The sequence below is a fragment of the Staurois parvus genome, unplaced genomic scaffold (assembly GCF_062004578.1).
Source record: "Staurois parvus isolate SC_StPar_1 unplaced genomic scaffold, SC_StPar_1.0 ptg001192l, whole genome shotgun sequence".
In the NCBI taxonomy this organism is placed as follows: domain Eukaryota; kingdom Metazoa; phylum Chordata; class Amphibia; order Anura; family Ranidae; genus Staurois; species Staurois parvus.
Window position 1 is genome coordinate 3835446 of NW_028318988.1, and position 72089 is coordinate 3907534.

General features: G+C 43.5%; 1 protein-coding gene and 1 pseudogene across 1 annotated transcript; both read left to right on the forward strand.

The window, feature by feature from the left end:
- The first annotated feature begins 28096 nt into the window (after positions 1 to 28096).
- LOC149438446 (uncharacterized) lies at positions 28097 to 30274 on the forward strand (annotated as a pseudogene).
- On the forward strand, positions 29938 to 34796 carry LOC149438447 (olfactory receptor 6N1-like). Its single transcript, XM_089659958.1, has 2 exons — positions 29938 to 29997; positions 33812 to 34796. The coding sequence occupies exons 1-2, from the start codon at positions 29938 to 29940 to the stop codon at positions 34787 to 34789; spliced, it is 1038 nt and encodes a 345-aa protein (XP_089516084.1). The 3' UTR covers positions 34790 to 34796.
- Positions 34797 to 72089: the final 37293 nt, after the last annotated feature.

A 72089-nucleotide genomic window follows, 5' to 3' on the forward strand; every position in this document is an offset into this window, starting at 1 on the left:
TGAATTTAATTGACTTCTTAGGAATATCAGTGGGTAATAGATGAAATTAGTCTACTTCAGGTGATCGGCGTATATTAATTCCCGTTACCGAATATATGAAGTTAAATAAACGGATCCAAAATCTATTCACCACAGGACATTTCCACCATATGTGGAGCATAGTACCCTCTTGTCCGCAGTGTCAAAAACAACTGGGTGACACAGATGGGTACATTTTGGCAAGACGTGTAGGAACTAAATACCACTGAAGTAGAGTTTTATAGTTAGATTTAATAAGTGTAGTATTAATCGAAATTTTAGATAAAGCGTTAGCTGTAGTCCACCAAGTGTACAAATCTAGAGCGCTATTCAAATCCCTTTCCCACTGTATCATATAAGAAAGCTTAATATGTGGATCAACAAGGGAAGTGTAAATATTAGATAAGCGACCTTTCACCATCCCAGTAGCCCCACAAGAGATTTCTAGAGGGGTAAGTATACAAGGTTCTATTAGTAATTTGAGTTTACTGGTGATAAAAGATATAATTTGATAATATCTAAACATTTCACTGGAGGGCATCTGACATTTTGTCCGAAAATATTGGAGAGAACGAGGATGGAGTCCATCCAAATGGTCCCCAATATGCAAAAAACCCTTATTGATCCACCATTGAAACACAGATGGTGTTGGACCAGGAGTAACCTCAAGGTTGCAAAAGACTGGAGGTAGAGGGGTATGTGGGGAAAATAGAGGCTTGCGGGCCCGCCATCTATCCCAGACCATTAAAGAATAAGACAACGTAGGGCAGACGATAGGAGGACGCAACCGACTGGGGAGCCACATGAGGGAGCCAATAGTACATGGATGGTAAGATAGGGCCTCAATGCCAACCCACTGAGATACATAACCCCTAGCGGTAGTGCAAGAGAGCTGTGTTATCTGAGCTGCCTGAAAATAAGTCATAAGATTAGGAAGTCCCAAACCGCCTTGCTTTTTTAGGAAAATGAGGTTGATTTATTAACCTGAGGACGTTTGCCTCTCCATATAAATCTAGAGACTGCTGTAAGAAGAAAAGTTCCTGTCTGGTTACCATGATCGGCAAAGTCCAAAAATAATATAATAGTCTCGGTAGAAAGGTCATTTTGATGGAATTAACCATTAGCCGCCCAGTCAATGGCCATTTGACGACCAGCAAAATCCTTCAGCGTTCCGGGTGGACACCATATGGCGTCCTCCCAGGCATGCGCAGTTTGCATGCCTGCAGGGCTGTGCAGCAGCGCGATCTGTCACCGGCCATGTACCTCGGACATGGCCGATGACAGATCTGAATACCGGCCCCGTTGACGGTACCATGTGACCTGATGTGACCGGTTGTATACAATGGCTGGCTTCATTCATGCCATCCATTGTAAACTAGTGTCTAGCTGTGAATGGTCACAGCGATCACATGCACATGTCATGTGTTTAGCCGTGGCCAAATCACAGCTAAGCACAAAAAAAAAAAGCCCTGAATGAATCGATGTAATTCAGTTAAATGCTTGATTATAGCAAAGTAATTCTTTGCTATAAGCAAATTGTGTAAAAAAAAAAAAAAAAAAAAATACTGATCACTTCCCCAAAGTAGTACAATGTTACTATGGTAACATTATACTACTTTGGTCATAGTGAAATATGAAAAAAAATCTTTAAAAAAAAGAAAAACATGTAATAAAAAATTAATAATAATAAAAAAATTATATATATTTTTTTTTTTTCCACATTGTCACCAGTGTCTCTGATCACCGCCATGCCAGTTATATGATGATGCTGTACTGCACTGGTGACAGTATGTAAAAAGAAAATTGTGAAAATATTTTTTTTAATTTTTTCATTTTTCGAAAAATTTTGACAAAAAAATACAACTTCAAAAAACTCGCCATGCCTCTTATGAAATATGACGGACTTTCTACTTTACAAAAAGGGGTCATTTGGGGGATATGTGTTCTGTTCTGACATTCTTGGACCTCAAGAAATTAGATTGGCTGTCAGTACTTCAGGATTGATCAATATTCAGATCTATACCATAGTTTGTGAACTCTATAACTTTCCTACAAACTAAATAATACATCCTAATTTGGGTTATTTTCACCAAAGACATGTAGCAGAATACATCTCGGCCTAAATTTATGAAGAACAATTATTTATTTGCAAACTTTTAGAACAGAAACAAAGAATAACGTGTTTATTTTTTAAATTATTGGTATTTTTTTGTTAATTTAGCAAAAAATAAAAATCCCAGCAGTGATTAAATACCGCCAAAAGAAAGCTCTAGTTGTGTGCAGAAAATGATAAAATTTTAGTTTGGGTACAGTGTTGTATGACCGCGCAATTGTCATTCAAAGTGTGAGAGCACTGAAATCTGAAATGGCCTGGGCAGGAAGGGGGTAAAAGTGCCCGGTATTGAAATGGTTCATTCTACCAAACCAGGAAAAAGGAAGATGCGCCCAATCATGTAAGTCAGTCTTAGGTCGTTTAAAAAGAGGGGGGTAATTAGCGTTATATAACGATGAGATAAAGTTTGTGAGATGAATCCCCAAATAAGGAAGAGGACAGGGGGCCCATTGAAAATCAAAGTTGTCCTGAAGATATTGAACCTCCGAATCAGGTAAGGAAATATTTAAAGCAATTGTTTTGAGGAATTAAGAGTAAGACCCGAGGCCATAGAAAATCGATGAAATAAATGGAAGAGACTAGGTAGAGATGTTCGAGGGGTAGATATATACATAAGGACATCGTTAGCAAATAAGGCACATTTATGATCTCGTTGGCCACAGCAGATACCAGAAATAGTAGGAACAGAACGGATAACAATAGCAAGTGGTTCCATTGCCAGTGCGAATAGTAGAGGGGAAAGGGGGCAGCCCTGTCTAGTACCCCTCTCTATAGATAAAAGGGCTGATTTGTATCCACAAATGGATACCTGAGCTAAAGGATTAGAATAGAGCCCGCACTAAAGTCAAAAAAGAGGGGCCAAACCCAAATGCACCCAACATCTGAAATAGATAATCGCAAAATAAACTGTTGAATGCTTTATGGAGATCTAACGATAACAGCAGGACTTCCCTCGATAAGGATGTATCTCAATTGGATTGTACAGCTGAAAGCAGAGCCAGAGTTCAACTAATTTGATCCAGTGTTTGTCGACCATTAATAAATCCAGATTGATCATCATGAATATAAAGGGATTAAAATTTAGGGAGGCGTAGTGCCAAAACTTTAGTAAGGATCTTGAGATCACAATTAATTAAGGAGATCGGTTGATAATTAGAGACTACAGTAGCATCTTTATTGGGTTTAGGAATGACAGTAATGAATGCTTTATTTTCATTGGGAGGCAACACTCCCCCATCTCGTAAATAATTAAAATAGTGGGCCATATGTGGAATCTGGAGGTCAGGGAAAGCTTTATTATAAACACGAGGAAGGCCGTCCAGTCCTAGGGAGAAAGGCTACGACGAAAATATTCTTGAAAGGGAAATTATTGAAGTGGCCAATGTCGATAGAACGAACCTCCTGAGTTCCAAAAATAAAGCTCAACCAGAGAGAAAGTGTCCCTTTATTACTAACTTCTCGACACAGCACAAAGAAGTTGCCAATATTATTAAGAAAAATTGGAACATTTTAAAAAATGACCCCATATTGGGTGAAACTCTTCCAGATGTACCGGAAATTACTTACCGGAGAGCTCCAACATTAAGAAACATGCTAGCTCCTAATGTAGTTGAACCCCCTAAACCTCTCACATTTGGTTTCCTTAATACTAAGGGATTTTTTCCTTGTAACAGATGCATGCTATGCACCTTCAATGGCATACACAAAAGATCTGTAAAAACCTTTAGCTCTAATATAACTGGCCAATCCTTTGACATACAATCGACTATTACTTGCTACAGTTCCCATGTAGTATATCTCCTGAGTTGTACCTGTGGAAAACAATATGTGGGACGAACAACGAGGAGATTGAGAGACAGGTTGCGTGAGCACCAATCAAACATCAAAAAAGGCTTTAAGGAACACTCACTGTCCATGCATTTTCGTCAACATCATAATAGGAATCCACACGCATTAAAATTCACAGGCATTGACATTGTCAATAAAAATTGGAGAGGCACACACAAAAAAAGAGCCGTTTCAATGCTAGAAACGAAGTGGATCTATTTACTACATACCCAAGCACCACAGGGGTTAAATGTAGAGCTAGATTTGAATTGCTTTATTGACACCAGTTAATCTATGACCACTCTGGGTGTTTTATACTGTAGGCATATTCATTGGATATTTATTGGATTATTATACTAGTTGATTATCCATATCCATATACGAATTGTCGCTGCAGGGGGCTTGCTTATTGGATTGCTACCATTATTGATCCTACTTTATCCTTTCAATCCCTACCTTTATGGTTTCGATCTTCACTTGATTTTATCAAATTTTACAGAGTTGACTGTCTCCTACTTTTATAACATTAATACAGGGTTGTGGTATCATGTAAATATATCTAACGGTCTGCACCCAATTGGTTGGGGAGAGATGTAAATATTGATCTTACAGGATCACAGGACTGTTTGCAGTGACCGATATCAGCCTATATACTTGTTCTGGACTATTTGTTCTGGATCGATTAATTTGGATGTCCATATCCATCAATTTTATTTTACTTTATTTTATTTCATCTGTTTGTATTTCATTTACAATTACGAATGACTTTCTGGCAACAGTGTGATGATCATTATACCGCATACATATTATATACTTGCCAGCGAAGTATGATCCATATCAATTATGAAGTGATATAGAGAGATTGGCAGATATAAGTAAATACCTTGACCATCCACCAGATGTCACTACCTACAAAATTTTTATAAGTCTATATTTTATATTCAACTTTATATATTTAATTTTATTTATTCTCATACTTTTACTGTCCCAAGCTCCCTTTAGTTAAATGCACTGTGGGTTTTGTTTTTAAGGTCGAGTTTGTACAGTATCGAGAGATCGTCCTGTATTCTTTATGCTCTGCGTCTGTTTAGGAGGCTTGTTAGTATGGGTACACAGAGGCACCAACAAAATGGCAGCCGTGAACGCTCACTGCGCATGTGCGAATGCCCTCCCTAGTCACAATCTCTTGGAAAATGGCCGCGAGCGCTCACTGCGCATGCGCGAAGTCCGTTTTCGTCGATCTACCCAAATCACTGGGAAAATGGCCGCATAGAGACAAGTGCGCATGCGCGAACCGGAATCGGCGACGCAGGCACAATTGCGCGCCAATTACAAATTTATATATATACCAGTCAGTCACCATGGGCACACTCCCTCTGAGGAAGTGTTACTTACACGAAACGCGTTAGGGAGGTGCCCCTGACCTGTGTACTCCTACCACAAGGCCATCCTGACTGACATCCTGCTGGCTATGATTTACTTTGGATGTAAGTTTATTCATCATTTTATATGCTGCAATTTTACATAATAAAAACATACTACACTATTAGAAGCCTCTCTGGGTCTCATCTATTGCATGGGAGCCCACTTTTGAAGGTTCCTGCTGGTTGGAGTGATGTGTGATTACCCCCTCCCCCGCTGATGATTTTCCTGGTGGATGACTTACGAATGTACCTGGATTGATGACATCTGGTGGCTAACCTGCAGATGACATCCTCCTGAAACCACAAGTCCAGAGCACCAGGAGCGGGTCTTAATTGCTCCATGCGCACTTTATGCGCTATCTGGTTAGTGCATTATTTGTACAATTACAGGATCACTAGAGTCACGATTATCTCTGACCATGGATCACTTGGACAATTGCACCTATCACTTTATCCCACCATGTAATATGGACTGAGTTTTTTTCATCTATGCTAGTGTGCAACCTATGTTCTGATTTTCCGTCTGTTTTCATTAGTTTTATTAGCGCTGCATATATTTTTCTACAAGTCCTAGGGACTTATGAGGAGCAAGGGTTTTCAAGGCATTCTGAATTTCCTCGCTGGTAATAGGCCGTTCCATTAAGTTTCTATGGGCCTCTTGAAGAGAAGGAAGAATAACAGAACTCATTGTCGGAAGATGAAGAGACGTCCCCCTGAGGTGAACAGTATAGATCAGTATAGAAAGAGTGAAACTTATGAAGAATCTTACTGGGATCTTGAGACAGAGTACCGTTATTTAGTCTGATTTTGGGGAGAGCCACTTGAGAGTGTTTAGGAGATAGCAAAGTACTAATAGAGTGCCCGGCCTGTCTCTCCAGGTGAAAATTGTATGGTTGGACCATTGTAACTGCTTATCGCCGGTGGTAGTAAGGCATAGGTTTAGTTCCAACCGGGCTTGATCAAGTTTAACTAATAAGTCCAAATCGGGATTCTGTTTATGTTGAGTAACAAGGTCAGTGTTTACTTGAGTTTTAGTGAAGATTAAGTCGTTGCAAGCTTTTTTAAGTCATGAGGAAAGTTGAATAATAAATCCCCTGACCGAGGCCTTATGGGTCACCCAATTAATAGCCGGAGTCGTATCATCTGCCTTATTGATTTCAAAATACATTTGCAAATGTGTAGAAATAACCTTACAATATGAAGCGTCGCCCAAAATAGATTTGTTAAGACGCCAATGAGGAGCAGTCCTCCCATGAGTCCAGGACGAGAGTGTTAAATAAACCGGATCATGGTTGGACCAAGGTGTGGAAAGAATTTTAACTGTGAGCATTATGGGAAGTGAGCGAGTATGGAGGAATATATGATCAATACGGGAGTAGCAATTATGAGCCCTAGAGAAAGGAGAATAATCTTGAGAAATCAGGTTATCTTCCCTCCAGGCATCGATAAGATCGTAGCAATATAGAAGCTGGGCAAAATTACGGCCCTGTCTAGAAGGGGACTGAAGCATGGCAGCTCGGGAACGATCCAATATCTAATCTAATGCTAGGTTAGAATCACCAGCCAAAATAGCATCACCCTCAAACTCCGAGGCCAAGGAGCTTAATAAGGAATGAAGAAATAACAGTTCATGGGCTGGTCATTGTCTCTGGATGTATCACGTACCTGGTGATGGAAGCCAATGGAGAGAGGGCTTCCCTTGTGGCTAAGTTCCAGACTCCCCTGGATATGGGACAGCAGGAGTTGGGCCCAAAGTAGCACAGGTTGCCTGTAGGAGTTCTGGTCAGAGGTACACCCAGGAACACAGTTGATGCACTGGAATGGAGTCTGCAGACAGCTGGTGCCTGTGAGAGGTATGCAAGCCTTTGTCAAGGTCCTACCTTTCCCCAGAGGTTATGTTACTCCATGTGCTGGCATCCATCTTGGATTTCTGCTGAGCATGGTGGGAATCTTTTATGCCTTCAGGTCTCTGAGGTCCATCCCCCAGAAGGGTGTGGCTGAGTACATATAAGCCTGTGATCCGCACATGCTCTTTGCACTTGTGTCTTGTGTCTTTGTCTTGCTACAGCTCTGTGTATACTCTTGTGACTCTTCTGGTATCTGACTCGGCTTGTGACTAAGACCATTCTCTGTGTTTTCCTTCGATCTGACCTTCCGTTGCTGAACCCGGCCCATGACCTGTGATTCTCTGTCTACTGTTCTGTACCGTTTTGTCCCGTTGTTGTCGACCCGGCCTGCCTGACTACGCTATTGTCATTCTCACCAGCTACACGCCATTGGCGGCGGCCATTACCTCAGCCGGGGTGTCTCGGGGGTCCGCGGCCTGGTTCCTGGCTGCGTCAAGTCCATCCCCACCATCAGGGGCCCTGGTGAAGGGCAGCCTGGGACTTAGACTCCGCGCCCTGAGGGACTTCGGTCTGTTGGTGGTGGTTGTCGTCAGCCAGTGCGTTACCCTGCCACTAGGCCTACCTGTCCGTTCCACAGCCCTGCCCTGACAGCCTTCAGGGAAACAGAGGACCACAGGATAATCGGTTCAAAGCCAAGGTCAAGTGTAAGGTGAATATTGGAGCAGATGTAGTCAATAGAATAGCCAGGGTCATACATAGAGAAGCTGGAGAGAATATCCGTTAGCCAAGCAAGGGTCAAGTCAGGAGTCAGACAGAGAAGACAGGTCCAAGAGCAAGCCTGGTCGGTAACAGGAAATCACTATAGCAAAGGAACACAGACAATGGTACTGGGGAGCCAGAGATCAACCAGCAACTTGAGGGAGTGATGAGCCTCCTTATGAAGGCCGTCTGGCACCAAACTGAGCCGATGCACACACAACTATGCACCAGTGTGCATGCGTGTTCCGGCTCACGTCCGTGTTCCAATGCGCATGGATCTTTGCCACAGTGCACTTCTGCGAACATGCAGGGTACTGGCAGGAGTGCCAGATCTCCTAGAACTTCTGCTGTGGACAGAACCCTGACAGTGCCCCCCCAAAAGGGCAGCATCCGGGTGCCCACTTGGGCCATCTTTTCTGGATATTTAGGGCAGAACTCTTGGAGAAGTCTGGGGGCATGTACATTGCCCTTTGGTTCCCAGGAACTTTCTTTAGGTGGGTACCCCTTCCATTTGATCAAGTATTGGATTTGTCTCCCCCGCTTCCTGCAGTCCAGGATTGATTCTACCTCATATTCTGCCTCCTCCCCAACTGTTATTGGTGGTGGAGGTGGTTCTACTCTTCCTGGAAATGGATCAGGAACAGCTGGCATGAGCAGGAGAACGTGGAAGACTGGATGAATCCAGTATGATTCAGGAAGAGATAGCTCATACGCTACTGGATTCATTTTGCGTTTGATTTGGAAAGGGCCAATGTACTTTGGTCCCAACTTTCGTGATGAGCAAGGAAGTTTCAGGTTGGCTGTTGACAGCCAAACTTTGTCTCCGACCTTCAGAGAGGGGTTTCCCCTCCATTCCCTGTCAAGGTACTTCTTATAGTCTGCCTGAGATCCTTGTATAGACTCTTGGAGAGCTTGATATTTGTTTTGGTATCATGGAGAGTCTGTCCTGTACTGTGTGTACTGAAGCTTCAGGTATGGTATCCGGTAGGCAGGAAGGGTGGAATCCATAATTGGCCCAAAATGGTGATTGATTCGTAGCTGAATGGATTGAGTTGTTGTAGGCAAATTCCGCCAATGGGAGCCGGAATGCTCAATCATCTTGGGAAAAAGCTGAGAAGCACTGTAAGTATTGCTCTAAAGTCTGGTTCGTTCATTCCTGTCAGGGATCGCGGCGTCCTGTCGGCCGACGCATGCGCACTGGCGATGGCTCACGCCGGGACACAAGCACCAGGACCCGGCGAGCCGCAGATGACAGGACGCCGCGCATGCACAGTAGGAGCCGTGGGCGCGCCTCGGGCGGCCAATGACAGCCCGGGGGCGCATCCTGGACGGCCAATCACAGTGCAGGGCGCAATATTTAAAGATGCCCTGCACTGTCACTAATCGCCGCAAGGTCTATCTGTGATCCTGAGTTCCTGTACCTGATTTTGACCCTGATTGACCCTGACTACGCTGCCTTCTCCTGTGCTTTGACCCGGATTGTCCTGACTACGCTGCCTTCTCCTGCATTTGACTCGGATTGCCCTGACTACTCTGCCTTCTCCACTCCTGATCCCCGACTTGTTTGACCTATCTGCGGACTGACTTATCCTGCTGACCCTGCGTGTGACCTGACTACTCTTTGTCTGCCGATTCTGTACCTCGCTTACCCCACGGGACCGCTGCTCGTGACCCATCCTGCTAGGTCCCGCCGTCCTCCTCACATCTGGCTCTCCCGGTACCTACGCTTTGGGTAGGTCTGTCCAGTGGACTGCCAGAGGCACCACCTGGCGGATCATAACAATTCCGTTTGCCCATTACTTTGAGGGTGGTAAGCAGATGATAGGAAGAGTTCCACTTTCACGGCTTTGCAGAGGGCTTTCCAGAATCTGGAGGTAAACTGCACCCCTCGGTCTGAGACAATATTACTGGGTAACCCATGTAACCTAATGATCTCCTTGATGAAGGCAAGTGCAGTCTCAGTCGCAGATGGAGTACCCATCATTGGCAAGAAATGGACCATTTTGGATAGCTTATCTATCACTACTTGGATGTTAGTAAACCCCTCCGAGGGCGACAAGTCCACAATGAGGTCCATTGCGATTATTTCCCAGGGGCGATTAGGGATGGGCAGGGGCCTCAGTAACCCCCATGCCTTGGTTTTTTCTCCCTTGCTATGTAGACGCACTGTGCAAAATTTTACATAGGCTCTGCAGTCTTGATTCAAGTTGGGTCACCAAAAGGATTGCTGGATCAGTTCCATTGTTTTACAGACTCCAAAGTTTCCAGCAAGTTGATGGTCATGGAATGTCCTGAAAACTTGGGATCTTAGCTCCTGGGGTACAAAGATCTTATCCTGGTGCCAATGAAGACCGTATTGCCCCCTTAACAAGTCTTGTTCGGGTTTGGAGCATAGTGCAGAGGCCTGTTTGATTGAAGACTTTAGACTGGGTTGAATCAGCAAATCATTTTGGCTAAACAAGATGGTATTGGGGGGAGAAGGCTCAACTGGGCCTGGGAACATACAGGATAGAGCATCTGCCTTCCCATTCCTGGATTCTGGGCGGTAGGTTATGTGGATATTGGATCTGGAGAAGTATAAGGCCCATCTAGCCTGTCAAGGTCTTAGGCGATTTGCGGATCTTAAATATTCCAGATTTTAATGATTCGTGAAGATCATGATTGGGTGGCTAGCTCCATCCAAAAGGTATCTCCATTCTTCAAAGGCTATTTTGATTGCTAGAAGTTCCCTATCGCCCACATCATAGTGTCTTTCAGCTTGGCTCAGTTTCCTAGAACAAAAGGCTACCGGATGAAGCAGAGCCTTTGGCCCCTGGCATTGAGAGAGCACGGCTCCTGTAGCAACCTCAGATGCATCCACCTCCAGGACAAAGGGAAGTGTTGGTACCGGATGCTGTAACACAGAAGCAGAGGTGAATTGATTCTTTAATTGCTCAAATGTTATTTGTGCATCCTGGCTCCAGCAGAAACGTGTATGCTGCAGAGTGAGTTGGGTAATAGGGCCAATGATGGTTGAAAAGTCTTTAATAAATTTTCGGTAGAAATTGACAAAGTCTACAAATCTTTGGACCCCTTTCCTGTCAGAAGGTGCAGGCCAATCCAAAATGGCAGAGACTTTCTGAGGGTCCATGAAGATTCCTTCAGTGGAAATTACGAGCCCCAGGAACAGGATAGACTGCTTCTCAAACTCGCACTTCTCCGCCTTTGTGTACAGGCCATGCATCCTCAGAGTAGTCAGTACTTTCTTAACAAGGTCTCAGTGGAGTTCCAGTGAGGTAGAGAAAATCAGGATATCATTCAAGTAGAAAATCAAGAAGAGATTGAGGTATTCCCTAAAAATGTTGTTTACAAAGTGTTGAAATGTTACAGGGGCATTGCATAGTCCAAACGGCATCACAAGGTACTCGAAATATCCAAAGAGTGTTCTGAGAGCGGTTTTCCATTCATCGCCTTCCCTTCTGCGGACTAAGTTGTAGGCCCCCCGCAAGTCTAATTTAGTGAACACTCGGGCTGTCGGAAACCTTTGAAATAACTCTGGCACAAGAGGAAGAAAATACCGCTTCTTGATGGTAATTCTGTTGAGTTCTCTGTAATCGATGCAAGGTCTGAGAGACTGATCTTTCTTTTCAACAAAGAAAATACCTGCCCCCGGCAGGTGAGGAAGAGGGCCGGACGAATCATTTGGCGAGGTTCTCATCTAAGCAGGGGCGGACTGACAACTTATGAGGCCCCCGGGCAATAGGGGATCATGGGGCCCCTGTGTCCTTGCCCAAACTCAAAAAAGCCTATGAAAAAGGTACCAGGGGCATCTCATGGGGCACCCTACTGACCCCGGGCCCTCAGGCAGTGCCCAAGTTTTCAAATGGTCAGTACTCCCCTGTATCTAAGTATTACCGGAGGGCTTCCAGTTCAAATTCGGACAACGGGAAAATTTGCCCAAACGGTATTTCTGCCCCTGGAAGCAATTCAATTGGTCTTTCCCGTAGTCATCGATCCAACTGGGTAGAGAGCTGAATAAGGTTCTCCAAGGAGGAAGGAACTTCCACCCTAGCTAACTCATCCTTGAGAGATTCGGACAGGTCTAGACGGAACTGGTATTTTAACGGTGCGTCGTTCCAGCTGGTATCAGTTGACCATTTGCGGAATTCCACAATATATTCCTCCACAGGCCGCCGACCCTGTTGTAGAGCATGGAGGGAGGACTCAGCAGTGGCGGTCCTCTGGGGATCATCATAAAAGGCAGCCATGGCTTCAAAAAATGTGATCACTGAGTTGAGTGCTGGGTTTTTTTGTTCCAGTAGGCTGTGTGCACATGATCGAGGTTCATCAGACAAAAGGGAGATAATGAACCCAACTTTGACCGCCTCAAGTGAAAAAGTCCTTGGTTGCAGAGCAAAATACAGCTCACAAGCATTTTTAAAGGCTCTGAATTTATGTCGGTCCCCAGGAATCATTCAGGAGTGGGTACCCTGGGCCCTGGAGGAGGTAACACCACAGCAGGTGTAGCAGCAGGAGGCGAACTGGCAGGTGCGACTATAGGGTTAGAACTGACAGAAGTATTCTGGTCTGCAGAAGTCACAGAAGTAGTGAGGGTGTGAAGACGTCCTTCCAGCTGAAAGTATCCTTCCTGCAGATCTTTAACTGCTTGTGTAAATGCCATCATCTGTTGGCACAGGGCCTCTAATGCGGAACCGCCTCTCTCTAGTAGTGGCTGGTTCATACTATCACATACCAGGTGATGGAGGCCAATGGGGAGAGGGCTTCCATTGCGGCTAAGTTCCAGACTCCCCTGGATATGGGACAGCAGGAGTCGGGCCCAAAGTAGCTAAGGTTGTCTGTAGGAATACTGGTCAGCGGTACACCCAGGAGCACAGCTGATGTACTGGAATGGAGTCTGCAGACAGGTGGCACCTGTGAGAGGTATGCAAGCCTTCAGGGAAATGGAGGACCACAGGATAGTCGGTTCAAAGCCAAGGTCAAGTGCCAGGTGGAGATTGGAGCAGACATAGTCAGTAGAATAGCCGGGGTCATACACAGAGGAGCGGGAGAGACTATCCGTTAGCCAAGCCAGGGTTAGGTCAGGATTTAGACAGAGAAGACAGGTCCAACAGCAAGCCGGGTCAGTAACAGGAAATCGCTATAGCAAAGGAACACAGACAATGGTACTGGGGAGCCAGAGATCAACCAACAACTTGAGGGAGTGATGAGCCTCCTTATGAAGGCTGTCTGGCACCAAAGTGAGCCAATGCACACACAACTATGTGTGTTCCGGCTCGCGTCCGTGTGCCAATGCGCACGGATCTTCACCAACATTCACTTCTGTGGCCATGCAGGGTACTGGCAGGAGTGCCAGATCACCTAGAACTTCTGCTGTGGACAGATCCCTGACAGGGCGCAAGTTGGTGTGAGAAAAACCTGTTGCCTGGCTGTGCAGAGAGAGGCTTAGGGATGTCCACAACATAGTGACCCTCACGAGGCTAGAGCTACATGCTAAAGAAAGAAAACTAAATATATTTGTTAAGGAATTATGATCATCAATGAATACATCCTTTAAAAAAACAATGCTTTGAAGGTTTCTAAAGAATATACTGTACATTAAAATGTATATTTATAAATAATATAAATAAATATAAATAGTTAAAAATTAATAAATACATATATTGTATCTATGGATAGTTTTTAGATTTTGTGTCTATGGATAGTTAGATAAACTCTCTGCAGGGCAAGGCATATGGGAGAGTTATTGTTTAATCTAATAATAATCAAATAATTATAACCACCAAAACAACAACAACTTCAATGGCAACTTTAGTTAATCATTCCTTGGAGGATTCTAATTGGCTTTAGACTCCCTGTTTGTGTTATGACCAGGGGTTTATATAGAAGCTAATCACAGCGTAGTTTATTTACCACTAAGCAAAAATGAAGGAAAAGCCATGCTACACATATGTAGCCAATTACTAAACAACATTTCAACCAATCGTGCAAAATTCAGTTTGTTTCATTCACTTTTGAAGAAGATCAAAATATTAACATTTCAATTCTTGCCAAAAGTTTTCTTTTATTATTTGTCATGGGAGCTGACCTATGGAAGGTAAGTTTGATATATTGATTATTTTGTTAATATCTTTGTGTTTATGAAAAATATTATTTTGAACTAAAAAAACGGTAAAAAAAATTGACATTTAAAATAGATTTCATGCTAGGTAAATATGAAATTACAGTTTTTGTTTTTCCTTTCTTTTCTTTTTTAATGCAATTAAAAAAAAAGAAAAAGTCATGCAATACAAAAACATAAAACAAAAGATAAAACAAGAAACTATATGAACCTAAATTAATGTTGACAGTGTAGGGCAGAAAATTTAAAGCATGAGATAATGTTAATTTAAAAAGAACAATTTTCTTCTCGTTACATACAGTATATTGCAAAAATTTTAAAGAAACTGTAATAAATGGCATATTTTGTTAAATGTATTATATTATACTATACTTAACCCCCTGGTGACTGAGGATAAAACACATTTTAATGCCTGAACACAAATTTGGAATTTTGACACATTTATCACAACTACTTAGTGTATCCAAGTGGATTATACCTTGGTTTTTTTTCAGGACAAATGGTAAAATATAAAATCAGAAATAGTGTCACGCTCCACTACCAATTGCAAAAAATGTGAATAAATAAATATTAAATAAATAATAGTTCAGCATCAAAAGAATATATATCAATATCACTGCAATTATATTACTGCTGCAAACATGTCCTTATTAAGTCTGTGACTTTGACACTTCTAGTGCTGTGATAGGAGATAATAACCGTGCAGTCCACCAATCATAACAAATATTATGCACCTTCCCCGGTTGTGTCCCTTTAATTGGACTTAATGGTAAATGAATAGGATTATCCCTCTTTCCCTGGGATGAATGGATGGATGAATGGATGGATGGATGGACGGAGTGTTCCCTCTTCCCAGCAGGGGGTCTCCTTGCTTCCTTATGGATTTTTCTCCATAGGTGTTATGACCATGAAATGTAATAAAAGAATATCGTGTCTTATCCTCTTCAAAATGTAATTTATTAAATAAAGTAGTGCACTCACATGTATGACAAGTTAAAAATGCTTTAAAATGTTGAAATTTGAATCCACAGTAAAGTTTTCCAATATTGCTGAATACTTGCTGTATGTTGCTTTAAGCGTCATGACGTCACACATGCAAAATTGTACAGAGGATAAGGCGCTATATTCTTTTATTACATTTCATGGCCATTATACCTGTAGAGAAGAATCTCTAAAGGAAGCAAGGAGACCCCCTAGTGAGAAGAGGAAACACTCCATCCATCCATCCATCCATCCATCCATCCACCCATCCATCCCAGGGAAAGAGGGATAATCCTATCCATTTACCACTAAATCCAATTAAGCTTTTATGACCTCACTAAACGGTTTGGTCATATACACCAGGTGAGAGCTCAACCGGGGAAGGTGCATAATAACAACCGGCAGGAAGGGGGTAAAAGTGCCCAGTATTGAAATGGTTAATGACCAAGCCTCTTTTTGCTACTCGGCGCTGCACTAATTCAACTGATAATTGCGCAGTCATGCAATGCTGCACCCAAACAAAATGTACGTCCTTTTTTCACACAAATAGAGCTTTCTTTTTTCTGGTATTTGAACACCTGTGCGCTTTTTATTTTTCACGCTATAAACAAAAATAGGCCAAAAATTTTGAAGAAAAACAATATTTTTTACTTTCGGCTAACAAAAATATATAGTAAGCTCAAAGTTAGTTATAAATTTAGGCCAAAATGTATTCTGCTCCATGTTTTTGGTAAAAAAAATCCCAGTAAGTGTACATTGATTGCTTTGTGTGAAACTTATAGCGTCTACAAACTATGGTATAGATCAGGGGTGGGCAAACGTTTTGACTTGAGGGCCGCAATGGGTTCATATATTGGACCCGGGGGCCGGACCAAGAGTAGATGAATTATGTGTATGTGTCATCCATAGTAAGTATAGTAATATTCCCCCATAGTAAGCATAGTAATTAATCCCCCATATAGTAATTCATCCCCCATAGTAATTCACCCCCCATATAGTAATTCATCCCCCATAGTAATTCATCCCCCATATAGTAATTCATCCCCCATTTAGTAATTCATCCCCCATAGTAATTCATCCCCCCTATAGTAATTCATCCTCCATATAGTAATTCATCCCCCATATAGTAATTCATCCCCCATAGTAATTCATCCCCCATAGTAATTCATCCCTCATATAGTAATTCATCCCCCATATAGTAATTCATCCCCCATAGTAATTCATCCCCCCTATAGTAATTCATCCCCCATAGTAATTCATCCCCCCTGTAGTAATTCATCCCCCATATTAATTCATCCTCCATATAGTAATTCATCCCCCATACAGTAATTCATCCCCCCTATAGTAATTCATCCCCCTATAGTAATTCATCCCCCATATAGTAATTCATTCCCCATAGTAATTCATCCCCCATATAGTAATTCATCCCCCATAGTCATTCATCCCCCCTATAGTAATTCATCCCCCATAGTAATTCATCCCCCATATAGTAATTCATCCCCCATATTAATTCATCCCCCATATAGTAATTCATCCCCCATAGTAATTCATCCCCCATATAGTAATTCATCCCCCATAGTAATTCATCCCTCATATAGTAATTCATCCCCCATAGTAATTCATCCCCCCTATAGTAATTCATTCCCCATATTAATTCATCCCCCATATTAAGTCCCCAAGTCCCCCCTGTGTCAATTCACTTACCTTTGCTCCGCGCGTTCCTCTCGCCGTGTCCCGCGCCGTTCCGGTGTAGCATGAAAATCTGTCTCCTATGAGGATCTGTCCCCCTCGACGTATCTGCGCATGTGCCAGTTTCAGGCATTAGCAGCCGATCGGCGATCTCCGGCACATGCGCAGATACGTCGAGGGGGACAGATCCTCATAGGAGACAGATTTTCATGCTACACCGGAACGGCGCGGGACACGGCGAGAGGAACGCGCCGATCAAAGGTAAGTGAATTGACACAGGGGCGGACTGTGAGAGGAGCCTAGCTCCGCGGGCCGGATTAAAAGGTCCGCCGGGCCGTAGTTTGCCCATTGCTGGTATAGATGCTGCAATTTACGCCTTTTTTTTTGCTATACAGCACAGCACTGGTTTAACTGACAATTGCGCAATCATGCAATATGGTACATAAATTAAATTTATGTCCTTCTTTTCTCACAAATAGAGCTTTCTTTTGGTGGTATTTGATCACATGTGAGCTTTTTATTTTTGGCGCTATAAACAAAAATGTTTGAGAAAAAAAAAATTGTTTTGAAAAAAAAATGACATTTTCTCTTTTCTCTCATAAAAAATATCCAAAAAACTAAAATATCATCATAAATATAGGCCAAAATGTATTCTGTTACATGTTTTTGGTTAAAAAATCCCTAAAAGTGTATATTTATTGCTTTGTGTGAAGTTATAGCGTCTACAAACTATGGTATAGATAATGGAATTTACACAGCTTTTACTTTCTGACTGCCCATCACATTTCTTGAGGTGCTAAAATACCAGGAGAGTACAAACACCCCCAAATGACCCCTTTTCAGAAAGTAGACACCCTAAGCTATCTGCTGAGAGGCATATTGAGTCCATGGAAGATTTGTTTTTTTTCCACAAGTATCTGGAAAATGACAAAAACTTTTTTTTTTACACAAAGTTGTCATTTAAATGAAATATTTCCCGCACAAGCCATGGATATATGTGGAATTACGCCCCAAAATACATTCTGCTACTTCTACCAAGTATGGGGATACCACATGTGTGAGATGTTTTGGGAGCCTATCCACATACAGGAGCCTGAAATCCAATGACCACTTTGAAAGCCTGTAGGTAAGTAACTTCCTCATTTCACATCCTCACTACCTATCACAGTTTTGGAGGCCCTGAATTGCCAGGATAGCACCAACCCCCCCCCCCCCCCCAAAAAAAATGACCCCTTTCTGGAAAGTAGACACCCTAAGGAATTTAAAAAGAGGCATGGTGAGCAGGGGCGGACTGACCATTTGAGCACTCGGGCACTTCCCGAAGGTCAGTAGGGGGCCCCATGAAATGCCCCTGGTACCTTTTTATAGGGTTTTTTTGGTGTGCTTTGAGTGTGGGCAAGGGCACAGGGACCCCATGATCCCTTATTGCCCGGGGGCCCCATAAGTTGTCACTCCGCCCCTGATGGTATTTTGCAGATCTAATTTTTTCTCACAAGGTTTTGAAATATAAAAAAAAGAAAAGAAAAAATATGTTTTTGTTTTTTTTTTCTTCCTATTTCAAAAACTTGTGGCAACAAACGAGATCTGCAAAATACTCAACATGCTTCTGGTCAAATTCCTTGGGGTGTCTACTTTCCAAAGAGTGGTCATTTGGGGGGGGGGTTGGTGCTATCCTGGCATTTCAGGGCCCCCGAAACTGTGATAGGTAGCCAGGAAGTATAATGAGGAAATAAAGCCCTTTGCAAGCCTGAAGGTGCTTATTGGATTTTGGGGTCCTGTACTTGACAAAACTGCCAAAATGGCTCTCATATGTGTTAACCCATACTCGGGAGAAGCAGCAGAATGTATTTTGGGGAATAATTCCACATAAACCCATGGCATGTGAGTAATAAATCATTTAACTGACAATTTTTTGTGTAAAAAAAAAAAAAAGGTTTTGTTTGTCATTTTCCAAAAACTTGTAAAAAAATACATTCTTCTATTGATTCAACATGCCTCTCAGCAAATAGTTGGAGTGGAGGGACTCATCAACACAGATGTTTTGCTGGGGAGTATAGACATCTGCAAATTTTTCAGTTAAGGTGATTTACAAGGGGCCCAATTTTGTGTGAATTCACGGTCACCCCAAGGATGACAGAGTGTGTTGTCATTGAAATGCATAAATCACATTATACTCTAATATCTATGCCTGGCCATGGCAGCAGAGAACACGGGCATATGATGAATCGGGTCTGTGGACCAATACAACCGCAATTCATTTTTTTAGTAATGCCCATGTTGAGGGTTAGGTCCCAAAAAAATTTTAATGAGTTTCCATGCAAATGGTCTGGCAAGGTTTGAATTTGGGTTGGTGGCGGTAAATTGTTGTGCATATAAATTGCTTTGATCCACAATCAATGCATACAGATCTTCCGTGAAAAACAGCTCTAAAAAAATCAAGGGGGTTAGTTAAATTTGCTATTTCCACCTGAATTCCGGGTTGGGCAGTGAATGGGGGAAGCATGGGTTCTGCAGAATTTGTGGGCTGCCAATCGGGATTTGCAAGCACATCTGGAAGGATACTAGGGGCTCTATGGGCCTGTGTGCGAATACTTGGTGGTTGCGGGACAATACTTGTGCTCGCCACTGCACCAGCTTGTACTGCACTTATGGGACTCGCCACGTCACCAAGTGATACTGCAGTGCTGGTATTATTATTATTATACAGGATTTATATAGCGCCAACAGTTTGCTCAGAGCTTTACAATATAACGAGAGACAATACGGCAACAATACAGTTCAATACAAGAGGGTAAGGAGGGCCCTGCTCCTTGGAGTTTACAATCTAAGAGGTATGTGAAAGACCAGGATGTACTAGGCTGCTGGTGCTCGCCAGTTCACCAAAAGGTAGCGCGGCACTAGTACTGGCACTCTGCTGCATAAGAGAGTCATCAAAATTTACCGGAAAGTGCTAACAGAGATCAGGCCTGATTCTGCGAACACTGCAGTTTTGTGTGCAATGTTTCAAGTGACAGTGACCTACTGACACTGCACTTGCTGGGGGAGAAGGGGGGGTAAGCGTAGGGGCTAAACGCAGGTGTTGGGGCTGATCCCACTAACGCTGCGTTTTTGGGGACATTATACTAATGTGAACGCTGGTATAGTGCTGATCTGATCAAAGATTTTGATCCGTTCAGACGCTATACTAGCAATGGAGGTTTATTGTGTATGAGCGTCTTCTTGGAAGTCAAGGGGTTAAATGTAATTACTGGTATACTGACGGGCAATTTGACGCTATCTGGGAGGGGCGTGAAAATCACGGGAGCGCAAATCACGTATGTGATTGTATTGTGTTATGGCGCTGCATCACTTTAACTGACAATTGTGTGGTCAAGCAACACTGCACCCAAATGAACTTTACATCCTTTTTTCCCCATGAATTGGGCTTTCTTTAGGTGGTATTTGATCGCCTGTGTGTTTTTTATTTTTTGCGCTATAAAAAAAAAATTTTGAGAAAAAAAACAATATTTTGGACTTTTTGCTATAAAACATGTCCAGTAAAAAAAATGTAAAAATCAAATTTCGGCATAAATTTTGTCCAAAATGTATTCTGCGACATGCTAAAAAAAATCCCAATACGTGGAAATTAATTGGTATATGTGAAAGTTATAGTGTTTACAAATGGCGGTAAAGATACTGGATTTTTTTTTGTATACTAATAATAGTGGCGATTAGCGACTTATGGCAGCAACCAGCGATTTATGGCAGCGATCAGTGACTTATGGCGGGACTGCGGTGGACATTCTGACACTGGGGGGGACTGACTTGGGGTCACTGACATCCCTAGTGACACCAATACAGTGATCAGTGCAAAAAAACCCCACTGACACTGTACTAATGGCACTGGGGAGGAAGGGATTAACATTGGGAGGCAATGAAAGGGTTAACTGTGTGAGGGGAGTGTTTTACTAGGGGGTGGGGGGTGTGTACTTCTCTATTACACACTGTTCCGGAAGGCTGTGCTCAGCGATCCCGGAACAGTGTGCTCAAAACAATGTTGAAAACAATGTAGCCTTCCTCCCTGTCAGTGTTTGCCAGCAATCGCCAGGCTCCGGCAGGTAATCACTGGCCGGGACCCAGTGATTGACACCCGCGATCGGGGCTGCGGGTAGGGCAGGGTGTCCGTCCACTACCCCGAAATGCAGGATCACGTTTATATACATGATCCTGCCGCACAGGGGCCCCTTGTAGCAGTATATTGTGATACATATGTGACATGAGTGTATAGGATGTATGGATGAGAAGTGATTGACACTCAACTGTCATAATGCTAATGATTATAACCATTAGATGGGTAACTGGAGTTCAAAATAACATGTTGGAAGTGTACATTAAACCAGTTAAAACCAGTTGAAACCAGAGATGTGGCTGATATTCACCAGATGTGCATTCCATCAAAATAGGTAACTACGCGTGATGGCACAGCCGATCACGCGTTGACTCTACCTACTCCGCAGAATCATACATGACGTTATATAACCAGGAGATACTGCGCATGGCAGTAGATAAAGACATTCCAAACTATGTATATAAAAGACGGGGGATTCTAGGGGAATTTGGGACTCATTGAAGATGCGGCAGACGTGCCTTGCGATGATTTCCCGGATTCCCCTTTGCTGACTGTTGGAGTCCCCCAGTCACTGGGCAGTGCGTGATGCTACAATATCCGGTGATGTATTGATGCTTTATTCTTGCTATAATATGATCTAAATATGATTTGCAATTCTGACAATTCTTATGTTATTATACTAACAGAACTTATTCAATAAATCATGTTTTGCTTTAATATTTATTAAGCCTAATCCGTGTATTAGTGAGCGATTTGTAGTAGTGTTAAAAACACTTTGTTTTGAGGCAAAACATAAATTGGCGTAGTCGGCAGGATACCAAGTAGAAATATCTCCTAATAGGAAGTTTATTTTGAAAAATTGATTTTTGCACGTTGACCCCTAGGTACCAGGGGGCCTCTGTGCAAAATATTGACATTTGGCATTTTGCCAACAAATTTCGGAGATTTAGCTACCTGGCATTTTAGAAAAGAACCAGATATGTTTAAGCGAAAAGCGAAGGGTAAGATTGATAAGGTAGAGATTCCCGGCTGGACCGAGGCTCCATATGATATTTTAGCACAGGAATTGTCAGGTGCAGGGTTGGCAGAATCATGGGATAGTAGGTTTAAAGGTATTGAACCCCTTGATGTTGTAAATGTACTCGAGGGGATCCCTGCCAAGGCAGGTGATGTAGTAGCTTTAGGCAGACGCAGTTGGATTTTGCTAACTGCATACAGGAAGATTCATAAGAAATTACATCAGGTAATGAAGGATTACCATCAGCTAGAGCAGAAGACCATAGAACAAGAAGGTAAAATTGTTCTTCTGCAATGTGGGCAAAAATTGTTGAAAGATAAATTAGAACATTATCAAAATATAGCTGAGATAGCAGCAGTAAAAGTGGCCCAAAATAAGTATAGGAAACGAAGGGGAAGGGTGAACCGTGGAAAAGTGCAGCAGGCAATAGCAGCAGCCACAGTTAATTGGGATCCGGGTAAATGGGATGCTGATGTATGGGATTCCTCGTCAGATGATGCTTGGGATGACTGTCCGGGAGGACCCGGTTGCCCGGACCCTGAACCAGTTACTAGAAGAAAGAAAATAGAAACAGGAGGTGTAAGGAGGAAGCTATGAAGGTAGCAATGGTTATGGATGAAACAGATAGATATCTGGATACTTCCATGACCTTAGCTGCCCGAAAAAGGATAATTAGGAATGTATAAACCTGTAATCATGTATAAATATGTAATCATGACGTTAATATCATTAAATAACAGTAGATGGGAAGAGATAGTGGATAAGATAGCTGAATTTCAGGATATGGGATAATGGGTTAAATCTTCCTCCTCCAGAGATAAGAGAGAGAGCAATAACTCACCTCCCCTTTGACAGAAGGGGAATGTGGATAATCACCTGTCCTGGAAAGATATGTTCCAGGCTTTACTTAAAGCTGGAGTTCCTAAAGAACACATTGATGGGAAAGATACACAAGTATTGTGGAAATTATAGAAGCAAAAAGTGCTGTCAGGAAGGAAGGTTGATAAGAAGAGTGCAGAAGTAAGATTAAAAGAACATAAGGATGTAGACAAGAAACAAGAAAGGGAACAGGAGAAGGGGAAAAGGGGTATAGGAGATTTCCCTGATTGGGATCAGTTTCAGAAAATCTATCCCTGGGAAGAAATAGCAACCATGGTAGCTTTAAAAAATTCAGACAGCCTCAGCTCCTCCCAAAGATTTGTTAGGATCACAAGAGGATAATTTGGCATGAGTAGCCAGCCAAGCCCCCATATGGATTAAAAAAGATGATAGGCCATATGTGCAGGTGAGTATCCATTGGGAAGGGGGTAATATACAAACAGTGCTAGCATTAGTAGACACGGGGGCAGAGGCTACTCTAATTTATGGAAATCCAAATAAATTTAAAGCACCCCCAGTGTAAAAATATCAGGGTTGGGGGGGGAAGGTGACTGAAGGTGTACAAACTGAAGTGACCTTAAAAATTAGGAATATACCTCCACAAAAATTCCCTGTACTGATAGTTCCTATAAATTAATATATTATTGGTATGAAGTCCATGATCTTGCCAGCCCAGGACCGGGTGGCTCAATTGCTTTTGATTCCTTTGTATATTTATTTATTTATTTATTTATTTATCGAGTTTATATAGCGCCAAAGGGTTTGCTCAGCGCTGTACAATAGAGGGGGGACAATACATGAAACAGAACAGTAACATCAAACAGCACACAAGGGGTAAGAGGGCCCTACTCTTTCGAGCTTACAATCTAGGAGGGAGGGGGTAGAGGTACAGGAGGAAATGGCTGTGGGGGATGGAGTGGTAGGAGGAGGGAAGGGCAGCGGCTGTTAGGTGAGGGTGGGGTAGGCTTCCCTGAAGAGGGGGGTTTTCAGGGAGCGCCTGAAGGTGAGGAGGGAAGGTGACAGTCTGATGGATTGGGGTAGTGAGTTCCAGAGGATGGGGGAGGACCTGGAGAAGTCTTGCAGTCGTGCGTGGGAGGAGGAGACCAGGGAGCAAGATAGAAGGAGGTCCTGTGAAAAGCGAAGGGTACGGGTAGGGTGGTACCTGGGAATCAGGTCGGTGAGGTAGTTAGGGGCAGTGTTGTGAATGGCTTTATAGGTCAGAGTGAGCAGTTTGAATTTAATGCGTTGGGCAATGGGGAGCCAGTGGAGGGAGAGGCAGAGGGGGGTGGCAGAGGTGGAGCGGCTGGTGAGGTGGATGAGTCTGGCAGCTGAGTTCAGGATGGTCTGAAGCGGGGAGAGTTTGCACTGGGGTAGGCCGATGAGGAGGGAGTTGCAGTAGTCAAGGCGTGAGATAATCAGGGAGTGAACGAGTAGTTTACTGGTGTCTGGGGTAAGGAAGGAGCGTATCTTGGCGATGTTCCGGAGGTGGAGTCTGCATGTATTTGTGAGTGATTTGACATGAGGTTGAAAGGAAAGGTTTGAGTCCAGAATGACGCCAAGGACCTTGGCTTGCTGGGCGGGATTGATGGTGGTGTTGTTGGTAGTGATGGAAAGGATGGGGGGGGGGGGGCACGGGAAGGGGGAAAGACGAGAAGCTCGGTTTTGGAGAGGTTGAGTTTGAGGAAATGGAGCGACATCCAGTCAGAGATGTCGTTTAGGAGGTGAGTGATGCGGGCGGAGAATGTGGGGGTGAGGTGAGGGGTGGATAGGTAGATTTGAGTATCATCAGCATAGAGGTGGTAGTTGAAGCCGTGGGAGTGTATGAGTTTGCCAAGGGAGGAGGTGTAGATGGAGAAGAGATGTATATCGCTAACATCAAAGAAGGCGAAGCTTCCACAAAGTTAACGGTTAGAGGAGACCAAGGCTTTGGCTAACACAGTTAATGTGGGGGCTAAAATTTGGGTACAGGCGGCATCTGGTCCTCCGGAACCTGCAGAAGTAATAGCTGTAGGAAAGGACCGCACCCTACTGATCAAGAAACCAGGCAGAGAAAAGTGGGAATATGTCCCACAAGAAAAATGTTACTTGCGGGAATGATTCATACTGTATTGTCTTTCACAGAGCAACGATATACTTATCTTCAGTCTTGGAATCCTTGGTATCGTGTGGTTGGTTGAATTAGAGGTCGGAGCGTGGACGCCCGGGAGTTAAAGTAACAGATACCGGCAATGCCAGAATGAGCTGGGGTTGGAAAAGCATGCGTACAAATAGAACTCAAGATGATTTTATATGCCCAGCTAATCAGCCCTGCCTCATTCTAAATATAACCTTCAATGGTACTGTATGGACAGGAGCGCCAATAGAGGGTTACAAACCAACATATGCGGTTCATGGAAATGAAGGTGTGATAAATGTAATCTCTGAAGTTAGCCTTTGCTGTTGCCAACAGGAAGCAAGCTTCATTTATTTGTCAGCTGCAAATAGAAGGTCCGTAACAAGAAACTGTACTGTTAAGACTAAACCAAGTACTGTTTTTCAGTTTGCTATTAATGAGACAATCATTATGACTTGTACCAACGCCAGTAAAATCCAAGGAAGATCATGGTGGGGTCAGTACTTAATCTTTGTATATTCAAACACTACTCATATCGACCCCGGACATATTAAAAAATTGCCTTCTACATGTGAAAAAGTGGGTCAACATGCACAGAAAACTGTGATACATGCGCAAATAACATTCCTAAATACTGTAATAAGTTGTATGAATCGAAAAAAAGAGGGCATGGTATGATACATTGCTTGGGGGTTATGGCTCCCTAACAGGAACCTTAAATGGGTTTGATATTGAGACACTAGCAAATAGAATGTCTAATGCTGGTAGTAAGATTAATGACGCTCTAACTATGCAAGCTAAATGGATGCCTACTATATTCCGTCCAGCTAGTATAGCTGCCGGAATAGATGATGTGATGCTCCATTTAGTAAATGCTTCAAATAATTTTTTAACAGATTTTGATACTAACATTACAAAGTTTATTAATTGGACGGTATGTACATTGCAGACCATATATGAGCAACAACAGAAAATGAATATGCAGGCTATGTTAATGACGGGAAATGAATTAGTGTGGAGGACCGCATTTAACAAAAGTATCCCAGTAAACATGTGGGTACATTTAGAAGCTCAGAAAATGATCTGCAATGACACTACTTGTCTTGGAACAATATTAATGTATAATGTTACTAAAACCACTACAATGTGTAAATTTGTTGTAATTAGAGATGAGCGAATCGAACCAGGCGAACCGGAATTCGAGTTGAATTTCAGGAAATATTCGATTCGCGTCGAATCCGAAATTTTGCCTACTTCGGGTGCGCGAATCGAACATTTCCCGATCAGCCGGCAAAAGTGAGCTCCGCTATTTCTGACAGTTCTCTGACAGAAGGAACACATGTTTAGCGGTTGAAACATTGTATCTATTAGTTTACATTTAGCATACAGATGTTTCAACCGCTGTACATGTGAAGAAGCTGTGAGAGAACTGTCAGAAATAGAGGAACTCTGCACATACACTTTTTGCCAGCTTGGAATTATTCTTCTTTTCATCCTACTTCTTCTTCTTCTTCTTCTTCCTCATCCTCATCCTCTTCTTCTGAGGATGAGGATGAAGAAGAAGAAGAAGAAGTAGGATGAAAAGAAGAATAATTCCAAGCCGGCAAAAAGTGTATGTGCAGAGTTCCTCTATTCTGCAGATACACTTAGAGGAGCTCTGCAGATACACTTAGAGGAGCTCTGCACATACACTTTTTGCCGGCTTGGAATTAATCTTATTTTCATCCTACTTCTTCTTCTTCTTCTTCATCCTCATCCTCATCCTCAGAAGAAGAAGAAGAGGATGAGGATGAAGAAGAAAAAGTAGGATGAAAATAAGAATAATTCCAAGCCGGCAAAAAGTGTATGTGCAGAGTTCCTCTATTCTGCAGATACACTTAGAGGAGCTCTGCACATACACTTTTTGCCGGCTTGGAATTAATCTTATTTTCATCCTACTTCTTCTTCTTCTTCATCCTCATCCTCAGAAGAAGAAGAAGAGGATGAGGATGAAGAAGAAGAAGAAGAAGAAGTAGGATGAAAATAAGAATAATTCCAAGCCGGCAAAAAGTGTATGTGCAGAGCTCCTCTAAGTGTATCTGCAGAGCTCCTCTAAGTGTATCTGCAGAATAGAGGAACTCTGCACATACACTTTTTGCCGGAAACCGCTGTATGGAGTGAATGTCCCATAACTGTCAGAAATAGAGTATTTCTGACAGTTCTGGGACATTCACTCCATACAGCGGTTTCAACCGCTGTATGGAGGGAATGTCATAGAACTGTCAGAAATAGACTATTAATGACAGTTCTGGGACTGTCCTTCCATACAGCGGTTGAAACATTGTATCTATTTGTTTCCATAAATGGATCCATTTATGGAAACAAATAGATACAATGTTTCAACCGCTGTATGGAAGGACAGTCCCAGAACTGTCATTAATAGTCTATTTCTGACAGTTCTATGACATTCCCTCCATACAGCGGTTGAAACCGCTGTATGGAGTGAATGTCCCAGAACTGTCAGAAATAGACAGAAACTGTCACAGAACTGTCCTTCTTCTCATCCTTCTCCTTCTTCTCATCCTTCTTCTCATCCTTCTCCTTCTTCTCATCCTTCTCCTTCTTCTCATCCTTCTCCTTCTCCTTCTCCTTCTTCTCATCCTTCTCCTTCTTCTCATCCTTCTTCTCATCCTTCTTCTCATCCTTCTCCTTCTTCTCATCCTTCTCCTTCTTCTCATCCTTCTCCTTCTCCTTCTTCTCATCCTTCTCCTTCTTCTCATCCTTCTCCTTCTCCTTCTTCTCATCCTTCTCCTTCTTCTCATCCTTCTCCTTCTCCTTCTTCTCATCCTTCTCCTTCTCCTTCTTCTCATCCTTCTCCTTCTTCTCATCCTTCTCCTTCTCCATCTTCTCATCCTTCTCCTTCTCCTTCTTCTCATCCTTCTCCTTCTGCTTCTCCTTCTCCTTCTTCTCATCCTTCTCCTTCTTCTCATCCTTCTCCTTCTTCTCATCCTTCTCCTTCTCCTTCTTCTCATCCTTCTCCTTCTTCTCATCCTTCTTCTCATCCTTCTCCTTCTTCTCATCCTTCTTCTCATCCTTCTCCTTCTTTTCATCCTTCTCCTTCTTCTCATCCTTCTCCTTCTCCTTCTTCTCATCCTTCTCCTTCTTCTCATCCTTCTCCTTCTCCTTCTTCTCATCCTTCTCCTTCTTCTCATCCTTCTTCTCATCCTTCTCCTTCTTCTCATCCTTCTCCTTCTTCTCATCCTTCTCCTTCTTCTCATCCTTCTCCTTCTCCTTCTTCTCATCCTTCTCCTTCTTCTCATCCTTCTCCTACTTCTCATCCTTCTCATTCTCCTTCTTCTCATCCTTCTCCTTCTCCTTCTTCTCATCCTTCTCCTTCTCCTTCTTCTCATCCTTCTCCTTCTCCTTCTTCTCATCCTTCTCCTTCTTCTCATCCTTCTCCTTCTTCTCATCCTTCTCCTTCTTCTCATCCTTCTCCTTCTTCTCATCCTTCTCCTTCTTCTCATCCTTCTTCTCATCCTTCTTCTCATCCTTCTCCTTCTTCTCATCCTTCTCCTTCTTCTCATCCTTCTCCTTCTCCTTCTTCTCATCCTTCTCCTTCTTCTCATCCTTCTCCTTCTTCTCATCCTTCTCCTTCTCCTTCTCATCCTTCTCCTTCTTCTCATCCTTCTCCTTCTTCTCATCCTTCTCCTTCTTCTCATCCTTCTCCTTCTTCTCATCCTTCTCCTTCTCCTTCTTCTCATCCTTCTCCTTCTTCTCATCCTTCTCCTTCTCCTTCTTCTCATCCTTCTCCTTCTCCTTCTCCTTCCTCATCTCCAAGGGCATTTAAATTAAAGGTACAGTGTTCTGCACTAATTTAAAGGCTCTCTGAAGCCTAGAAACCCTTTTAATAAGTTAACTTCATAGCGAAAAAATTCGCATCAAATCGAATTTCATACTGGAATTCGCCGAATCAGCCGAATCGAATTTTTGAGAAATTCGCTCATCTCTAGTTGTAATGCCTTTGATTATTGGTGCACCTGGTGCTCAGCATTATTGGAGTCCAGAGTTTTATGGCACCCATGTAGACAATAACAAAACTCATGATCTCTCATTTTGTGATAATACTCTTGAGGGAAAAATATGTAAGTTGCAGTCTTCTGTATATGAGCCATATTTGTTGCGGAACACTGTAAATGTATGTAAATGAACCATTCTACCTATGTCTTATGAAATGATGGTAGAAATAACGCCACAAACTGTGTGTATGGTAACTGACATTCCTGCAGTCAGAGGAATGAAAGTTCCCTTTTCAGGTTGTATCAGTAATATATTATTCTTAAATGTGGCATAATTAAACTTTTATATTACAAGGAGATAAGGATGAGTCGGTTCAGGAATATTGGAAAAGTGATTCCTTGTTAAATTCCCAATTGGGAATTTAATTTAACAATTTTGAAACAATTAATGGATAAGTCAATCGAAGTTCAACAACATGTTGAATATTTGAACACTACAATTGCACAACATGTGGTGACTACGACCATATCAAGTGGAAGACTGATAAAACTAGGATCTAGCATAGCTGACGCTACCTCCCATCATTGGTGGGATGTATTTCTGGGTTATTCTCGCTCGGCTACTAAGGTTTTGAATTTTCTAGTGCACCCTCTGCTGGTTATTATGATATTTATAGCATTATTGACATTATGGAATTGTTATATAGCTTACAAATTATTTTGCAAAAAACCAACGGTGGTTATGGCAACTTATGTCATTTGAGTTTCAATCAAGGACCGATTGTGATACATATGTGACATGAGTGTATATGATGTATGGATGAGAAGTGATTGACACTCAACTGTCATAATGCTAATGATTATAACCATTAGATGGGTAACTGGAGTTCAAAATAACATGTTGGAAGTGTACATTAAACCAGTTAAAACCAGTTGAAACCAGAGATGTGGCTGATATTCACCAGATGTGCATTCCATCAAAATAGGTAACTACGCATGATGGCACAGCCGATCACGCGTTGACTCTACCTACTCCGCAGAATCATACATGACGTTATATAACCAGGAGATACTGCGCATGGCAGTAGATAAAGACATTCCAAACTATGTATATAAAAGACGGGGGATTCTAGGGGAATTTGGGACTCATTGAAGATGCGGCAGACGTGCCTTGCGGTGATTTCCCGGATTCACCTTTGCTGACTGTTGGAGTCCCCCAGTCACTGGGCAGTGGGTGATGCTACAATATCCGGTGATGTATTGATCCTTTATTCTTGCTATAATATGATCTAAATATGATTTGCAATTCTGACAATTCTTATGTTATTATACTAACAGAACTTATTCAATAAATCATGTTTTGCTTTAATACTTATTAAGCCTAATCCGTGTATTAGTGAACGATTTGTAGTAGTGTTAAAAACACTTTGTTTTGAGGCAAAACATATATGTACTGCAAGCGGTCCCCTACTGGTTAATAGTAAAAAGATTCTAGAAGCAGTGGCTGGGAGTGAGGATAAGTTGGTCTGAACTCTCAGGGGATCCTTACCAATCCTCAAGCAGGTGGCTTGGCATGGGGTCAGGAAAGCCCTTAAAAGTGGCTGAGATGCAGGACCCTGGGAGGGGGCCCAGTGGGAAAGGGCCTACCTACAGGCAGGGTGCTGGAAAGGAGGATCTCTCAGCATCATCATCCCCCAGAGCAAGGACCACCTGTAGAGCCAGAAAAGGAGCTAGCCCAGTAGAAGGCCTGAAGGCAGCCACCTACCTAAATCTGAACACACGACTGAGACTGAGGGAGTAGTCCTACACCTCCTAGGCCAAACAAGGGAAAAAGAGCACTCTGGTGGGAAACCCAATTAGCTCCTTACCTGGGACTGTTTCATTTAAAGTGGCAGGCACTGGATTCCCTTGCCCAGGGATTCCCTCAGGCAACTGTATAAGAAGAGGATTATCTGGGGTCTGAGGAGGTACACCTGGAGAGGCTAGAGTGCTCTCCAAGCAGAACTTCTACTGTGTAAAGACTTGTACATAGTTGCTAAGGAGTTTGTCCTCACTTGTAGTTCCACTGGGCATCCTGTACACCCCTTACCCCATCCATGTTCAGCACCCCTCAATAAAACATAAAAAGCCAAGCTCAAGGACTGTTTACTGACTCTGAATGCAAGTCTGTGGAAAACTGCGTGTTGCCTGGCTGTGCAGGACTACAGGGGGACCCAAATCTCTAGCGACTCCTAAGGGGGTAGTGCTGCATATACTAATGCTGGAAAGGCTATTGTTTGAGCAATCAGATCAAGTGTCTTCAATTAAAATTCACGTAGGACCAGTCAGTAACATTTTCTTCTGGCAGAGGTCTCATGTTTGCGCTATAACACATCACAGTCCCCCTGTACATCACAGCTCCCCCTGTATGTCACAGCTCCCCCTGTACATCACAGCTCCCCCTGTACATCACAGTCCCCCTGTACATCACAGCTCCCCCTGTACATCCCACTTCCCCCTGTACATCACAGCTGTGTCTTTAACCACCTCCGCCTTCCATATAGTCCAATGACGGATGCAAGGCGGTTCTCTCATTCTGGGAGGGTGTCATATGACGTCCTTGATTTCTAACCGCGCATGCGCGGCTCCGGGAGCGCGCAGCGCGGCGATAGGTGGTGCGCTGTGTTCCTCGGGCACAGCGGATCACCGATCAATGGAAAGAGTCGAAGATGTCGGCTCGGTCATGTGATCAGCTGTGTCCAATCACAGCTGATTACATGTACACAGGGAAACGCCGGTTATCGGCATTTCTCTCCTCACACTGACAGCTCGAGAGGAGAGGAGAGCCGGTAATCGGCATTCCTCAGAGGGGACATGTACACTGATCATCAGAGCACTGATGATCATTGTGCCCTGATAATCTGTGTAGCCCCAGCAGTGCCACCTGTCAGTGTCCATCAGTGCCAGCTGTCAGTGCTCATCCATGCCACCTGCCAGTGCCACATCAGTGCCACATTTCAGTGCCTACCAGTGCACATCAATGCCACATATCAGTGCCCATCTGAGCTGCCTTTCAGTGTCACCCATCAGTGACAGTCAGTGCCACCTATCAATGCCAGTCAATGCCACCTATCAGTACTGCCAGTCGGTGCCGCCTATCAGTGTGCATCAGTGCCGCCTAACAGTGCCAGTCAGTGCCACCTAACAGTGCCAGTCAGTGCCGCCTATCAGTGCCATATATGAGTGCTGCCTTTCAGTGCCCATCAGTGATGCCTGTCAATGCCCATCAGTGTCACCTAACAGTGTCTCCTCATCAGTGCCCTTCAGTGCAGCCTATCAGTTTCCATCAGTGCAGCCTTTCAGTGCCCATCACTACAGCCTCATTAGCGCACATCAGTGAAGGAGAAAAATAACTTATTTACAAAATTTTATAACAAAAACTAAGAAAAAATGTTTTTTTTTTCAAAATTTTCAGTGGTTTTTGGTTTGTTTAAGAAAAAATAACCCAGAGGTGATTAAATACCACCAAAATAAAGCTCTATCTGTCACAAAAAAATGATAAAAATGTCATATGGGTACAGTGTTGCATGACCGCGCAATTGTCATTCAAAGTGTGACAGCGTTGAAAGCTGGAAATTGGCCTGGGCAGGAAGGGGGTATAAGTTCCCTGTAGGTTAGTGGTTAACCTATCCTTCCCCTCATAGCCCCCTTTACATCACAACCCTCGTTAACATCACAGTCCCTTCTTTACATCAGTGACCACAATCTCCCATTACTTTTACATCACAGACCCCCTTCATATCACAGCCTCACCCCCTTTACAGTAGTACTACACAGTCCTCAGCTCCCCTACATATCACAGGGCCCCTTTACATTGGAGTCCCCTACATATCACAGGGCCCATATCACAGGGCCCCTTCATATCACAGCCTCACCTCCTTTACAGTAGTACTACACAGTCCTCAGCTCCCCTCCACATCACAGATCCCCTTTACATTGGAGTCCCCTACATATCACTGTGCCCCTTCATATCACAGTTTACCTTTTACATTGTATTCTCCTTCACATTACAGTGCCTCATTACTTTGCCGTACCCTTTATAACACAGCACCCCTTTATAACACAGCACCCCTTTATAACACAACACCCCTTTATAACACAGCACCCCTTTATAACACAACACCCCTTTATAACACAGCACCCCTTTATAACACAGCACCCCTTTATAACACAGTGCCTCTCACATCAGATTGCCCATTTATATTACAGTGCCCCTTTCAATGCAAGCCTCCCCAGCCTCACAGTTCTACCTTCAGCAGGGCAGAGACAGTTATCTGGTTGGGATGTCCTCTCCTGGGTCTCCCACCTATCATCCTCACAGCAGGGCCGGGGGCGAGAGGTGCTGCAGATCTGGATGGAGGACAGGAGCTACACAACTCATTATATTACCAATCAGGTGATTACCGCTTGTTAGTTTGAAAAGACTCTCCCTCTCTGTGCAGATCTGCAGCACCTCCCACCCCCTGCCTTACTGTTAGGATTAAATCAGTGGCCATTCGGGGGACCCGGGAGAAGACACCCAGCTGCTAAGTGGCCCAGAAAGGACTGTCACTTGGTCTGGGTCCAGACTACGGTCTGCCATTTATTGATCCCTGAATTAGATATTTTGAACCATTTGCTAGTTGTCACTAAGAGGCGCCTGCTGCATCTGCTGGTACCCAGCCCCTGAGCCCACACATCTATATTTTAGATTAAGATATCCATCCAGGAGGATTTAGCACTGTCCATACTGTAACTCTGGCAACCAATGTTGAAGCCCTAATGAAGGAGGATGCTTTGGCTCAAAACGTGTTTGTTACTGGTTTGTTACTGGTTATAGCGCTGATGCTATTTGAGCAATAAAATAATATAATTAATTAATTGTATTTATTTATATGATCTAGGCCAATGAAGATTCTTTGAAATCTGTTTCTTCCAATGCAACTATTACCCATGTGACAGAATTCATCCTTTTCGGATTCCCGAGCCTCCAGAATTACAACAATTTACTTTCTTGTGGTTTTTTTTGTATCTACCTCTTCATCCTCTCTGGCAATGGCTTTATCTCCTTCTTGGTCATCTTTGACCGGCATCTCCATACCCCAATGTATTTCTTTGTCAGCAATTTGTCCTTTAGAGACATGACTTACTCTTCAGTAACCGTCCCAAAGATGTTGGCCAAGTTCCTGATGAACCTGGATACCATTTCCTACACCGCCTGCTTTGTACAGATGTATGTTATTCTGTCTTTGGGAGCAACAGAGTGTTATCTCCTGGCCGTAATGGCCTACGATCGCTACGTAGCTATATGCTCACCCTTACACTACCAAACCATCATGACAAGACAACTTTACATAATACTGGCAATGGCAGCCTGGTGTGGAGGCTTTGCGGCTCCACTCGCAGCCACCATTCTTGCCTTAAAGTTACCTTTCTGTGGTCCCAACATAATCTACCATTACTATTGTGATGATGCTCTGCTGTTCAGTTTGGCTTCTGCCGACATATCTTTCCATTTGTTAGTTAGTTTCAGTGGTGCCGTTGTCTTTTTGTCAAGCGCTTCTGTAATTCTTATATCTTACACAAAGATTATTTTAACAATCCTCAGGATCAGTTCCAAAGGAGGCCGGAAGAAAACCTTTTCTACCTGCGCCTCTCACTTTACAGTTGTCAGTATATATTTCTTGCCACTTTTGTTCATGTACCTTCGTCCACCAGCCGTCTACTCATCTGAGGTGGACTCTTTTTTGACCATGTTATATACAGTATTAACTCCCACGATGAATCCCATAATATACAGCATGAGAAACAAAGACGTTAAAATTGCTTTCCAGAGGAAAATAGGCTTCATCTGTACCAGAAGTAGTTTGGCCACAGAATAGAGCGCATGTGATTAATGAATGAAGCCATTTATTAACTTGGATGTATGTCCTTTAGAAGATGAATTAAATGGACATTCTATAACAGTTTTGGCTCAATTTGTTCTTAATTTTATACAGTTTTAGACTGATGTTTTTTACTATATATATTTATATATGCATTATTTATAACGGTTTAAGAGCTCCTGCCGGTGCTCAAGGCTATGAATTCTATTCATCCTGCTGGCAGAAAAGAGAGAAGGGAGCAGCGTCCCAAGTTACTCCAGAGACTTGGTCGTGTGTGAGGGGATGAACGCCGCTCAAACCAATCCCCAGAAGTCAGGCAAAAACTCTGTGTGATGGTTGGCCTCAGCTGCCGCTCCAGCCATGCCCACTGACGCGTTCCGTCCCACCCATGAGGGGCTTAGTCACTGAACTTCTGTGACCAAGTCTCCTCTGGGAAGTGTGAAACGCATCAGAAGGCCTGGACAGAGCTGTGGCTGGGCCCATCCATCACACGGTGTCATTGCCTGACTCCTGGGGATTGGTATATATACATTATTATTGTGAAATGGGGGAAGTTTAGCTTTCATGGTTGATGTGTTTTTGAAGTTCACATCAGTCTAAACTATGTTTAACCCCTTGCCCTTCTAAGGATTTACTCCCCTTCCTGACTAGGCCTTTTTTTGCTAATCTGTGCTGCTCTATTTCAGCTGGTAACTGCGCGGTCATGCAATGCTGTACCCTTTTTTTCACACAAATAGAGCTTTCTTTCAGTGGTATTTGATCACCTGTGCACTTTTTATTTTTTGCGTTATAAACAAAAGATCAAAATTGTGAAAAAAAAACAATATTTTTTACTTTGGCTATAAAAAATATATAGTAAACTTAAAGTTAGTCATAAATTTAGGCCAAAATTTATTCTGCTCCATGTTTTTGGTAAAACAAATCCCAATAAGTGTATATTGATTGCTTTGTGTGAAAGTTATAGCGTCTACAAACTATGGTATAGATACTGCAATTTATTCCATTTTTTTGCTATACAGATCTGCATTAGTTTGACAATTGCTATGTATAACCACTTGCCATCCTAAGGATTTACCCCCCGTTCTTCCCCTACCAGGCCTTATTTTGCTATTCGGCGCTGCAATTACTAACTGCGCGGTCCCGCAATGCTGTACCAAAATTAAATTTTTGTCCTTTCTTTCACACAAATAGAGCTTTACTTTGGTGGCATTTGATCATCTGTGCGCTTTTTAATTTTTGCGCTATTAATAAAAAAAAAGATTGAAAATTTTGAAAAAAATAACCCAATATTTTCTCATTTCTGTCATAAAAAATATCCAAAAAACTCAAATTTAAGCCAAACTGTATTCTGAAACATGTCTTTGGTAAAAAAAAAAAAACCCTAATAAGTGTATATTTATTGTTTTGTTTGAAAGTTATAGCGTCTACAAACTATGGTATAGATAATGGAATTTACACAGCTTTTACTTTCTCACTGCCTATAGCATTTCTTGAGGTGCTAAAATACCAGGACAGTACAAACACCCCCAAATGAACCCTTTTCAGAAAGTAGACACCCTAAGCTATTTGCTGAGAGGCATATTGAGCCCATGGAAGATTTATTTTTTTTCCACAAATTTTTAGAAAATGACAAAAACATTCACTTAAATGATATATTGCTCACACAAGCCATGGGTATATGTGGAATTACACCTCAAAATACATTCTGCTACTTCTACCGAGTATGGGGATACCGCATGTGTGAGACTGTTTGGGAGCCTATCCACATACAGGAGCCTGAAATCCAATGAAATCCAATGAACACTTTGAAAGCCTGAAGGTGCGTAACTTCCTCATTTCACTTCCTCACTACCTATCACAGTTTCGGAGGCCCTGCAATGCCAGGAGAGCACCAATCCCCCCCCCCTTTTTGGAAAGTAGACACGCAAAGAAATTTGATAATAAGCATGGTGAGAATTTTGCAGATCTTGTTTGGTGCCACAAGTTTTTGGAAAATGAAGGGGTCATTTGGCGGGGGGAAGGGGGGGGTGCTATTCTGGCATTTCAGCGTCTCCAAATCTGTGATAGGTAGTCATTAAGTGTAATGAGGAAATAAGGCTCTTTAAAAGCCTGAAGGTGCTTATTAGATTTTGGGGTCCTGTATTTGGCTAGACTGCCAAAACATCTCTTACATGTGGTATCCCCATACTTGGGAGAAGTAGCAGAATGTATTTTTGGTGAGTAATTCCACATATACCCATGGCATGTGTGTAAAAAAAAATATTTCTTTTGTCATTTGCCAAAAACTTGTGGTAAAAAACATAAACTCTTCTATTGACTCAATATGCCTCTCAGCAAATAGTTTGGGGTGTCTACTTTCCAAAAAGGGGTCGTTTTGGGGGGTGGGGGCATTTTATGCCCAGCATTAGAAGTTTATGCCACACATCACTCAGTCTTCTAACCACCTGAAGACCAAGCCTTTTCTGACAGTTTTTGTTCACATGAAAAAAATCTGTATTTTTTGCTAGGAAATTACTTTGAACCCCCAAATCTTATATATTTTTTAAAGCAGACACCCTAGTGAATAAAATGGTGGGTGCTGCAATTTTTTATATCACATAGTAGTCACGCAGCGATTTTTCAAATGCATTTTTTTAAAACAATACACTTTTTTTACTTTTAATGCACAAAAACACAATATATTGGCCAATTATTTAGTGGAATATAAAAGATGTTAGTATGCTAAGTAAATAGATACCAAACATGACATGCTTTAAAACTGCTCATGCCCCGTGAAATGGTGACAAACTGCATTTTGAATATCCACAGGCAACATTTTAAAAGCCTTTACAAGCTACCATTTTAGATTTACATAGGAGTTCTAGTGCTAGGATTACTGCCCTTGATCTGACATTTGCAGCGATACCTCACATGCATAGTGCAACCGCTGTTTACATACTGGCACGGGGTCATCGCGAGCGCACGCAGGTGTGCACGCACGATGGTGCTTTTTTATTTTTTAAGTTAATTTGATTTTTTACATTATTTTTAAACTGTCCCTTTAATTTTTTTTATTTTTATCACTTTTATTGCTATCTCAGGGAATGCAAAAATCCCCTATAACTTCAATGGGCATTGTCATATATTCTTTTTTGAGAAACCTGGGATCTATCAGACTCTGGATATCTCCTCTGCCCTTACATTATCTAATCTCACCAAGATCGGTGTGATCAGATGCTTTCCAATTTACAAATGGCGCTGTTTATATCCTTCAAAACTGAAGTGATGAAATGCTCATAGCTTCCAATTTCTTGGACTATAGAGATGATTGGCACCATTCCGGTCTCCAATTAGCTCTATGGACAGCTGGCAGAAACACTGGCTGCATTCTCAGGTTCCCTCGATGGCATGGAACTGCCTGAAAAGGCCATGGTAGGCAGCAGGGGAGGGGGACATCTTCTCCCGCTGCTTGTAAAAGCAATCCTGCAGCTAATTAGCCACTAGGATTGCTTTTACATGAAAGACAATCACCCTCTGAAAGTAACGATACCAGGATGATGCCTGCATCTGTAGGCATCATCCTGGTATAAGCACTCAAAGTCCAGTGATGTACCAGTATGTTGCTGGTCTTTGTTGGGTGTATATGCTATGTTCTTTTTTTTATGCAGCCTGTGGGCTGAATGAAAAAAAGAGAAGAAATCTCTGCCAGAAATAGTGTGTGGTATTCCCATCATTAGAATATTCCACTCTGCATCCACCCTCTTCTAATGATGGGCACACATGAAAATTATTTTAAAATATGTATGCCGAAGCATAGGGACTATCCACCCACCCATGCCCCCATGTTTCAGCACATATGCTATTTTTTTAACTGTGGATGAAAAATATCATCCAACAGCACTGCACTCACCTATTTATGTATATTCTGAGAGCAAGGCCCTGTTGCTGTCAGAATAAACAAGTTGGTTCTGCAGCTGAATGACATTCCTGCAAAGAAAACAGCAATAGTTAACAATAAAACAATAACTCAATAAAACAGTAAAATAATAACAGTAGAATAGTAACAACGACAAAAACAAACTATAACTATTTTTGTTTTTTAACATTTTTTATTTATTTTTGGACTTGAACTTTTTATTTGTTATTTATTTATTTATTTATTTAAACTTTAAAGTTTTAAAACAGATTTTAGGGTCTCTCAAAATGTGATAGCCAATTTCCTGACTACCTAACATCTTTTGAGACCCTGTGTATATATGTGCCCTAGACTGTGTCATGCTGTACCCTATACTAATACTCCACTAGTGTATGGTATCAACAGAAGCAGTCCTTGAGGCAAAGACTAAGTTGGCCAGGACATGAGGGACACAAAAAGCTGGTGTCACACCTAACTCCATGTCTGCTACAGACATGACATCTTTTTTGGGGTGTCCTTTGGGTTGGGGTACCAGGAATGGCATTGGGAAAATGCCTCTCATGCAGCCGACTAACTGCATCTGGGTTGGGGGTTTTCGCCACAGCACCTTCTGGATACAAAAGGGGCGTGATAATCTCTTCCTGGAATTTTAGGAAGGATCTACTTCATCCAGTTGCTTTGTAAAGCACAAAAGCGTTACACTGAGCCAACTGAAATAAATAGACACTTTTTTGTACCAGCATCTGGCTTTTTGGGAAACTAAGTACAGCTTCATCATCTGGTCATTGAAGACCACCCCTCCCATGTTAAGGTTATAGTCATACACACAGAGGGGCTTCTCAACAACACCAGCTGTCGTGGCAATTTGGATGGTCGTGTCTGCGTGAATGGAAGACAGGACAAAAAACATCCCGTTTGTCCTACCACTTCACTGCAAGCAATTCATCATTCCTCAAGCAGGCTTTCTCTCCCTTTCTAAGTCGGGTATTTACAAGCCGTTGAGGGAAGCCCCGGCGATTAGGTCACACGGTGCCACATTTTCCACTTCCAAGATTGTACAAATGTCTAAATAGTGGCATGGTTGAGTAAAAATTGTCCATGTATAAGTGGTACCCCATATGGAAAAAGGAGGATACCAAATCCCAAACTATCTCGCCACTGCTTCCCATGTAGTCTGGGTATCCGGGGGGGCTCCACGTGATCTTTTCCCTCGTAAATCCGAAACTTGTATGTATAGCCTGATGCCCTCTCTCAGGTCTTATACATCTTGACCCCATATCTGGCATGCTTGATGGGGAGAAATTGTTTGAATGCAAGACGGCCAGAAAAATTAATGAGGGACTCATCAACGCAGATGTTTGGCTGGGGAGTATAGATATCTGCAAATTTTCAGTTAAGGGGACTTACAAGGGGACAAATTTTGTGGACCGGGTCAAATTCAGGGTCACCCCAAGGACGACAGAGTGTGTTGTCATTGAAATGCATAAAACACATTATACTCATATCTCATATCTATGCCTGGCCATGGCAGCAGAGGACACGGGCATATGATGAATCGGGTCTGTGGACCAATACAACCGCAATTCATTTTTTTTAGTAATGCCCATGTTGAGGGTTAGGTCCCACAAAATTTTAATTCAGAAACTGTAATGGGTTTTCATGCCAATGGTCTGGCAAGGTTTGAATTTGGGTTGGCGGCGATAAACTGTTGTGCATATAAATTGCTTTGATCCACAATCAATGCATACAGATCGTCAGTGAAAAACAGTTTAAACAAATCAAGGGGAGTATTTAAATTTACTGTTTCCACCTAAATTCCGGGTTGGTCAGTGAATGGGGGAAGTATGGTTGATGCAGAATTAGTGGGCTGCCAATCGGGATTTGCAAGCACATCCAAAAGGATACTAGAGGCTCTACGGATCTGTGTGCAAATTCTTTGTGGCTGTTTGACACTACTTGTGCTCGCCACTGCACCAGCTTGTACTGCACTTATGGGCCACGTCGCCAAGTCATTCTGCAGTGCTGGTATGTGAAAAACCAGATGTACTAGACCACTGGTGCTCGCCAGTTCACCAAAAGGTAGAGCGGCACTGTGTGGGAGACAAAGTGTGGCTTGCTACAACCAATCTCAAGCTTGCTTGCCCTTCATGAAAACTAGGTCCCAGGTTCATTGAACCCTTTAAAATTAAAATAGAGATTAACCCTGTGGCCTTCGAGTTGGACTTACCTGACTCTTATAAGATCCACCCGGTTTTCCATATTTCTCTACTAAAACCAGCCGTAATGTGCCCTATCCCTGGAAGAGAGGAAACACCCCCACCACCAGTCATGGTAAGGGAAGACATTGAGTTTGAAGTTGATACCATCTTGAATGGACGGAAAAGGGGGAAACAGGTTCAATATCTAGTTAAATGGAAAGGATATCTACCGGAGGATAGTTCCTGGGAACCAGAAAGAAATGTGCATGCTCCTAAGCTTCAACAATTTTTAAACAGATTCCCTGAAAAACAAGCCCGCTCGGGCATCCGGAGGCTGTCGCTTGGGAGAGGTCACTGTCACGAGAAAAGATGAGGAAGCCCGGGCAAATGCGCCAATGCTAAATATGGCCACGCCAATTCGCTCAAAAATGTGTGCATGCGCATAGGCAAGCAGAACATAATCACGCGTTCATGTGTGCGAAAGCGCACTGGCACACCCAGGGCACGATAATTGCTGACACTCAGTGGCCTTTATAAGGACTGCAGCTCTGCTCAATAATTGCTGGATTATCGTCATTCCCCTGTTCCTGTGTATACTGCTGATTACCCGCTACCAACCTGCTTGTGACCTTGCTTTGGCTCTCTTCCTGGCTCTCTACCCTGGCTTGATCTTGACCTTTCTCCTGTCTGCTGCTCTGTGTATGAACCCGGCTTGATCCTGACCTTGCTCCTGTCTGCAGCTTTATGTATGACTCTGGCTTGATCCTGACCTTGCTCCTATCTGCTGCTCTGTGAATGATCCCAGCTTGATCCTGACCTTGCTCCTGTCTGCTGTTCCGTATTGACCCTGGCTCTGGCTACTGACTACTCTACTCATCCTCCAGGATCCACGTGTCCTCTAGAGAAACTCCCCCTGCATCTTGAGCACACACAGGTTCTGTCTCATCAGGCATCACCAAGAAGCAACACCACTGGCAATACATGCTTCTTTGGGTACTGCACTTCCTGTTACCACCTCCAGGGGCGCACTGCACTTAACTGTAAGGGGAGCCCTCTCTCTATTCCAGCCTCCGGTCAGGTACGTGACACTGGTTCTAGGAAGAAGAGAAATAGTAATTAGATTGTGTGGATTGCGGCTGCTTTTGGAGGATAGGGGGTGCCGGGTGTGTTGATCAAAGGAAAAAGATGGTGGCTCAGGATTTGGGGATGTCTCCAGATTTTAGAAGAAACAGAAGGGTGAAGGAAGAAATATGGGAGCATGATAGGGACAGGTTCCAGTGTCCTGGAGGTTTTATTAGTATGTGGGTTCAGAATTAGCAGGAGTTGATGAGTACAGTGGTAAGGTGAAGACAGGAGTAAGGGTGATATATACAAGCTGTGGAATGGAGAAGAAGGGTGAAGGAGAGAGAGTTTGAAGAGAGAAAACAAAACTGTGAGAAGGAGGAGTATGGAGAGTATGTTACAGAGTGATGAGATGAAGAAGCAGACTGGATAAGAGCTGGATGGGGAAATAGGTCACCTGTAGTCTGATTAGTATTTGAAGTTGTCAGCTGTGGTTTCTCGCTTTGTGCATTCGATAAAGTGAAGAGCTGAAGTACAATACTCAATACTTAATCCAAGATCAATACTTTATCCATGATGATCGTTGCCAATGCTACCCCTGGTAAATTTATACTGAGTTGAGTGGGGGTATTGCCAATTAATCAATTAGGAATGCTTAGCAGAAGCACATGGCTAGCAGGGCAAACTTCTCACACCAAATAAGGACTACAAGAGACAACAAGAGAGCAGGATGGTAGAGATGTAAAGATTAGGATCAGCTCATAAATTTGGGTTAGACAATAAGAGCAAAATAAACACCACAGTCATATGGACCAGAGTTTTGAAGCAGTAAGAATGACCAATAAGAACATTGATAGTTATGAACCAGAGGTGGATTTTAAAAGCAGTATAGATTACTATGTACATAGCAGTGCAGGGTGAATTAGTATTCATACACGGCATGGTGATATTACAGATGGATATTGCTAGCTGACATTTACCATATAGCAGTGCAGGGTGAATTAGCATTTATGCATGGCATTGGCAATATTACAGATGGATATTGCTAGCAAACATTTACCTGTGATGGGATATAGATGAGTTGTTCAGATGATTCAGAGCCAAAGTGCAATGCTCAATACTTAATCCAAGATCAATACTTTATCCATGATGATCATTGCCAAAGCTACCCCTGGCTGTGCTGCCCCTGGCTGTATTACGTGCTTCATCCTGACTACATCACCGACCCTGGCAGTTACCTGCTGCCAAGCTACGGGCACCCATGCTTCTTTGAGCCTTGCACCTCTGTCACCACCTTCAGGGGTTCTCAGACCAGAGCCACAAGGGAAGACCTCTTGTCCACCAACCAAGGTACATCACAATAGCGCAGTAAAGCACCATAGAGACATCAACTTTCCCTACACAGTGTGTCAGCTCTCCCTAAACCAATCCAACATAAATTGACAAGTGGCTGCTGGTGAGTAGAGATGAGCGAATTTCTCAAAAATTCGATTCGGCTGATTCGGCGAATTCCAGTGTGAAATTCGATTCGATGCGAATTTCTTCGCTACGAAGTTAACTTATTAAAAGGGTTTCTAGGCTTCAGAGAGCCTTTAAATTAGTGCAGAACACTGTACCTTTAATTTAAATGCCCTTGGAGATGAGGAAGGAGAAGGAGAAGGATGAGAAGAAGGAGAAGGAGAAGGATGAGAAGAAGGAGAAGGAGAAGGATGAGAAGAAGGAGAAGGATGAGAAGAAGGAGAAGGAGAAGGAGAAGGATGAGAAGAAGGAGAAGGATGAGAAGAAGGAGAAGGAGAAGGATGAGAAGATGGAGAAGGATGAGAAGAAGGAGAAGGAGAAGGATGAGAAGAAGGAGAAGGAGAAGGATGAGAAGAAGGAGAAGGATGAGAAGAAGGAGAAGGATGAGAAGAAGGAGAAGGATGAGAAGAAGGAGAAGGAGAAGGATGAGAAGAAGGAGAAGGAGAAGGATGAGAAGAAGGAGAAGGAGAAGGATGAGGAGAAGGAGAAGGAGAAGGATGAGGAGAAGGAGAAGGATGAGAAGAAGGAGAAGGATAAGGATGAGAAGAAGAAGAAGGATGAGAAGAAGGAGAAGGAGAAGCAGAAGGAGAAGGATGAGAAGAAGGAGAAGGAGAAGGATAAGAAGATGGAGAAGGAGAAGGATGAGAAGAAGGAGAAGGAGAAGGATGAGAAGAAGGAGAAGGAGAAGGATGAGAAGAAGGAGAAGGAGAAGGATGAGGAGAAGGAGAAGGATGAGAAGAAGGAGAAGGATGAGAAGAAGGAGAAGGAGAAGGATGAGAAGAAGGAGAAGGATGAGAAGAAGGAGAAGGAGAAGGATGAGAAGAAGGAGAAGGAGAAGGATGAGAAGAAGGAGAAGGAGAAGGATGAGAAGATGGAGAAGGATGAGAAGAAGGAGAAGGAGAAGGATGAGAAGAAGGAGAAGGAGAAGGATGAGAAGAAGGAGAAGGATGAGAAGAAGGAGAAGGATGAGAAGAAGGAGAAGGATGAGAAGAAGGAGAAGGAGAAGGATGAGAAGAAGGAGAAGGAGAAGGATGAGAAGAAGGATGAGAAGAAGGAGAAGGAGAAGGATGAGGAGAAGGAGAAGGATGAGGAGAAGGAGAAGGAGAAGGATGAGAAGAAGGAGAAGGATAAGGATGAGAAGAAGGAGAAGGATGAGAAGAAGGAGAAGGAGAAGCAGAAGGAGAAGGATGAGAAGAAGGAGAAGGAGAAGGATAAGAAGATGGAGAAGGAGAAGGATGAGAAGAAGGAGAAGGAGAAGGATGAGAAGAAGGAGAAGGAGAAGGATGAGAAGAAGGAGAAGGAGAAGGATGAGGAGAAGGAGAAGGATGAGAAGAAGGAGAAGGATGAGAAGAAGGAGAAGGAGAAGGATGAGAAGAAGGAGAAGGATGAGAAGAAGGAGAAGGATGAGAAGAAGGAGAAGGAGAAGGATGAGAAGAAGGAGAAGGATGAGAAGAAGGAGAAGGATGAGAAGAAGGAGAAGGAGAAGGAGAAGCAGAAGGAGAAGGATGAGAAGAAGGAAAAGGAGAAGGATGAGAAGATGGAGAAGGAGAAGGATGAGAAGAAGGAGAAGGAGAAGGATGAGAAGAAGGAGAAGGAGAAGGATGAGAAGAAGGAGAAGGATGAGAAGAAGGATGAGAAGAAGGAGAAGGATGAGAAGAAGGATGAGAAGAAGGAGAAGGATGAGAAGAAGGAGAAGGATGAGAAGAAGGAGAAGGATGAGAAGAAGGATGAGAAGAAGGATGAGAAGAAGGAGAAGGATGAGAAGAAGGATGAGAAGAAGGAGAAGGATGAGAAGAAGGATGAGAAGAAGGAGAAGGATGAGAAGAAGGAGAAGGATGAGAAGAAGGAGAAGGATGAGAAGAAGGATGAGAAGAAGGATGAGAAGAAGGATGAGAAGAAGGAGAAGGATGAGAAGAAGGACAGTTCTGTGACAGTTTCTGTCTATTTCTGACAGTTCTGGGACATTCACTCCATACAGCGGTTTCAACCGCTGTATGGAGGGAATGTCATAGAACTGTCAGAAATAGACTATTAATGACAGTTCTGGGACATTCCTTCCATACAGCGGTTGAAACATTGTATCTTTATACATTGTATTTATGGAAACAAATAGATACAATGTTTCAACCGCTGTATGGAAGGACAGTCCCAGAACTGTCATTAATAGTCTATTTCTGACAGTTCTATGACATTCCCTCCATACAGCGGTTGAAACCGCTGTATGGAGTGAATGTCCCAGAACTGTCAGAAATAGTCTATTTCTGACAGTTGTGGGACATTCACTCCATACAGCGGTTGAAACATTGTATCTATTTTTTTCCATAAATGACATTCTGCAGATACACTTAGAGGAGCGCTGCAGATACACTTTTTGCCGGCTTGGAATTATTCTTATTTTCATCCTACTTCTTCTTCTTCTTCTTATGAGGATGAGGATGAAGAAAAAGAAGTAGGATGAAAATAAGATTAATTCCAAGCCGGCAAAAAGTGTATCTGCAGCGCTCCTCTAAGTGTATTTGCAGAATGTCATTTATGGAAAAAAATAGATACAATCTTTCAACCGCTGTATGGAAGGAATGTCCCAGAACTGTCATAAATAGTCTATTTCTGACAGTTCTGGGACATTCCCTCCATACAGCGGTTTCCGGCAAAAAGTGTATGTGCAGAGTTCCTCTATTCTGCAGATACACTTAGAGGAGCTCTGCAGATACACTTAGAGGAGCTCTGCACATACACTTTTTGCCGGCTTGGAATTATTCTTATTTTCATCCTACTTCTTCTTCTTCTTCTTCTACATCCTCATCCTCTTCTTCTTCTTCTGAGGATGAGGATGAGGATGAAGAAGAAGAAGAAGAAGTAGGATGAAAATAAGATTAATTCCAAGCCGGCAAAAAGTGTATGTGCAGAGCTCCTCTAAGTGTATCTGCAGAGCTCCTCTAAGTGTATCTGCAGAATAGAGGAACTCTGCACATACACTTTTTGCCGGCTTGCAATTATTCTTCTTTTCATCCTACTTCTTCTTCTTCTTCTTCTTCTTCATCCTCATCCTCTTCTTCTTCTTCTGAGGATGAGGATGAGGATGAAGAAGAAGAAGAAGAAGAAGTAGGATGAAAATAAGATTAATTCCAAGCCGGCAAAAAATGTATGTGCAGAGCTCCTCTAAGTGTATCTGCAGAGCTCCTCTAAGTGTATCTGCAGAATAGAGGAACTCTGCACATACACTTTTTGCCGGCTTGGAATTATTCTTATTTTCATCCTACTTCTTCTTCTTCTTCTTCATCCTCATCCTCATCCTCAGAAGAAGAGGATGAGGATGAGGAAGAAGAAGAAGAAGAAGAAGAAGAAGAAGAAGAAGTAGGATGAAAAGAAGAATAATTCCAAGCCGGCAAAAAGTGTATGTGCAGAGTTCCTCTATTTCTGACAGTTCTCTGACAGCTTCTTCACATGTACAGCGGTTGAAACATCTGTATCCTAAATGGAAACTAATAGATACAAATTGTATCTATTAGTTTCCATTTAGGATACAGATGTTTCAACCGCTGTACATGTGAAGAAGCTGTCAGAGAACTGTCAGAAATAGAGGAACTCTGCACATACACTTTTTGCCGGCTTGGAATTATTCTTCTTTTCATCCTACTTCTTCTTCTTCATCCTCATCCTCATCCTCTTCTTCTGAGGATGAGGATGAAGAAGAACAAGTAGGATGAAAATAAGAATAATTCCAAGCCGGCAAAAAGTGTATGTGCAGAGTTCCTCTATTTCTGACAGTTCTCTCACAGCTTCTTCACATGTACAGCGGTTGAAACATCTGTATCCTAAATGGAAACTAATAGATACAATGTTTCAACCGCTAAACATGTGTTCCTTCTGTCAGAGAACTGTCAGAAATAGCGGAGCTCACTGCAGGGACACTTTTGCCGGCTGATCGGGAAATGTTCGATTCGCGCACCCGAAGTAGGCAAAATTTCGGATTCGACGCGAATCGAATATTTCCTGAAATTCGACTCGAATTCCGGTTCGCCTGGTTCGATTCGCTCATCTCTACTGGTGAGTATAATAGATGGGCTTCTACATAACAAAGTTACCATTTTTGGACATTCTAACCCAGGGGTGGGCAAACTTTTTGACTCGAGGGCCGCAATGGGTTCATATATTGGACCCGGGGGCCGGACCAAGAGTAGATGAATGATGTGTATGTGTCATCCATAGTAAGTATAGTAATATTCCCCCATAGTAAGCATAGTAATTCATCCCCCATATAGTAATTCGTCCCCCATATAGTAATTCGTCCCCCATAGTAATTCATCCCCCATATAGCAATTCATCCCCCATATAGTAATTCATCCCCCATATAGTAATTCATCCCCCATAGTAATTCATCCCCCACATAGTAATTCATCCCCCATATTAATTCATCCCCCATATAGTAATTCATCCCCCATATAGTAAGTCCCCCATATAGTAAGTCCCCCATATAGTAATTCATTCCCCATATAGTAAGTCCCCCATATAGTAATTCATTCCCCATATAGTAAGTCCCCCATATAGTAATTCATTCCCCATATAGTAAGTCCCCCATATAGTAATACATTCCCCATATAGTAATTCATCCCCCATATAGTAATTCATTCCCCATATAGTAAGTCCCCCATATAGTAATACATTCCCCATATAGTAAGTCCCCCATATAGTAATTCATTCCCCATATAGTAAGTCCCCCATATAGTAATTCATTCCCCATATAGTAAGTCCCCCATATAGTAATTCATTCCCCATATAGTAAGTCCTCCATATAGTAATTCATTCCCCATATAGTAAGTCCCCCATATAGTAATTCATTCCCCATATAGTAAGTCCTCCATATAGTAATTCATTCCCCATATAGTAAGTCCTCCATATAGTAATTCATTCCCCATATAGTAAGTCCCCCATATAGTAATTCATTCCCCATATAGTAAGTCCCCCATATAGTAATTCATTCCCCATATAGTAAGTCCCCCATATAGTAATTCATTCCCCATATAGTAAGTCCTCCATATAGTAATTCATTCCCCATATAGTAAGTCCCCCATATAGTAATTCATTTCCCATATAGTAAGTCCTCCATATAGTAATTCATTCCCCATATAGTAAGTCCTCCATATAGTAATTCATTCCCCATATAGTAAGTCCTCCATATAGTAATTCATCCCCCATATAGTAAGTCCCCCATATAGTAATTCATCCCCCATATAGTAAGTCCCCCCTGTGTCAATTCACTTACCTTTGCTCCGCGCGTTCCTCTCGTATTCCCGCGCCGTTCTGGTCTTCAGGGAGGACTGTGAGGAGAAGAGTTCGTCACGCTGCCCCGCCTACATCCTGGCTGCCCCGCCTACATCCTGACAGCTGCAGAGTCCTGACGCCCGAGAGGAGGGAGGGGGCGGCCATCCGAGAGGGGGGGCGGCCATCCGAGAGGAGGGAAGGGGAGAGGAGGAGAGGAGGCCGCCCGCCCGCCCGAGAGGAGGGAGGGGAGCGGGCGCCCGGCACACAGAAGAGCCGCATCTAAGTTTGTAAAGAGCTGCGGCTTGCCGACCAGTGGCCTTGCGGGAGCCTAGCTCCGCGGGCCGGATTAAAAGGTCCGCCGGGCCGTATACGGCCCGTGGGCCGTAGTTTGCCCATTGCTGTTCTAACCTCATCTGACCATAGTTGAAAAGTCAGGAAGGGCATTATGGCTCATGAAAATTTTGTCTGGTGAATTTCTACATACATTTCCTGGATATGAAAACATTAAACCCCAAGCTTTTCCATGAACCTACCCTGCAACAATTCCACTTACCTACTGGAAGGTAAGAAGGGTAAGTATTAGCAACACAAGGATACTCCATCCTTTTCATTCTCAAAGTGTACCTTTTGTAGTCAGTCACACAATTTATTCCCATCTCTCAGCTTCCCAAGGCCATTTTTTGTCTTCTCACAAACATTGGCACTCCAAGAGTGCAATATCTCCACAGAAGTCCTCAGAATGAAGGTGTGCTCCCAGTTTTTAAAGTGGAGGGATATATTGTGGCAATTGTGAACACGTAAAAGTCTTGCATCTTCAATGCCTGAGTGCAAGAGGTGATGTCTAAGGGATACACATTTTAGTTGTGCTCTCTACCAGCTCCTGCTTTTCTGGTCTTTCCCAATGTGTTTTCAATGCCTTGCAAACCTTTGCCAGTCTATTTCTGCACTTCTGGAACTCAAGGTTCTGAATGTGTTCATTTATGATCACACATTTCAGAGTTCACTTGGTGATATTTGGGGTTGATTTACTAACAGTTGAGAGTGCAATATCTAGTGCAACTCTGCATAGAAACCAAGCAGCTTTCAGTTTTTTTGTGAAAGCTTAATGATCAAGTTGAAATTAGAATCTGATTGGCTACCATGCACAGCTGCACCAGATTCTGAGTGATCCCACAATGTATCTGTTACAGTGCAGTCCCTTCACTGTCCCTGGATCCTAAACCTGAAGTCAACCTTTGCACTGACGCCTAAGTTGGAGTCATGAAGGATTTTGTTAAGGAGGGGATCTCCCCATTAAATCATTTACGCTTCCATGAGATCTGAATTTCAGTGCTTCGCAAACAGGGCCGGATCTAGCCTGTCTGATTTGGGGGTGCAGTGAAAAATGTCAGGGGGGCAGAGGATGGGAGGTCAACAGGGTGGTGTATAAGAGTCAGAATAACAGTGTACTGGTGATCAGCAGGGCAGAGGATAGGGTCAGCAGTTAGCATGGTGGAAGACAGTGGTCAGCAACGTTGAGGACAGGGTCACTGTTAGCAGGGCACTTAAAGTGGAGTTCCAGCCATTTTTGTGTTTATTAAAAGCAAGCAGCTACCAAAACTGTATCTGCTGACCTTTCATAAACACACACTTACCTGTCCCAGGGTTCAGCAATGTTCTCACCAGCAGTGTCTCTTCTCCTCTTCTTTCCGCCACGGCGCCAGCTTTTCAATTGTGGGCACCAGGCTCTGACAGTTTGCAGCTTCACAACCTGGTGCCCATTGCGCATGTGTGAGTCTTGCTGCTCCTCTTGATTGGTTTGGCAGTCTTCTGGGACCTGTGAAAGTTCCCAGGAGACTGCGGGAGGAAAGAGGGGGTCAAACTTCCAGAACACTTTGCCATCGAAAACTGAGTCAGAAGTGCAAATGGGTATCTGTCAAAAACAGGTATCCACTCCCCCCCAAAAAGTGACAAATATGGCTGTGAGGGGGGGAGGGAGGAGGCAAACAAGTAGAGCTTCAACTTTTGAGTGGAACTCCACTCTAAGAGATCTACTCCTCCCTACACATCACATACCCGAGATCGGTATCCCTCCACACAGTGTGTAACTGGCTACTGCAGCTGCCAATCCAATCAAGAAATATCTCATGTCAGAATTGCAACATAGTAGCCATTGTACAGATCGATGCTGTGTCTGTTAGGGAATCTGATCTCAGCCATGTGTTATGTGGGGAGGAGAAGATCTGTTGAGTGCCTTGTGTGCTGTGCGGGCAGTGCCAGAACAAGGTCATCTAGCACTGAAGGTGACAAACTGCACCCCCACCTTCTACCCCCCAATAAAAAAAAAATTAGCACTAATCAACACTCTCATGCCCTAAGCAGACATTCCCTCTGCAAGCCCAAATTCTACCCAACCAAAATTTCAAACATTCCCAGTCCAAATCTTCCTCCCAGCACAAATGTTTGCCCCTCATCCCACCTTCCAGCTCAAATCCCACCTAATTCCCCACAAATTTTCCATGCTCCCCCCAAAAATCAAACTGTCCCCCTGAATTCCCCCACCCAAGTACATATTCTCTCTCAATCTCCCCAGTATAAATCCCCCTAAAATTCCACTCCTAGTATGATTCATCTTCCCAAATCTCTCCTCCTAATACAAATTCTTCCCCTAAACCCCTCTCAGCACAAATCCTCCCCCAAATTGCCCCTCCTAGTACAAACCCCCCTCAAATCCCCCCTACTAGTACAACCCTCCCAAATCCTTACCCTTCCCAGCACAAATTCCTGCCCCCACCCAAATCCCCCTCCTAGCACAAATCTCCCACAATTTTCCCCCTCCTAGCACTAATCCTCCCAACCCCCAATTCCCCCCTCCTAACACAAATCCTCCCCAATCCTGCCTCCTAACACATCCCTCCCAGTTATCCTTCCCAGCACAAACAGCCTCCCACCACCCCTCCGCCACAAGCTCCCCCTCCCCCAATCTTTCATGTGGAGACTACATGAGTAGTGGGGAGATGCAGGTTCTCTGTGATCTCTCTCCTCTTGTCATACAGCTATCCTTCATACAAAAGGTTACATAGAATCGCTCTTAGGTCCGATGGTACAAGGCTTGATTACCCACCCCCATCCAAATTTCCTGGAGTTGAGCAGTCTTTGATGGAGATTGGGGCGGGTAATGAAGCCATGTACCATTGGATCTAAGAGGGGGCTAAGAAGTGCAGGGGTGGCAAAAGACAGTGATGTAAAGGGGGATTGTGATGTGTTATAGTGCAAACATGAGATTCCGACTTCTGCCAGAAGATGGTATCATTTAATCCCCACTGGGGTTTTTCATTTAATTCATTAATTTACTTATTTATTTATTTTTGGTACAGTATATAAAGGAAAAAAGACCAACATTTTGAATAAAAACATATTTTGTTGTTATTTTTGTTATAACATTTTGCAAATAAATATTCTTTCTTCATAAATTTGGGCCAACATGTATTCTGTTACATTTCTTTAGTGGAAAAAAAAACAAATCAGTGTATAATTTTTTAGTCTGTGTGAAAGTTATAAACTATGGTATATTTATTTGAAAATGTATCAATCCTGATGGACTGACTGCCTATCCCATTTTTTGAGGTCCTAAAATGCCAAGACAGTAGAAATACCCCCCAAATTATCCCTTTTTATATTTCAATATTTTTTTTGAAAATCTGTAAAAACAGTATACAGAAATATAGAAACATAACCCACCTACATGATGGGTTGAAGCAAAGCAATCGGAATCATGGAATATTTAGACACATAATAATACATCAACCAACAATGTAGTAAGCAATAAACCAGAAAACCCAATAGGGTATAGTCTATTTTAAACAATTATACGTGTGGGCAGTATCATATAACCAAATAACAAAAATTGAGAAACCAAAAATAGAAGAAAAAGTCGAAAAAGAGGGTAAAGAAAAAATTGGAAAGGAAGAAAAAGAAAGAAAGAAAGCCTAAAGTTCATTAAATAATAGAGATATACCTAATCCATGGTTCCCATGTGTGCTCAGATTTAGAGGTATTATTGTTAATGATACTGTGATGGATTTGGTAAAATGCCTATTTCGTTTCCTATTGAATATATATATATACGCTATTTCTATAAGTTTTATAAATATTTACTTTTATACTTTAATAAATATGTTGTGTGAATATTTTCTGCCTGCTGGGCTTTGTGGTACTATAAGAAATCCTTGCTTAAGAAATGTCTGCTCACACACACAGACCCCCTCCCACCGTGTGATTTGGGAAACAAAGGAATGTTTTTCTTCTCTATAAGATAAGGCCTGGAAGAAGATCACACCTATACCATGACGGAGATTGTTTTCCTGTGGAAATGACCAATCAAAGACTAATATAATGCTTATGCTGTTGTCACATGACTCTTGCATCATTCTGCATATATAAGTTCACTTTCTCATTATAATAAACTAGAAGTATTCATAGACTGAACTTGTGTGTCAGCGTGAGTCCCTTCCAATGTGCGCACATTTCAAAGCTAGCGTCATAAATTAGGACAGGAACAGATAAGCACTGGACGATTTCAGTCCGTGACTAAAGCAATTGGTGCCAAGAAACCCGGGAACTTTGAGTAATGAACCTGCAGTCAGACGACATGAAAAGGGCATTAGCTGTCAGTCAAACCGGATGGGACAGAGAGCTTGATCACCTCTCGGAGCATGGTAAGATATATTTTGCTATCTTACCATTGCTTATCCTGTCTTTGTTGTTGATTCATACCTGTGCCTAGTACGGCTGCTAAAGGTCACTAAAGGCAGGTAACCTTGCTTGCCCGGAGTTTATTTAAATATACCTGCATGTGCTTATCTGTTACCTGGGTCTCTGTTGTGTGTTTTTATGTATCAGTCTTGAGATGGAAGAGGAGTGGATCTACTGAGGGTTTTGACACATAATTTCTCTTGGGTGTGTGGTAACCTTGTGTGTTGACCACAACAGAGGAGGTGTCGGGTACGCGTCACTTTAGTGTGGCAGCGTGGTGCCTTAGCCATATTTGGGGCTAGGAAGATTTACTCAGTGATCTGTACTCATAGCCCACCAAGATAGACTGCTATGTTATGTCCTACATGTGTCTGTGACTTAATGGTATGCCATTCATAACAGAAGGTTGGGGTTTGTTAAGGGTTAAGGAAAGTCTGGACAGCAGCCTGTGAAGTGTCTTAGATTTCTGTTAGGAAGGACCAGAGACAGGAGGAGATGGGTCAGACGCTGATAAGACCCCTAGAAAGGAATGTTAGCACGTGACCTGGTTGCACAGAGGGAGGGGGAGCAGTATGTTAAGGGATTAGTTAAGTTAGTGAAAGTATGTTGAATCACAGATAAGGGAGGTCGTTTACAGCCAAAAGAATGGCGAAGAAAAAAAAAAAAAAAAAGAAGAGAAGAAAAATGTCTTAGTTGACAAAAAAAAAAATTTGCTGAAGACAGCAAGAAGCTTGGTATGATGTAGCCAAAGTTATCCACAAAGAGTAGTGGACAGAACTACTTGTGTAGTTGCTACAGGGGAAAAAAAGAAAAGAAAAAAAAAACTGTTTATGTGTACCATTAATGTGTTAAATATTGAAAAGGATTACTGGCATGTCATATTGTGAAGAGGTGTGAAGGAAGTGAAGCAGTTAAAAAGTTATCTAAAGTAGCGAAAGTTTGTAAGCTGAAGGTCAGGACTGGCATAAATCATTGTAGGAACAGAGAGGAATGTTATGTGAAAAAGATTTGCTGAACGTGACAGAAGCTTTGTAAAAAAAAAAAAAAAAACTGTAAAAGCGTTGCATAAAGAATAGTTGGAAGAAATTCAAGAAAAAGGCGATTGTATAATGTATGTGTAGCATAAAAGTGAAAATGGAAGTGTGCTAAAACCACCGCCCTATGATGATAGAATTCAGAACAAAGGAGGCCAGGAACAGCCCTGCCCTTCATCTAACGCCCACTTTATGCCCACCACCCCAGCCCTGCCCAGTACACTTCCTGCTAGCAGCCATCTTGCTACACCTGCTTTGTCCCTTCCTGCCCAGCCCAGTACACTTCCTGATGGCAGCCATCTTGCTGCACCTGTTTTATCCCTTCCTGCCCAGCCCAGTACACTTCCTGGAGGCGGCCATATTGATACACCAAATTAGACAAATGGAAGGCCAACGCCTCGAGTGAGCCGCCTCTACCCAGTGTGTCCGGTCTTACAAGTCAATGGTACATTCTACGTGGCACCGGATGTGCTGAGCAGAATCCCAAGTTGTCTATGGTCCACAGGACCCCAAGATATTGGACGTTTAAAAGGTACCCCCAATTATGGTGGAACTGAAGCCTGGAGCTCCCCAACCCAGGAAACCACAGTACCCACTGAAACCAGCGCAACCCAAGGCCATTTCGAAGCAGGTCAAGTCCCTTTTGGCAAATGGTGAACTCATACCTTGTACCTCTCCATGTAATACACATTTGTTCTGGATAAAAAAGAAGACACCCAAAGGAGAACCAGAGAAGTACAGGATGGTACAGGACCTCCGAGCAGTGAATGAAGCCACTGTCTTAGAGACACCTATCGTTCCAAATCCCCACACTTTACTCATAGGGGTACCTCCAACAGCAAAGTATTTCACCGTGGTGGACCTGGCAAATGCATTCTCCAGCGTTCCCTTGTATCCTCCCTGCAGATACCTCTTCGCTTTCATCCATGAGGGGCAGCAATACACCTGGGCAATTATGCCACAAGGGGGCGAAAAATTCCCTGAGCCAGTTTGCCAAAGCCATGACCACCATACTGGGCACATGGCAAAAGGAACATTCGGCAGTGGTCCTTCTTCAATATGTGGATGACTTTCTCCTCTGTGCTGATGATCTGCCCACGGCTGAAGAAGCCTCAGAGAGTTTACTATGTTACTTGGCGCACCAAGGCTGTAAGGCCTCTAAACCGAAGTTGCAATGGTGCTCTACAACAGTCGTGTTCTTGGGCCACTGCCTCTCACATGGAACAAGGCATCTTATGGAGGAAAGAGTTAAGGCCATCCAGAACTTGCCACTCCCTTTAGGCCAGAAGCCACTCCATGCCTTTCTTGGCCTCATATCCTACTGTAGGTCATGGATTCCTGATGTTTCTTGGTTTATGCAACCACTCTACGATGCTCTCAAGTCTGAGCCCTTCCATCTGTCCGAAGAGGCCGACTCCAACTTTTTTTTTGGCTCTAAAATGCTTATTTTCTTCAGCCCCAGCCCTAGGTCTACCAGACTACGAGAAACCTTTCAAACTGTTCGTGTCTGAACGCCAAGGCCATGCCACAGGAGTATTGGCCCACTCCCACGGAGACTGCCTACGACCCGTAGGCTACTACTCATGCCGTTTGGACCCAGTGGCTAGAGGAGCACCCTCGTGTCTGCGTGCAGTCTTCGCTGCTCAAGCTCTGTTGGATAAGACCTCTGATATTGTTCTGGGACATGAACTTGTTCTTCTGGCGCCGCATGACATTGCTGCCATTTTAAACCAAGTCCAATCTAAACATTTGTCCACAGCGAGGCATCTTAGACTACAGTGTTCCCTCCAACTTCCTGATAACGTCACTCTCCTACATTGCCAAACCCTGAATCCGGCCACTCTCCTCCCAATTGCTGAGGGGGGTAATGAAGGTAATGAAGAAATTGGAGAGGATAATGGAGCCACTGAGCCTCATAATTGTCTTGAAGTGATGAAAATGGAAACCTTCCATCTTCCCACAGTGAGTGAAACACCTCTGCAGGACCCAGACTTCACCTTTTTTGTTGATGGTTCCAGATATGCAGACGATGGAGGCAAATATTATACAGGATTTGCGGTCACTACTGCAGACACAGTCCTACAGGCAAGAGCCCTATCGCCAGCAATATCTGCACAGGGAGCTGAACTTCAAGCACTTACAACAGCATTCCAGATGGCGGAAGGAAAAAGGACCAATATCTACACAGACTCCAGATACGCCTTTGGGATGGCCCATGACTTTGCACCCACATGGAAGGCAAGAGGATTTATGATTGCGGCAGGTACGTCCATAAGACATGGAGCAGCCATTGGACGACTGCTGGAAGCACTCCTTCTACCCATTCAAGTGGCTATTCTGAAGGTAAAAGCTCATGGGAAATTAAACCCTTCAGAAGCCAAAGGCAATAATCTGGCAGATTTGGCGGCAAAACGAGCGGCCATGGGACCACCAGAAATGGAAGGAGAGGTGACCGGAGAGTTTGGAACCAATGTTCACCTTACAGACCTTACCTGTGGACAGAAGCTACCTCAAGGAATTCCAAGAAGCAGCAAGTCAAGAAGAAAAAGAAAGCTGGAGACGGAGAGGAGCTATTCTCAAAGACGGTCTGTTTGAGTACAACAAGAGGCTTTGTTTACCCATGAACATGTTCCCAGCTGTAGTCCAGTGGGCACACGGAGCAGCCCATCTGTCAAAGAGCCTCATGAACTCTCTCATCGACAAGTACTATATAGCGCCTGGAATCACCACATTGACGAACAATTTTTTGCAGAACATGTGCCATCTGTGCAAAGTGCAATCCGGGACGCACAGAGAAGACACCACAGAAACACTTGGCCAAACCCCTATACCCTTTTCAAAGGATGCAAATTGATCATATCCAGATGCCAAAGAGTGGGCGGTTGAGTACACCCTAGTGGTGTTGGACATGTTTTCCAGTTGGCCAGAGGCCTTTGCTGTAACTAACATGACTGCTAAAACAACTACGAAGAAACTCCTCACTGAGGTTGTAGGCAGATATGGGCTTCCAGAGGTGATAGAGAGTGACCAGGGCCCCGCCTTCACAGCTTCAGTAACCAAAGGAATATGGGCGGCATTAGGAGTCACTCTGGCGTTCCATACCCCCCATCACCCCCAAAGTAGTGGGAAAGTAGAAAGAATGCTAAAAGTAGCCCAAGAGACTGGCATGAGTTGGCCAGACAGTCTGTTTATTGCCCTATTTAGTGTTAGATACACACCAAGGGGAGAACACTCCCTATCCCCTTATGAGATTTTGTTTAGCTCAGCCCCCAGATTTGGTTGTTATTTTCCACAACAGTTGCAATTACGGTCTGATGTGTTAACTGATTATGTGACTGTATTATCACGTGAATTAATCCGTATCCATGTCCAAGTGTTTTCTCCATTCCAGATTCTGAGTCAGATACAGGAACTCACAGCCTATTACCTGGAGATTGGGTATTAGTAAAGATATTTATGAGGAAACATTCCCTTGAGCCAAGATATGATGGTCCATTCCAAGTTCTGCTGACCACAGCCCCTTCTCACAAGGTGGCCAGGAAGAACACTTGGATACACGCCTCCCAATGCAAGAAAGTCCCAAACCCTGAGGAAAAGGCGTCATCTACACCATGACAACTATGTTGTATATCCTTTTTCTAATGAGTCTGACAGAGGCTCAACAGGTGGATATAACCGAAATATAGGTGACACCACTATATTTTGATACAACTCATCCAACACTCATGTAGCTATTTTCACTTTTGATTTCTGTAGTATAGATCCCATGTGGTGCTATGACCATAATCTATATGATCTTGATACAACTAGCATGTTCCGATAGTAGTGACCAGGTATACATATATGTCATGGATGATTACTGGGGACCAAAAGATTAGAATAAGATTGGAAGGGATTTGAACTGGTGAGTATGCTCTTGCAAAGGTCATTATGCCTCTCCACATCCTAGCAGAAAATACCCCTGACCCAACGCCTGGCTGTAGGAGGAAACAAAAAGCTCCTTCTGGTAGTTTTGACCCACATGTGTATATAGATGCCATTGGAGTCCCAAGGGGGGGGGGGGGGGTGCCTAATAAATTTAAAGCCAAAGACCAAGTAAAGCAGGCTTTGAATCCCTGATTCCCATGATAACTGTTAATAAAAATGTAGATTGGATAAATTACATATACTACAACCAACAGAGGTTTGTGAATTACACCAGGGATGCCCTTCAAGGAATCGTTGACCAGTTAGCCCCTACATCCTACATGACATTCCAGAATAGGATGGCTCTGGACATGATTTTAGCAGAAAAAGGAGGTGTCTGTAAAATGATAGAAGGAACTGGAACATGTTGTACATATATTCCTGACAATACTGGCCCGAATGGTAAGGTTACTCTGTCTATAAAGAAATTGGAAGATCTGTTAGTTGAGTTGAAAAAGAATTCAGGGATCACAGACCCGTGGGATCAATATTTCAGTTGGATGAGTGGGTGGCAAAAGATACTTGCCCAAATAGGGGTAATTGTACTAATAATTCTGATTCTCCTGGTCCTGGTTGTATGCTGTGTTATACCATGTGTGAGGAAATTGATGAGCAAAGCTGTAGACAACAGTACACCTATCTTCCTGAACCAGGAGCAAGAGGATCCCCACATGATAAATGAAGAAAAACCTTATACCCCATTACGGTCCCTCCCCGCCAATAGTAATCTCACAATTTTGTAGGGATAGCATCTGACTTCCTTATGTACAAAGTCTGTGGCAAGGGGGGTGATGAAATAGTCATCACCTGTCTAACGTACAGCATAAAAGAGTTCCAAGGTACATAAGGACAGATGAGCTAGGCTTTATAGGGACAGAGTAAAAATAGTCATTTTAAGGGGGGACTGTGATGGATTTGGTAAAATGCCTATTTTGTTTCCTATTGAATATATATATATATACGCTATTTCTATAAGTTTTATAAATATTTACTTTTATACTTTAATATATATGTTGTGTGAATATTTTCTGCCTGCTGGGCTTTGTGGTACTATAAGAAATCCTTGCTTAAGAAATGTCTGCTCACACACACAGACCCCCTCCCACCGTGTGATTTGGGAAACAAAGGAATGTTTTTCTTCTCTATAAGATAAGGCCTGGAAGAAAATCACACCTATACCATGACGGAGATTGTTTTCCTGTGGAAATGACCAATCAAAGACTAATATAATGCTTATGCTGTTGTCACATGACTCTTGCATCATTCTGCATATATAAGTTCACTTTTTCATTATAATAAACTAGAAGTATTCATAGACTGAACTTGTGTGTCAGCGTGAGTCCCTTCCAATGTGCGCACATTTCAAAGCTAGCGTCATAAATTAGGACAAGAACAGATAAGCAGTGGACGATTTCAGTCCGTGACTAAAGTTTATCATTAGTCATAATCCAATTAAGTTTCTGTTAAACCAAGTCTAGTGGAATTGTTGACTGTCTCCAACGTCTAGCTATAGTAATTCTTGCCGACAACAAAAGATTAAGAATTAATTTAATTGACTTCTTAGGAATATCAGTGGGTAATTGATGAAATTAGTCTACTTCAGGTGATCGGCGTATATTAATTCCCGTTACCAAATATATGAAGTTAAATAAACGGATCCAAAATCTATTCACCACAGGACATTTCCACCATATGTGGAGCATAGTACCCTCTTGTCCGCAGTGTCAAAAACAACTGGGTGACACAGATAGGTACATTTTGGCAAGACGTGTAGGAACTAAATACCACTGAAGAAGAGTTTTATAGTTAGATTCAATAAGTGTAGTATTAATCGAAATTTTAGATAAAGCATTAGCTGTAGTCCACCAAGTGTACAAATCTAGAGCGCTATTCAAATCCCTTTCCCACTGTATCATATAAGAAAGCTTAATATGTGGATCAACAAGGGAAGTGTAAATATTAGCGACCTTTCACCATCCCAGTAGCCCCACAGGAGATTTCTAGAGGGGTAAATATACAAGGTTCTATTAGTAATTTGAGTTTTCTGGTGATAAAAGATATAATGTGATAATATCTAAACATTTCACTGGAGGGCATCTGACATTTTGTCCGAAAATATTGGAGAGAACGAGGATTGAGTCCATCCAAATAGTCCCCAATATGCAAAAAACCCTTATTGATCCATCATTGAAACACAGATGGTGTTAGACCAGGAGTAAACTCAAGGTTGCAAAAGACTGGGGGTAGAGGGGTATGTGGGGAAAATAGAGGCTTGCGGGCCCGCCATCTATCCCAGACCATTAAAGAATAAGACAACGTAGGGCAGAGGATAGGAGGACGCAACCGACTGGGGAGCCACATGAGGGAGCCAATAGCATATGGATGGTAAGATAGGGCCTCATTGCCAACCCACTGAGATACATAGCCCCTAGCGGTAGTGCAAGAGAGCTGTGTTATCTGAGCTGCCTGAAAATAAGTCATAAGATTAGGAAGTCCCAAACCGCTTTGCTTTTTTAGGGAAAATGAGGTTGATTTATTAACCTGAGGACGTTTGCCTCTCCATATAAATCTAGAGACTGCTGTAAGAATAAAAGTTCCTGTCTGGTTACCATGATCGGCAAAGTCCAAAAATAATATAATAGTCTCGGTAGAAAGGTCATTTTGATGGAATTAACCATTAGCTGCCCGGCCAATGGCCGTTTGACGACCGGCAAAATCCTTCAGCCTTCCGGGTGGACACCATATGGCGTCCTCCCAGGCATGCGCAGTTTGCATGCCTGCAGGGCCGCGCAGCAGCGCAATCTGTCACCGGCCATGTACCTCGGACACGGCCGATGACAGATCTGAATACCGGCCCCATTGACGGTAAAATGTGACCTGATGTGACCGGTTGTATACAATGGCTGGCTTCATTCATGCCATCCATTGTAAACTAGTGTCTAGCTGTGAATGATCACAGCGATCACATGCACATGTCATGTGTTTAGCCGTGGCCAAATCACAGCTAAGCACAAAAAAAAAAAAGCCCTGAATGAATCAATGTAATTCAGTTAAATGCTTGATTATAGCAAAGTAATTCTTTGCTATAAGCAAATTGTGTAAAAAAAAAAATACTGATCACTTCCCCATAGTAGTACAATGTTACTATGGTAACATTATACTACTTTGGTCATAGTGAAATATGAAAAAAAATCTTTAAAAAAAGAAAAACATGTAATAAAAAATTAACAATAATAAAAAAATTATATATATATATTTTTTTTCCACATTGTCACCAGTGTCTCTGATCACCGCCATGCCAGTTATATGATGACGCTGTACTGCACTGGTGACAGTATATAAAAAGAAAATTGTGAAAATAATTTTTTTAATTTTTTCATTTTCCAAAAAAATTATGACAAAAAAATACAACTTCAAAAAACTCGCCATGCCTCTTATGAAATATGTCGGACTGTCTACTTTACAAAAAGGGGTCATTTGGGGGATATGTGTTCTGTTCTGACATTCTTGGACCTCAAGAAATTAGATTGGCTGTCAGTACTTCAGGATTGATCAATATTCAGATATATCCCATAGTTTGTGAACTCTATAACTTTCCTACAAACTAAATAATACATCCTAATTTGGGTTATTTTCACCAAAGACATGTAGCAGAATACATCTCGGCCTAAATTTATGAAGAACAATTATTTATTTGCAAACTTTTAGAACAGAAACAAAGAATAACGTGTTTATTTTTTAAATTATTGGTCTTTTTTTGTTAATTTAGCAAAAAATAAAAATCCCAGCAGTGATTAAATACCACCAAAAGAAAGCTCTAGTTGTGTGCAGAAAATGATAAAATTTTAGTTTGGGTACTATGTTGTATGACCGCGCAATTGTCATTCAAAGTGTGAGAACGCTGAAACCTGAAATGGCCTGGGCAGGAAGGGGGTAAAAGTGCCCGGCATGGAAATGGTTCATTCTACCAAACCAGGAAAAAGGAAGATCCGCCCAATCATGTAAGTCAGTCTTAAGTCGTTTAAAAAGAGGGGGGTAATTAGCCTTATATAACGATGAGATAAAGTTTGTGAGATGAATCCCCAAATAAGGAAGAGGACAGGGGGCCCATTGAAAATCAAAGTTGTCCCGAAGATATTGAACCTCCGAATCAGGTAAGGAAATATTTAAAGCAATTGTTTTGAGGAATTAAGTGTAAGACCCGAGGCCATAGAAAATTGATGAAATAAATGGAGGAGACTAGGTAGAGATGTTCGAGGGGTAGATATATACATAAGGGCATCATCAGCAAATAAGGCACATTTATGATCTTGTTGGCCACAGCAGATACCGGAAATAGTAGGATCAGAACGGATAACAATAGCAAGTGGTTGCCAGTGAGAATAGTAGAGGGGAAAGGGGGCAGCCCTGTCTAGTACCCCTCTCTATAGATAAAGGGACTGATTTGTATCCACGAATGGAGACCTGAGCTAAAGGATCATAATAGAGCCCGCACTAAAGTCAAAAAAGAGGGGCCAAACCCAAACGCACCCAACATCTGAAATAGATAATCCCAACGATAACAGTAGGACTTCCCTCGATAAGGATGTATCCCAATTGGATTGTACAGCTGCAAGCAGAGCCAAAGTTCAACTAATTTGATCCAGTGTTTGTCGGCCATTAATAAATCCCGATTGATCATCATGAATATGAAGGGATTAAAATTTAGGGAGGCGTAGTGCCAAAACTTTAGTAAGGATCTTGAGATCACAATTAATTAAGGAGATCGGATGATAATTAGAGACTACAGTAGCATCTTTATTGGGTTTAGGAATGACACTAATGAACGCTTTATTTTTATTGGGAGGCAACACTCCCCCATCTCGTAAATAATTAAAATAGTGGGCCATATGTGGAATCTGGAGGTCAGGGAAAGCTTTATTATAAACACGAGGAAGGCCGTCCAGTCTTGGGGACTTATGAGGAGCGAGGGTTTTCAAGGCATTCTGAATTTCCTCGCTGGTAATAGGCCGTTCCATTAAGTTTCTATGGGCCTCTTGAAGAGAAGGAAGAATAACAGAACTCATTGTCGGAAGATGAAGAGATGTCCCCCTGAGGTGAACAGTATAGATCAGTATAGAAATAGTGAAACTTATGAAGAATCTTACTGGGATCTTGAGACAGAGTACCGTTATTTAGTCTGATTTTGGGGAGAGCCACTTGAGAGTGTTTAGGAGATAGCTTAAGTACTAATAGAGTGCCCGGCCTGTCTCTCCAGGTGAAAAATGTATGGTTGGACCATTGTAACTGCTTATCGCCGGTGGTAGTAAGGCATAGGTTCAGTTCCAACCGGGCTTGATCAAGTTTAACTAATAAGTCCGAATCGGGATTCTGTTTATGTTGAGTAACAAGGTCAGTGTTTACTTGAGTTTTAGTGAAGATTAAGTCATTGCAAGCTTTTTTAAGTCATGAGGAAAGTTGAATAATAAATCCCCTGACCGAGGTCTTATGAGCCACCCAATTAATAGCCGGAGTCGTATCATCTGCCTTATTGATTTCAAAATACATTTGTAAATGTGTAGAAATAACCTTACAATATGAAGCGTCGCCCAAAATAGATTTGTTAAGACGCCAATGAGGAGCAGTCCTCCCATGAGTCCAGGACGAGAGTGTTAAATAAACCGGATCATGGTTGGACCAAGGTGTGGAAAGAATTTTAACTGTGAGCATTATGGGAAGTGAGCGAGTATGGAGGAATATATGATCAATACGGGAGTAGCAATTATGAGCCCTAGAGAAAGGAGAATAATCTTGAAAAGTCAGGTTAGCTTCCCTCCAGGCATCGATAAGATCGTAGCGATATAGAAGCTGGGCAAAATTACGGCCCTGTCTAGAAGGGGACTGAAGCATGGCGGCTCGGGAACGATCCAATATCTAATCTAATGCTAGGTTAGAATCACCAGCCAAAATAACATCACCCTCAAACTCCGAGGCCAAGGAGCTTAATAAGGAATGAAGAAATAACAGTTCATGGGTTGGTCATTGTCTCTGGATGTATCACGTACCTGGTGATGGAAGCCAATGGAGAGAGGGCTTCCCTTGTGGCTAAGTTCCAGACTCCCCTGGATATGGGACAGCAGGAGTTGGGCCAAAAGTAGCACAGGTTGCCTGTAGGAGTTCTGGTCAGAGGTACACCCAGGAACACAGTTGATGCACTGGAATGGAGTCTGCAGACAGCTGGTGCCTGTGAGAGGTATGCAAGCCTTTGTCAAGGTCCTACCTTTTCCCAGAGGTTATGTTACTCCATGTGCTGGCATCCATCTTGGATTTCTGCTGAGCATGGTGGGAATCTTTTATGCCTTCAGGTCTCTGAGGTCCATCCCCCAGAGGGGTGTGGCTGAGTACATATAAGCCTGTGATCCGCACATGCTCTTTGCACTTGTGTCTTGTGTCTTTGTCTTGCTACAGCTCTGTGTATACTCTCGTGACTCTTCTGGTATCTGACTCGGCTTGTGACTAAGACCATTCTCTGTGTTTTCCTTCGATCTGACCTTCCGTTGCTGAACCCGGCCCATGACCTGTGATTCTCTGTCTACTGTTCTGTACCATTTTGTCCCGTTGTTGTTGACCCGGCCTGCCTGACTACCCTATTGTCATTCTCACCAGCTACACTCCATTGGGTATCTCGGGGGTCCGCGACCTGGTTCCTAGCTGCATCAAGTCCATCCCCACCATCAGGGGCCCTGGTGAAGGGCAGCCTGGGACTTAGACTCCGCGCCCTGAGGGACTTCGGTCTGTTGGTGGTGGTTGTCGGCATCCAGTGCGTTACCCTGCCACTAGGCCTACCTGTCGGTTCCACAGCCCTGCCCTGACATTACACAAGTGCCATGAATCCTGACGGTGTAGGTACGCCTTCTCTTCCAATGTTGGTCACCAGACTGGATCAACAGGATCTCCTGTTGGATCAGTTCGCTCAGGCGTTGCAAACTCTGCTTGCACGCACCGCGCACCTTACTCCTGGTGTTATTAGGCCGGTTGTCACTCCGGTGGTCTCTCCCGCTGCTGTTCCGCTTGTTGCGCCTACCGCCGCGGCTGCTGCGGCACCCGCGGCGCCCAGAGGTATGACTGGTTCAGTCCCTCTTCCACAGCGCTTTGGGGGTGAGCCGAGTCAGTGTCGTGGGTTCCTCAACCAGGTGGGGATTTACTTCGAATTTTTACCCCACGCTTTTCCGACTGAGAGGTCAAAGGTGGGTTTCCTAATATCGCTACTCTCAGACAAGGCCTTGGCCTGGGCGAATCCCTTATGAGAGAGGAATGACCCAGTGATTCACGAGTTTTCCGGTTTTGTCGATGCCTTCCGTAGGGTATTCGAGGTACCGGCTCGCTCCGCCTCGGCTGCCAAGCTGCTCATGTCTATGCATCAGGGTTCACGGACCGTTGCCGAGTACGCCATAGAGTTTCGTACCCTGGCAGCAGAGGTGGGTTGGAACAATGAGGCTCTGGTGGCTGCATTTTCTCAGGGTCGTTCTGATGCATTGAAGGATGAGATCGCAGCCAAGGAATTGCCTGTGGAGCTGGAAGCACTAATTTCCTTCCTGATCATGATTGATACCAGGCTCAGGGAGAGGCCTTCACTCAAGGAACACCTGCGGAGGCCTTCCAATCGACTGGCACCTGTGTTTTCTGTCCCACCCTTTCCTCCCTCTCCTCCCACGCCTCCTAGGGATAGATTGTCTGGTGGTGAGCCCATGCAGCTGGGATTTGCTCACCTTTCCGAGGGAGAGCGGGCCGCTCGGCGTCGGGAGGGTCGCTGCCTGTACTGTGGCCTCGGTGGGCACTTTCGGCAGTCCTGTCCGGTCCGTCCGGGAAACGCTCGCACCTGAGATCCTGTCGGGGACAGATCTTGGGTGGAGTCTCCTTGTCCCCGGGGTTCTGCAGAGATAAGCCACTGATCACCGTTGTCCTCTCTTGGGCGGAGGGCTCGGTGACGGCCCAGGCGTTGGTAGATTCTGGGGCCGGCGGGTTGTTTATGGACAGCTCGTTTGCTGCCCAGCACTCCATTCCCCCGCAGGCTCGAATTACCCCATTGGTTCTCGAGGCGATAGATGGCAGGCCCCTGCAACCACCGCAGGTTACCCACGAGACTATGCCAGTTGAAGTAGCTATTGGGGCTGTTCACAGGGAGTTTCCAGGTGATTTCTTCTTCGCACTATTTGGTGGTTTTGGGGTATCCCTGGCTCCAGATGCACAATCCAACCTTCAATTGGCAAACAGCCGAGATTCTCTCGTGGTCTCCACAGTGTGGGGCCGGGTGCATCTGTGGGCCGGTTAAGGTGTTGTGTGCCTCCTCGGACTCTGCGTTGCCCACTGATTATGGGGAGTACCAGGACGTGTTTGATAAGGTACGCGCTGGTGCCTTACCTGCTCATCGTCCTTACGACTGCACCATATCCTTGCAACGCGGTGCCACTCCTCCGTGTGGAAGGGTGTATCCTCTCTCGGTTGCGGAGAATAAGGCCATGGAGGAGTACATTGCGGATGCTCTTTCCCGGGGGCACATTCGTAAGTCTACTTCCCCAGCAGGAGCGGGCTTTTTCTTTGTAAAGAAGAAGGGTGGTGAATTGAGGCCTTGCATTGATTATAGGGGTCTCAATCGAATCACCACTAAGAATGCCTACCAGATTCCCTTGATTACTGAGTTGTTCGACCGCCTTAAGGGGGCAACAGTCTTTACCAAACTTGACCTTAGGGCGGCGTACAACCTCGTACGGATCAAACAGGGGGATGAGTGGAAGACTGCGTTTAACACCAGAACCGGTCACTACGAATACCTGGTGATGCCCTTCGGGTTGTGTAACGCGCCCGCAGTTTTTCAGGAATTCATAAATGATGTCCTTTGTGACTTGTTGCAGCAGTGCGTGGTAGTTTACTTGGATGACATCCTGGTTTACTCTGCCTCCATGGAGTCCCATATCCAGGATGTCAAGCAGGTGCTGCAACGATTACGTGAAAACAAACTTTTTTGTAAACTTGAGAAGTGCGAATTCCATCGATCCCAAGTTGCCTTTTTAGGCTACATCATTTCTGCGGAGGGATTCTTAATGGACCCTCAGAAGGTTTCGGCGGTTCTGCAGTGGCCTCGTCCCAATGGTCTTCGGCCCATTCAGCGCTTTTTGGGTTTTGCCAACTACTATCGGAAGTTCATCAGGAACTTCTCCACGCTGGCAAAGCCTCTCTCAGACCTAACCAAGAAGGGCAGTAATCCTCACTAGTGGCCATCCGAGGCCATCGTAGCTTTCGAGGCTCTGAAATCCGCCTTCGCTTCGGCTCCGATACTGTCTCATCCCAATCCTGGATTGCCCTACGTCCTTGAGGTTGATGCATCCGAGACGGGAGTAGGCGCTCTCCTGTCTCAACGTCGGTCGCCCGATGGACCCCTACTTCCCTGTGGGTTCTACTCCAGGAAGCTTTCCTCTGCAGAGTGCAACTACCAGATTGGAGATAGGGAGTTGTTGGCAATCATTCTGGCTCTCAAGGAATGAAGGCACCTGCTCGAGGGCTCCGCGGTTCCGGTCCTCCTTCTTACCGATCATAAGAACCTAACTTATCTTTCGGAGGCCAAAAGATTGACACCCCATCAGGCCAGATGGGCCTTGTTCTTGTCACGGTTCAACTACGTGGTCTCCTATTTGCCTGGTTCCAAGAATGTCAGGGCTGATTCATTATCACGGCAATACTCTGAGTTGTCCAGGGAGGACTCTGAGCCAACCTCGGTCATACCTCCGGATCAGATCCTGGCTGCCATTCACACCAGTCTGACTTCCCCCCTTGGGGAGCAGATTTTGGCGGCTCAAACTGACGCTCCTCCCGAGAGACCGGAGGGTAGATGTTTTGTACCCGAGGGGTTGCGCACCCGTCTGCTGCGTACCTACCATAACTCCAAAACTGCCAGGCATCCGGGGAGGACCCAGTTGTCTTGGGTCGTCTCTCAGTTGTTCTGGTGGCCAACTCCATCTAGTCTAGTTCCGGGGAACTAGAGATCATCCAGCCTCCCCTCCTTCCACTCTTCCACATACTGCCTTCTTACCACGAGTCATGTCCTCCTTCTCCTGGCTGGCTGAAGTTCGCTGGATGATCTCTAGTTCCCCGTGCCCTGTTCCTGGTTCCTGTTATTCTGTGTTGTGATTTACCTGTTACCGACTCGGCTTGCTCCTGGACCTGTCTACTCTGATTTACCCCTGATCTGACCTCGACTTGGCTTACGGATACTCTCTCCCTCTGGGAGACCCCCCTGTACAAGGATTTATGACCTATATGCTACCTTATTACCTCTGGATGTAAGTGCTAGTTGTTTTTTCCACAATTTTTTATCTGCTTGTAATTGTAACTCCTGTTGTCATAATAAATACTACACTATTGGAGTTTCCTTTTTCTCTGGGCTCATTTTTTGGAAACTGTGAGCCCCCCACCCCCCCATGATCCATGGTAGGAGACGTACACCCATGTGCATGATCCCCCTGGTGGCCGAAATCCATACTGCATGATGTACCCTATGTGATGATTATACATTATACTGGAATGAGGATATCTGCGCTGGTTGGATGACATCTGGTGACTCAACCCCACCTGACGACCTCACCTGTTTGCAGAGTTCCCGTTCCCAGAGTACCTCTGGTGTAGGTCTTATTTACTCCAACGCACATAAACATGTGCTATCTGGTTAGTACATTATATACTCACTAGAGATGAGCGAATCGAAGTATCCGAAGTGGAATTCGAGTCGAATATCGGAAAAATTTCGATTCGTGCCGAATCCGAAAAACAGCCTAATTCGGACGCGCGAATCGAAATTTTTCCGAAAATGGCGGCTGACATGTGCGGCGACGGAGCGGGGATGTCGGGGAAGGCGCGCAGACAAGGCGCGCTGCCCCATAATGCATTCCTCAACGACATGTGATCGCATCAGCCAATCAGCAGCCAGCCAGCCAGCACTGTGTAATGGTCGAGGTATATATAGCGGCCATTTTGGAAATCTTCATTTGCCTGCAGTCATTGAACAGAGGCAGACCGCTCTGTACTAGGGACAGGGACAGAGTTAGGGCCACAGAAACGAGAATTGGGGACAGAGAGAAGTTACTTAGGGACAGAGAACCATTACTCAGGGACACAGACTTGTTAATGAGGGCCACAGAATCGTTATTTAGGGACAAAGAAACGCTAGTTAGGGCCACAGAATTCATACTCAGGGACAGACAGAATTGTTACTCAGTGCCAGAGAATTGTTACTTAGGGCCACAGAAACGTTATTAGGGCCACAGAATTTTTACTCAGGGACAGACAGAATTGTTACTGAGTGCCAGAGAATTGTTACTCAGGGACAGACAGAATTGTTACTGAGTGCCAGAGAATTCTTACTCAGGGCCACAGAATTCATTCTCAGGGACAGACAGAATTGTTACTCAGGGACAGACAGAATTGTTACTGAGTGCCAGAGAATTGTTACTCAGGGACAGACAGAATTGTTACTGAGTGCCAGAGAATTGTTACTCAGGGACAGACAGAATTGTTACTGAGTGCCAGAGAATTGTTACTCGCACAGACACAAAATTGTTACTTGCACAGACACAGAATTGTTACTCGCACAGACACAGAATTGTTACTCAGGGCCACAGAATTCATACTCAGGGACAGACAGAATTGTTACTGAGTGCCAGAGAATTGTTACTCAGGGACAGACAGAATTGTTACTGAGTGCCAGAGAATTGTTACTCAGGGACAGACAGAATTGTTACTGAGTGCCAGAGAATTGTTACTCGCACAGACACAAAATTGTTACTTGCACAGACACAGAATTGTTACTCGCACAGACACAGAATTGTTACTCAGGGCCACAGAATTCATACTCAGGGACAGACAGAATTGTTACTGAGTGCCAGAGAATTGTTACTCAGGGACAGACAGAATTGTTACTGAGTGCCAGAGAATTGTTACTCAGGGACAGACAGAATTGTTACTGAGTGCCAGAGAATTGTTACTCAGGGACAGACAGAATTGTTACTGAGTGCCAGAGAATTGTTACTCAGGGACAGACAGAATTGTTACTGAGTGCCAGAGAATTGTTACTCGCACAGACACAAAATTGTTACTTGCACAGACACAGAATTGTTACTCGCACAGACACAGAATTGTTACTCAGGGCCACAGAATTCATACTCAGGGACAGACAGAATTGTTACTGAGTGCCAGAGAATTGTTACTCAGGGACAGACAGAATTGTTACTGAGTGCCAGAGAATTGTTACTCAGGGACAGACAGAATTGTTACTGAGTGCCAGAGAATTGTTACTCAGGGACAGACAGAATTGTTACTGAGTGCCAGAGAATTGTTACTCAGGGACAGACAGAATTGTTACTGAGTGCCAGAGAATTGTTACTCGCACAGACACAAAATTGTTACTTGCACAGACACAGAATTGTTACTCGCACAGACACAGAATTGTTACTCAGGGCCACAGAATTCATACTCAGGGATAGACAGAATTGTTACTGAGTGCCAGAGAATTGTTACTCAGGGACAGACAGAATTGTTACTGAGTGCCAGAGAATTGTTACTCAGGGACAGACAGAATTGTTACTGAGTGCCAGAGAATTGTTACTCGCACAGACACAAAATTGTTACTTGCACAGACACAGAATTGTTACTCGCACAGACACAGAATTGTTACTCAGGGCCACAGAATTCATACTCAGGGACAGACAGAATTGTTACTGAGTGCCAGAGAATTGTTACTCAGGGACAGACAGAATTGTTACTGAGTGCCAGAGAATTGTTACTCAGGGACAGACAGAATTGTTACTGAGTGCCAGAGAATTGTTACTCGCACAGACACAAAATTGTTACTTGCACAGACACAGAATTGTTACTCGCACAGACACAGAATTGTTACTCAGGGCCACAGAATTCATACTCAGGGACAGACAGAATTGTTACTGAGTGCCAGAGAATTGTTACTCAGGGACAGACAGAATTGTTACTGAGTGCCAGAGAATTGTTACTCAGGGACAGACAGAATTGTTACTGAGTGCCAGAGAATTGTTACTCAGGGACAGACAGAATTGTTACTGAGTGCCAGAGAATTGTTACTCAGGGACAGACAGAATTGTTACTGAGTGCCAGAGAATTGTTACTCGCACAGACACAAAATTGTTACTTGCACAGACACAGAATTGTTACTCGCACAGACACAGAATTGTTACTCAGGGCCACAGAATTCATACTCAGGGATAGACAGAATTGTTACTGAGTGCCAGAGAATTGTTACTCAGGGACAGACAGAATTGTTACTGAGTGCCAGAGAATTGTTACTCAGGGACAGACAGAATTGTTACTGAGTGCCAGAGAATTGTTACTCGCACAGACACAAAATTGTTACTTGCACAGACACAGAATTGTTACTCGCACAGACACAGAATTGTTACTCAGGGCCACAGAATTCATACTCAGGGACAGACAGAATTGTTACTGAGTGCCAGAGAATTGTTACTCAGGGACAGACAGAATTGTTACTGAGTGCCAGAGAATTGTTACTCGCACAGACACAAAATTGTTACTTGCACAGACACAGAATTGTTACTCGCACAGACACAGAA

Excerpts from the sequence above, each read along its gene's own strand:
- LOC149438447 (XM_089659958.1), top strand. The coding sequence starts at position 29,938 with ATGACGTTATATAACCAGGAGATACTGCGCATGGCAGTAGATAAAGAC. Across the intron at positions 29,998-33,811 it reads ATAAAGACATTCCAAACTAT|GCCAATGAAGATTCTTTGAA; the intron begins GTATATAAAAGA and ends TATATGATCTAG.